Below are 72,089 nucleotides of genomic sequence, written 5' to 3'. Positions count from 1 at the left end.
TGAGTAGTAGTCATTTAAGACACACAGGTGCATTGATCACCTAGTTAGGATTTGGTTTGGACAATTAGCAGAATTTAAAATCATCTTGCATATTGAGTAGAAGACATTAAACTAGGAGGAAGTCTGTAATTTATAGGTCTCAATCCTGAAAAATATTTATGCACACACTTCCTCTTTGCATGAGTTACTTTATTGAATACTGTAATGTATAAGCTCACTCCCAACTACTCTTTGTAGTAAGAGAATGTGTGAAAATTTCTGCACAACTGAAAAGATTGCACTTCATTTTTTTTCTGACCCCTCATCCTTCTCCCTCCCTATCTCAATTAAGGACTTGAGGAACTCATTTTAACATCTTTTTAGTGATTTCAGGTTGGTATAACTTCACTGATTCGAGAGAACTATTCCTCATCTGGTGAATATGAAAACAGTTTCAGATGCTTACTGCTGATCAGTTACATTCTAAAAACTAAAACCACTGAAGTGGACATAAGATAGCCCAAACACTAAGCTCTTTTTCACCAGAAATTTCAACGTTTTTTTTCATACCCTAATAAACTGAGGGTTTTCTTATGCAATTTTTAACAGCAGACAATGCAGAGTTTAAAAGGGTGCTGCTATAACATGAGATTGTGTACAGTTTATTGCCACCCTAATTAATTCCTATTCGTTTATTGACCAGGAATTATGTCCATTTATTAACTACCTAAAAGAATCCAAAAAATTAAAATTGACAGATGAAAAATCCTTACCAGTTGTCATTTGCTAATGCTTTTTCTTCAAGTGAAACCCATTCTGGCCTGGTTTACTACCTACCTCAGTGGAGCAGCGGTAGCTTCCAGCTATCAATAAGTAGCAAGTTTTGAGACCAGACTGATTTTGCCACTGCAGACTGTCCCACTGCAGCCTGCATGGTGCTGTGCAGAAGTCAAATAAGGCACTAAGCCCACTGGAATCAATGAGGAGAGTACCACTGGGTCTGGAAAGCTTGAGAGCATGCTGTCAGCGTACTACACAAGTCTCATCCAAAATGTAGGGACAACCAGAAATCTCAGGAAATCCACAGAAGTTGGTAGAAACAGCAGAAGTGACCTTTGTGAAGTTCTAATACTCACGGAGATACATCACAGCTTGGACAGCAATTGACAAGAATTATTTACATAAGGTGTCCATTCTGGATTATATTTTCTTGTGGGTTTTTCCCATGATAGCTGAAAACATTTAAACTAGCATCATTGGTTTACTTCCTTTCCTTTAAATCAATTCACCTCCTAAACTGTTAACACCAAAACTAAACAACAATTTGCATATGGTCATGCTAAACTGTTGTAGATTCAATCCCTCCCTCAGACTTCAAGAGATTATTGAAAGGGCTAACACAGTCGTGATCTACCAGTAAGTGGGTGATTCTGCACAGCGTCACCTTGCCTCTCACACCAGGACTTGGAAGAAACCTTCAGCAGATCTCTCATTTTCTTGAACCAAATTCATGTGAACCAAGCCCATTTTTCATCTGTACTTGACAGAAAGTATAGAAAGGTAGTAGGAATAAAATGCAGAGTATAATGCTCAGAATGCCCCTTTCAGGCCCTGGCTCACTGATGTGGTCTTCCTAGGCAAGACTTTTCATGTTGCAAGTGGAAACTGTAGCAGAACTGTGGCAACTATATGTGGCTCTTTGTCCCAGAATGGGTGGATTTATTCTCTTCCATTTTGACTCATGAATCATAAATGGATGACATTTCAGTTTGAAGTTATTGGTATTCCCATAGATTAAGTTTAAGACTTTGGATACCTACTTCTTGCATTTTACATTTTGATGAAGGTAATCTTTAAGATGAAAAAGTAACTGTTCTTCCTTAAGATTCATAAAGAATGCCTAAAAAATCAGTTTTCTTTTTTCCTTTGTTTCATCTTTCTCCCCTTCTTCCCCCCATGTTTTTAATATCTGAATTAAGAATGTAAAATCTTGTCATTCAAGAGATTTTGTAGATGCTTCCAGAGCAGCAGACAGCTGAACTAGGAAATACCTTCATCTGTTGCATGAATGAAGCTGCTGGACTTCTCACATGCATCCCTGCAATTGGTTATTGGGTGTTTCAGTTAATAAAGACCAAAGAAAACATAACAAAGATGATCACAGGAGTTTATGCTTCAATGAGCTGTGTGTGGGCAACTCACTCCTCAAGCAAAATCCATCAGGATTCTGTGAGATGCCAAAAATCCTCTGCAATAGCATGAATGCAGGACTTTAGGCTGAATTTAACGTGGAGCCCATCCTTTAACTGTCTGGCCACATGCAATTCCTTCAGACACTAAATTGCATCAGATGAACACATTCCCAGTGTCATTTTATATGAATAATAAGGTATTGTAGTTTAATACCAGCCAGCAGCCAAGTCCCACACAGCCACTCACTCACTCCACCACCAGTAGGATCAAGGAGAGAACTGGAAGGATAAAAGGCAGAACGCCCATGGGTTGATATAAATACAATTTAATAGGGAAAGAAAAAGTAGCTCACACCAACAAAGCAAAATGAGGAAATAATTCACTGTTTCCCAGGGGCAGGCAGGTGCTCAGCCATCTCCAGGAGGGCAGGGCCCCATCACATGTAATGGCTGCTTCAGAACACAAACACCATCATTCCAAACATTGCCCCCCTCCCCTTCTTCTTCTCCCCAACTTTACATACTGAGCATGATGCCACACAGTCTGGAATATCCCTTGGGTCACTTGGCTCTGTGTCCTCCCAGCTTCCCATGCATCCCAGGTTTCCTCAACAGTGTGGCAGTTCAAAAAGCAGAAAAGGCCTTGGCTCGGTGCAAGCCCTGCTCAGCAATAACAAAAACGTCTCCATATTATCAACTCAAGCTTTGTTCAGCACAAATCCAAAACAGCCCCATACCAGCCACTGTGAAGAAAATTAACTTCCCTCAAACCAAAACCAGCACAAAAGGAAAAACTGGACATTAAAGTTTGTCTCTGACCTTGAGGGCTTCTTTCTTTCCCCCGTACTAAAGCATGACAACTTATCTACTAGAACAATAAATATCATATTAGCACTAGCACTCAGTAGCATACTATAAGCTTCTTAGCACTTCTGCCATAAAACACTGTTTCATGCCAATAAAGTAGACTTATCTATGGTATTTGGCTAGAGATTCTGAAGTCCATACTTTTGCATGGAAGGAAAGTGTTTCCTCTTGCATGCAAATAAAGTATTTAAGGTAGTGGTCTTATGAAGCAAACAATGACACTTCACTGCATTGACTCCTTTTTTCCATCAAACATTTATGACAACAAAAGCACAGAAAAGCAACAGCGCAGATCAGAGCCAGGAGTCCTCTTGGTCATCCCATCAGGAAAAACAATAGACCTATTCTTCAAAAGACTTGTTTTGTCCACTTATAAGAGTTATAACCATTTTATAATCTTTAATAATGAATTCTAAGATGGGTTCACCTCTAACAAAAAGTTGGATCTGAGTTCACTATCCCATAGATCCCAAAACAAAGCATATGCAGATAATTAATGTGTTAAAAGGACTAACTTTTTTGTTTTTCCTGCCTTCCCTTACGCAAGCAGAAAAATCACAGGAAGGAGACAAGTTTCAGGAACCAAGATATTCTACTTGAATCAAAAAATTTAGATACAGTTCTTGGTTTTGATTCAGGTTCACTGAGTAATCTTGGACATGTCTCCAAGCTTAACTGCTAAGATTGATGGATGGCAATGGCATGGACACACAAGTTGGAAAAGCTATCCAGACTGGGGGACCTGATTCAAACCCTCAGAGCCTATCACGCCTGAATCAGAAACTAGATTTTGAAATAGCCACTGGGAATACATGCTGGCAGCAAAGCCATTCCCTGGAGAGGAACTTATTTTGACACTTTAGGAAAAGTTTCAGGAAAGAAAACAAAAGCTCTGCCCCAGTATGACTGGTTTGGCACAGGATTTACAGTAATTTCACGACTACAAGGCGCACCCTTTTGACTAAAATTTTCCCCCTGAACCCGGAAGTGGGCCTTTATAGTCCGGTGCGCCTTATCTGATGTACAAAGTTGCGACATTTGCCACCCTGGAAGTGCGAGCCCGCAACAGTCCCCAGCCAAGCAGAGTCCGCCTGGCAGCGGCATCAGGCCAGCTCCAGGCCGGGACGAGCCCAGTGGCATCGGGGCAGCGGCCGCGTGGGGGAGGGAAAGGGCGGCGGCACAGCCCGGGCGGTGGGGCAAAGCCGCCGGCATCGAGGAGGTGGCCCCGCGGGGTGGGCCCGCCGGCATCGGGGCATCCCTGCCAGCATCGGGGCGTCCCCCGCGTGGGGCAGGCCTGCCAGCATCAGGGCGGCTGCCGCACAGGGAGGGAAAAGCCGCCGGAATCAGGGCGGCCGCCGTGCGGGGGGAGGCCCGCCAGCATCGAGGCAGTGGCAGCGCGGGGCGAGCCTGCGGCATCGGGTCACCCAGAGCGCCAGGGAACTCCTGGAGCAGCAGGGCCCCAGGGATGCTGCACGGAGCAGCGGCGGGCATAGTCCGGCCCTGCCGGGTACAGACAGGCCCGGGGGCCCATGGCTGCCGGGTTGAGGCAGGGCCTCATCCAGCAACCGCACGGGGGGAGCTGGGGGCGGAGCCTCACTGCAAAAAAAAAGTGCACCTTATAGTCCGGTGTGCCTTATCTGATCTACAAAGTTATGAAATGTGCCGGTTCCCGGGGGGGTGCACCTTATAGTCCAGTGCACCTTATGGTTGTGAAATTACTGTAAGTTTTTCCACACACTCAGCCATGGCTGCACCTGAGCTACTGGGGTCATTGGTTGCCTGTGATGGGGAAAATGCATTTTTAGAAATTAAAATGGGGTGAGAAGGAACATAACCTAAAGATTTTCTAAAGGTAAAACCCTTACTTCAGATCCAATGAAGAACAAGTCTGTCTGGCACCCTCCAAAACAAATCTCACCCTATAAGCTGCCATCTGGATGCAAGCTGACCAGGAAGACATAATCTCCCTTCTCCTGAAACATGCAAGCTATGAGTCTCGACGTGATGTTTGCACTTCATACCCTATTCATCTACTAGGAAACAGCTTCCTTTGGCACACAGGGAACAGGAACAAGCTGGTTTCATATCAGGGTGTCAAAGAACTTGCTTCAGGTTGGACCATGAACGTTCATCCTTGATGCTGACAAGATGCCTTGAGAGCAGCTTCTTTCACACCATCTGCAAATGGTGCTACTGAATATACTGAATACTTTCCAGCACCAAGCCCAGGGGCACAGTTTGCATCTCAACATGGCCAAGTGAGGAAATTCTACTTCACTGTCCAAGACCAAAAGCACCACAGGTGCAGAAAATTACTAAACACAAGCAGCTGCTTCACATAACATAAGGATACTTGAAGGGGGCAGTGAAGGAAATTGAGAAACCATGTGTGGGTGTGAAACATTGCATGATCATGGATATAGAAGAAGGAGGCCATATGAAACCAAATCAGATAGGGCTTGGTATCAACAGTAAATTTGCGTGTTCTTACATGAAACAGTTTTAGGTGATAGGAGGAAAAACAGTGGATGTTAACAGGGATTTTGCACCAGGACTTCAGCCTCCACAGACTGTTACCCACAATGTTTTAGTAGAGCTACATCATCCTATACTCATAAAGGATAAGGCTCTGACTTATGTGGAAAACATTATGATTTTTTAAAACACAGTTTCTCCCAGCAATTGTTACACTCAGGAAGCAAGTGTGCTTCAAATTCTGAACATTGGAGGCAACTGGTAGTGATAGTCCCACACTCAAAACCACAACACTGTGTTGAGTGCAACCTCTGCATTTCAAAGAATCATAGGCTTGTTTGGGTCAGAAGGGACCTTAAAGATCATCCAGTTCCATGCCCCCTGCCATGGGCAGGGACACCTTTCACTTGACCAGGTTGCTCAGAGCCCCATCCAATCTGACCTTGAACACTCTCGGGGATGGGGCATCCACAACTTTTCTGAGCAGCCTGTTCCAGTGCCTCACCTCAACGTCAGTAAAAAATTTCTTTCCAATACCTAACCTAAACCCACCCTCTTTCAGTTTAAAGCCATTACCTCTTATTCTACTACTACAACCCTTTGTAAATAGTACAGTAATTTCACGAATACAAGCCGCACCAATTTGACCAAAATTTTGGTGGAAACCCGGAAGTGCGGCTAATATTCCGGGGCGGCTAATACATTAACAAAATTCTAAAATCTGCCAACACGGAAGTGAGAGCCCGCGGCAGCCCCAAGCCAAGCTGGAGCCCGGCCGGCCCCGGCTGAGGTGGGAAAGCCTGGCAGAGGCGGGGCCAGCAGTGTGGGGGGCGGGCGGCAGAGCCTGAGCCAGCAGGGCGGGGCAGGGGGGTGGCAGAGCCGGGTCAGTAGGGCGGGGGAGCCTGGGAGAACTGGGGCTAGCAGTGCAGGGGAGCATGGCAGAAGCAGGAAGGCCGGCGGGTGGGGCTGCCTGGCAGCGGGGGAAGCCCAGCAGAATCGGGGCCAGCAGCATGGGGGAGCCCGGCGGTGCGGGGGCCTGCAGTGCCGGCCAGGGCGAGGAAACGCGGCGGCGGTGCAGACGGGAGGGGGCGGCCGGCGAGCCCGGCGGCGGCAGCCCGCCGGCAGGGCTAGGGAACGCGGCGCGGTGCGGCCGGCGAGCCGGGCGGCGGCGGCGGCAGCCCGCCGGCAGGGCTAGGGAACGCGGCGCGGCGCGGCTGGCGAGCCGGGCGGCGGCGGCGGCAGCCCGCCGGCAGGGCTAGGGAACGCGGCAGCGGGGCGGTGCTGACGGGAGAGGGGGGCCAGCGAGCCCGGCGGCGGCGGCAGTGGCTGGCCCGCCGGCAGGGCGACTACGTAAACAGCGCAGCGGCGAGGCGGCCGGTATGCCTGCCAGCGGCGGCAGTGGCTGGTCCGCCGGCAGGGCGACTACGTAAACAGCGCAGCGGCGAGGCGGCCGGCATGCCTGCCAGCGGCGGCAGTGGCTGGTCCGCCGGCAGGGCGAGTACGTAAACAGCGCAGCGGCGAGGCGGCCGGTATGCCTGCCAGCGGCGGCAGTGGCTGGTCCGCCGGCAGGGCGACTACGTAAACAACGCAGCGGTGAGGCGGCCGGCATGCCTGCCAGCGGCGGCAGTGGCTGGTCCGCTGGCAGGGCGACTACGTAAACAGCGCAGCGGCGAGGCGGCCGGTATGCCTGCCAGCAGCGGCAGTGGCTGGTCCGCCGGCAGGGCGACTACGTAAACAACGCAGCGGCGAGGCGGCCGGTATGCCTGCCAGCGGTGGCAGTGGCTGGCCCGCCGGCAGGGCGAGTACGTAAACGTAGCGGCGAGGCGGTGCTGACGGGAGAGGGGGGCCAGTGAGCCCGGCGGCGGCTGCAGCACCACCCGGCCGGCCCCGTCAGCAACCATGAGCGGGCCGAGCCTGCCTGGCCCCGCCCCGAGCCAGTAAAGCCCTCTATGCCGCGATCCTGTTACTAATTGGCCAATTTGTGAAAGCTGCGCACGGATTCTCGCGACGAACGAAAGTGCGGCTAATATTCGGGGTGCGGCTTATCTATTGACAAAGACAGCAACATTGTCGAGGCACCGGAAGTGCGGCTTATAATCCGTGCGGCTTGTATTTGTGAAACTACTGTACCTTCCAGCTCTCTTGGGAGTCTGCTTCAGAAACTGGAAGGCTGCTCTAAGGTTTACCTAGAGCCTTCTCTTTTTCCAAGCTGAACAACTTCAACTCTCAGCCTGACTTCACAGAAGAGGTTCTCCACCCCTGTGAGCATCTTCATGGCCCTTATCTGGGCTCATTCCAACAGGTCCCTTCTTATGTTGGGGGGTCCAGAACCGGACACAGTAACCAGGTTGTGTGTCATGAGAGCAGAGCAGAGGGGCAGAATCACCTCCCTCGTGATGTCACATTTCTTTTGATGCAGCCCAGGACTGTTGGTCTTCTGCACTCCAAACACATATTGTCAAGTCATGCTGAGCTTCTTGCCATCAACACCCCCAAGTCCTTCTCCTCAGGGCTGCTCTCAATCCATTCTCCACCCTAGCCTATTTGGGCTTGGGATTGTCTCCACCCAGCAGCAGGACCTTGTACTCAGCCTTGAGTTTCACGGGGTTTGCACAGTGCTGTCCCTCAAGCTTCCCAACTCAAGGTCCCACTGGATGGCACCCCCTCCTTTCTGCACATGAGGCTGTCCTCAAGCCCACTGTCCAATTGCCAACAAAGATGGCCCCAACACCAACCCCTAGTACCTCTTGTCACTTACAAATTTTGTCGAAATAAATGCTTTGCTCCTATTTGTTTCTGTTCCTATGTAACAATATCGCAACTCAGAGACTAAAAACACAGTATGATGTATGCCTACATATTTATATTTTAATATTTTTATATATAAAATTAACTAAACTCAAAGTGAAAAATACTGATAAAGATCTTTCTCTTTCCTTTGTATTGCTGCCATTAACACTGCAAGTTGTTTCTTAAATACCAGCCAAAAAATTTAGACTCGTTTGGGAACTAGTCAAACCTGTGTTCCAGCTTTCCAGTAAAAATTGTCACACATTAGGAGACTCATCTTCTCAGATCCTCCTGCCACCTCTTGTCCATCATTATCCCAGATTAATGCCTGTACCTCCTTTGTTCTGCAATGGCCCTTGCTGACAGTTCTGCAAGAAAGAATTTTGGTGTACCACATGTTGAGAAATGCATGCCAACAACCATCCTTCTCACTGAAGTTACCACAGAGGAGTCACATCGTGCCGTTTTCTCTGGGTCATTTGTGCAATGTCAGGTAAGGCAGGATGTGACTCAGCCATGAATGCGTTCAGAAGTAGGACTCTGAAATCTCCTGGCTTCAGTTTACTTTGGGAATTCTTGGGACCAGCAGAAAAAGGAAAGAGAACCAAGAGAAAATTAATGATAGGTGTTCTAAACCTTGGTCTTTTACAAAGTCTCTGTGTATGCCTTTCTCAGAAGGCATTGATTCCATAGTCCTCTGAGGAGTAAAGGAGATTGGGGAAACTGATTTTCCCTCTCTTTCTATCCCCTTCTTTGCCCAGTTCCACAGAAGAAATCTCCCTTTCCTCCAGTTCTAGGCTGTTTAACATTAGAAGGCAATTGTTCTGTCAGCAGCACCTGGAAAAACTCTTCCCAGGCGGAAGATCATATCTCCTCTTTCCCTTCTAGTGAAGGTGGCTTGGAAACCACCCTCTCATGAACAAGGGCTCAGCTTCCACCTTTGCTTTGAGACAAATGCTTGTTTACTTTGCCTAAGGACGTCCTGTGCTCTGAAAGGTGCCTTGAGGCCATCTTTCACAAAAGCCAGAGAACCTTCCTTAGCATTCCTAATCTCAGAGATAGACACAAGCATACACTAAAGCTCTGATCAAGGCTGGAAGACTGCATCTCTTATACAGTTGTAATTTTAAAATAAATCCATAAAACACACCTGTTCACATTCCTTTAGCCTAGAAAGTCACTTTTTCCTAACAGTTGAATGATACAACAGCCTCTCTTACACAGTGTGGTTAAGGTGAATGAATTTCATAGCACTAAATTTCATAGAATTGAGCTGAATCTCACGACTTGCATATAGAAGCCAGATACAGCCACATTTTAATTCTCTGCTAGTCATGAAAACAAAGACCATAAGCCTTTACCAATTCCACTAATCCAAACTAATCTTTGTATTGAATACTTGGCATTAAGAGACAGTATTTATACCCAAAATAAGCAAAGTGACATATTTCTATTCCATACATTCTTTTATCTCATTGGGTCCCTCCCACTACATTTTCTTAGACTGATATGACTCTCAAATGGCCCTGCAAATACAGTCACCCCACACAGATCTATTTGCACAAGTGGACTCCCTAAAAGGTGCAACAGATCCAAAGAGGGGCAGAATGACCAGAGAGGAAAGAAATTGGAAGCATATAATAGTCTTTTAGGACAATTCCCACAATTTTTCCAGTTAAACATGTCTGATATGAGTACCTCAGTCATGCACAGATAGATGACACATTTGTGTGTGGGCAGAGGATGAAATTGGGTGTGGACTGCGTGCCTCTGCAATAGGCACAGTGATAGGTCTAACTCAGCACCAGAGGCACTGAGTCATTGTTCAGAGCTTAGAGTTCTTCATCATTCCCTTTATCACATGGAAAAATCCTGGCTGGATTGCCTGAAAATTTATCCTTTCTGGCTGGGGTCCAATCTCAGAGAAAGGCCAACATCACAGTAGGATTTAGACACACTTGGAAACCCTCCCCAAAGTCCACTGATTCATGGAAAGGGATTGTATACCCCCACAAGAACACCAAGCTCTCAGAACAGTTATTTTGCTTCTTTCATCCTCCTGCAGAATGAGCATAGGTGAAAATAAACAGGCTTCTAAGTATCTTAAGTGACATTTGAAGGATTGAACTCAGAGGCAATTGAAAAATCCAAGCATCTAACCCAGTGCATGGAAGTGTGTAGAGAAAAAGCAGTATCTAATTTTGGGCAATGATCACTATGATCATCACAGATGCTGACAGTGAGTAAACATCTCTATGTTCTGAAACCATGCCCAGCATCAGTTTCATTTTCTTTTTCCTACTTTTCAACACAAATTGTTAAACTAGCTACATGCCAACAAACCCAATGGTATGATGGCAGAGAGGTACTCCTTTATTCTCAAAGCAAAAATACAACTACAGCCAATCCTAACAGCCTGAGCCAAAGAAAACCTCAGAAAATCTTATGAAGACATGACAATATCACACAATAACACCACAGCAAGATAGCTGCTGTGGCTTTACTTCTTGTACACCTTGAAAGGACATGGCATAAATCTGGTATATATAAATATTCCTGCTGTAGGCAGGAAAAAAAAATATTGTTACTGTATAATTTCCAGATGCAGGTCTTGACCACTTCATATATGCTGTCAAATGAGAAGCATTATAGGAGAGGTATTATATATAGCACTGAATTGTGTTACCCACACCACTAACGAGAGGGGAAAAAAGGTGGTGCTTGTTAGAATAGGTATTGCTCCCAATTCTCCCCCAGCAGTTAAAACATACACATGCTGTGGCAAGAGCAGATTGCAGGGGATGAGCAACCAGAGGAGTGGCTAATTAGCCCCTCTAGTTGACGAGTAACTGATTAAATGTGCGAGGTTCAGGGCTCTAGGCTGGAGGTCAAGCCCATCTTTATGTCCACCCCTGCTTTTGCTGTCACTCAGAAGTGGCTTCTGCATCAGTAAAAACGTTCAGACCAGATCTGCGCGCTATTGTTGGCATATCTGACTCCTCTCTTAACATCTGGCTTTGTAGTAATCTTAATTGGTAATCAAGTTGTCAGAGAATGGTTTGTCTGCTGAAGAAAGCAAAGTTTCCAATATAGCTTAGAGAGTTCAGCTCCTTCCTACCCAATGCAGGACTTCTTTTTCTTTTTGCTGAAACAGCTGGAGACCACCACCATGGGAGACTGGGAAGTGAACCGGATGAACTCTGAATCTAGCATAATCACAGTTTCTGTTCTCTCAGAAAAGCATGATCAAATGATTAATGATGAGGGTGAACCATAACTGAGACATAGGCTGATCCCAGAAAGTGAGTCAAAACCAAAAGTTCAGCAGCGCAGATTTTTATATCGGTACCAAAGATCAGTTTGGTCAGAAGGTTCCTAAAACAGAAGTCAGGGTGAATGACTAAAATCTTGGTAGACAAGATCCTGCAGCAGCCATCAGATAAAATCAGTTAAAAATGCAGTTTGTTACGGAAGTCAGCCAGCTCCCTACATGTCCCAACAACGGTACCCCCAAAAATGCAAACCCCAGCTGCATGTAAATAGACAGTTCAGTTCTTCACATGCACCCTGACTCTCATTAGCATGAAGCCTCCATGTATTACCATCGTTTGTAGAGGTCTGACAACAGAAGCCCAAGCAATGTTATCTCAAGGATTCCTTGTGCCCCCCAGGCATTCTCTGTGCCCTCTGCTGTCTTTGTGCAGCAGCTGGACCATGAGCTGACTGCAAAGGGAGCCTTTTGTTCCATTTGCAGAAAACGTGTGAGTGACGACAGCAGCAGGAATAATAAATATAAACGGTATTACGCACACATGCAAACATCCCCGCAGAAAATTCAGCCACAGGGTGAATACCAAAATTTTACTTGTCACTTAGCTATTTATAAAGTCAAAGAGACTCAGAAATAGCAAAAAATATCTTGTAAAATATGTTTTATCCTTGCCAAAAACGTCTCCCAGACTGGACAGCCCCAGGGATAGAGACCTGAGCTCTGCTCCAAACAGCAGTGGTACCTCCCCAGAGGGGAATTCCCAAAACAGGAAAGATACCCCAGAGCTGACACAAAGCCAGGGGATTTGGCTCCCACGCCAGACTTCCTCCAGCTGTCAAGACAAGTGTGTCATGGTTAAAGAACCCGCTGTGCTCTGGCTATTTCCTGCTGGAGCTGTGGCAGGCTGGGCAAAGACAAGAGGAGCTCAAGGGCTCCGTTGAGCATCTCTGGCCCAAGATCAGAAGCACGCACCCAGCCCCATCCTCTCCAGTGGCATCCAGAACTGCATGGCACTGCAGACAAGGTCTTTTATCAGTCACCATAAGCCTTCTACCACCCTTTTTGTAGTAATGCTTCTACAGCATTACTCAACAGTTCATCTGTCACTCTGCTGGATACACTCCTCCTTGCCACCTTGCCCTCAGAGCCATACCTGTGCATTATCTTTTGCTTCCAGAGTACAAGAAACATCCTTTCAGGGGTCAGCACCCTGCTGGGGATCATAAGTGTGTAAACTGAAGCTTTAAACAAGTCCATGTATCACCGAGGTTATATCTTCAACGGATGCGGTAAGCCCTCAGGAGGGGTGATTTTATCTGCTGATATGAGAGTGGGCAGAGAGAGATCTGCAAGCTGTCCCAGGCCAGTATAGACTCAGGCTTTAAAAGTCCCATGTGGTTAAACAATTGCTCATGGCTGATCCCTACCTTGGCTGTCAACACTCACCACTTCTTTACATCCATACATTACTAGAGCACAACTAAAGACCACAAGCAGGAGTGGAAGTGAACAATGTTAATTTAGAACACATCACAGCTCACTCAGCTCCCGTGCAAAACAGAAAATCTTGAGGCAGTGGATACTTTACAACTTCTTAAAATAAAACTTAAACATAATTCAAGTCTTTTTTTTTACCTGCAAAAGAAGAATTAATCGGAGGAGTGCAAACTGAACACTAGCAGGCTCTTAAAAATCCATGTTGGGTTCTTTTGCACCCAAGTCTATTCAAAAGAGCACATATAAATATATGCATAGGAAACAATACTTAGATGCACATTTCCCCACATGTGTATAAATATACAGTAGAGTGCTCCTCTTCTGAGGCATCCTTTTAAATACAGCATCACTTTAAAAACCTTCATGAGTTGAGACATAGGCCCAGCTTACCTTCCTACTTCCCAGCTTCTCTTCACCTTTTGAAACCAAATCCTCCTTGGTGTCTCTATGGTGACAGTGACGTCCATGTCCCCCTGATGAGATGGCTGCTGGCATGCACAACAGGTGCCAGAGCAAATCTGTCAGCAATAGAAACCTCCCCAGCTCCTCCATGGGACATGATGCTCTTCTCCAGAGCTCAGTCAGACAAACAACCTGGTAAAGAAAACTGTTAAGCCACCATCCTATTCCTAAAAGAGTGGGAAACTGGGTCTAAAATATTTTTTTTTTGTTTTTCCCTTCAATAATAATTACTACTACTTGGGAAATAAATGTGATAGCACTGCTATCAAAGAGCGTATCTGGATAACCTACACAGAATGAACTAATTAAAGGTCACTTCTGCCAGAGGGTTTGACAGCAAGAAGATACTTGCATCATAAAGTAGAAGTAGTGATAAGCAGCATGATGAAAACCTCCTGCAATGTCCATCCACCTGGCACACGGAACCAGCAGTGACAGAAGGATGTTTCTTGGCACATGGCTAGTGGAGAGAGGAGCAAGAGGGGAGATTTTTATCGAGTGCTAAGTGAGAAGCACCAGGTGGGACCTGCAAAGGTGTGCCTTTCAGGTAGCCACAGAGGGTGGCTCCAGTGACTTTGTCTCTTAGGAAAGACACAGTGAGTCACTGGGGTTGCAGAACACCAGCTATTATATACAACCCTTGTCATATTTTATGGTGTTCTACAACCTAGTTGTTGAAACACAGCCCCATTGTAACAGGCTGTCCTGTAGCACCCTATAGGCACACCAAAGGATGTTCAGTCCCCACTGGCTCTTCCCTTCTGACTGCCCAGATGGGGGAATATGTGCCAGGGAAACAGCTTTGGCTTCCTGCCACAGTGCACTGCCAGCACCAGTTGATACTGCACACCCTGTAGATGCTCTAGATTGTCTTCATATTTAACTGACTTTTCGTACATTGGCAGCTTGAAGGTGTCTGTCACGGCAATTCTGCTCCCTAATGCAGGGGAGGAGATAAAGGTGTTTGTGGAAACAGCCCTTGCCCTAAGGAGTTTAACTCTGCAAGATACTCTGGTGCAATCAGCTAACTTATAATTTTTCTCTGATAAAGTCATCCACTCAAAACTTAAGGGTCCTATTCAATCCAGATAAATATTTGGAAAATGAACTACAGACACTGATTAGTCCCGTATTTCCCTAAGTTCTCGTGTCCATTTTTGCTGATCAGACAAAAAAGAGATAGCCCGTCATCTTAAAGATGGAGATTGCAATTGCACACTAGGTACAATCCAGAAAAGCAATAATAATGATAATAATAATTTTTAAAAGCAATAAATACAATAGTATATTACTAAAACTTGCATTGCTCTAAGGCATGCTAAAGATTTAGTCCCTAGAGTGGGTTACTGATGCACCAAATCTAATGTTTGGATTTTTTTTTCCCTGTGCTTTCTTGTTCTTATTTATCTATCACCTCTTTTGTAGCACTTGAATTGTACATGCTTGGAATTAGAGACTATTTGTTGATCTGCCTACTGCCCTTCTCATGCTTGATTGCTGGACCTTGCCTGAAACTTTTGATGTTACAATAATATAAAAACATAGCAGTTTGAGAAGAAATACAAGGAAAGTCCAAAACAAGACAGTATTATAAGACTTATATATAACCGCCAAGAAGTGAGAACTGCATCCAAATGATGCAATGCCTCAGTCTCCATAATTAGTAGGCACAGAAATCATCTTTTCATCCAAAGTAATGGAGTTGCAGAGGGGTCTGCAAGTCCCTTTCCATTACAGATTTACAGAGAGCCCAACGGTGCAACAGAGAGAAGCAGAGGTCATTCGGGCAAGTCCATCAGCCAAGAGAGTACTGGAAAGACCTAGGAAACCAAAGTATAACTTAAAACATTCCTTCTCCAGTCTCCAGAGACGTTTAGCAGCAGAAGGTGACCACAGAGTGCAGCAGTGTCAAAGTGACAACACACAGAGCAGATCCACAGCAGGGGCAGGTTCCACTTAAAGTGAGAGCATCACAGAGCACTGCAGAACAGAGATCAGTCTCCAAGGGCTAACCTGCAACTCACATAAAAGCTTAACAGGAAAAGCACCACCAGAAAAGCATCAGGCTTTAAAGTAACTAACTAACCAATGAAAGAAACAAAAGTTTTAAACAGAGAACCCCAAACAAAACCTGTGATTACAATAATTTTGTGTGAGAAAACAACAGCTGATACCTGTGCATGTACGCTGCAAAAAGAAATCTCAAGGAGTTTTATATTTGGGCTTATTGAGGCTACAAAGTGACCTTTCAAAGAGACTCCCTTCTCAATCTGCATCCATTTTATATTTCACAGGTATTTAAACACTCTGCTACCTAGACTTCAGACATCCAAGGGATTTAGACCTCATAACATTAATAATGCACATGTGGTTAAGCACCAGATATTTCATACTACATTTACACCTATGAGAGCATTTTTTTATTCTGTGGCCATGTCTGACTTGGGTGACTTTTAGGATGTTTTTTTCTCTCTTCTTGTCTATGGCCTTTTGCTGTTTTCATGCTTTTAAAGTTTCTAATGGCAACAGTTTGACACACTTCTAATTGGAAATTCACAATAATAATTAAAATAGGGTGAGTTTTTAATATAAAAAGGCTAAAATTATGCCTTTTGCTTTGTTTGACATAGCTATGATTTTTACCAAAACACATGACCAGCCCTCGGGTGGTCTATTCACAGCAAACAATGTATTGTCCTGGGCACACAAGACAGACAAGATGTTGTTTAATTGAGCCTCAGACTTCATTTACTTAACTTTCATGGAAACTACCAGCAATAACTTGTAGAGGGTACACCATTATTTCTTTTTTCATCAGCTCAGCATCATCAAAGGCTTCCATTATCAGCTGCTTCTTTCTCATGCACTCAGTTACATTCATCACTGGGACACTACAGTTCTCTTTGTATAAGGGTTAAAAAGCCAGAGGGAAGAGGTTGTTTCCTTATTACATCAGACATACAGAAATATACAAAATCTATTGCTAAATTCTCCAAGAGATTTCTTTCCTGAAGTCCAACCTTAGTTCTCAAGCCAGTGAAAACTCAGCTGCTCTGTTTCTTGGAGCCTGAACCCAGATAAGTCATTAGAAGATGAACAATTCCATACCCAAAACAGGTTCAAAATTCCATCTCTGCAATCACAAAGCAGTTCTTCATAATTTCTGGATAGCTTTGATATCAGACATAATAATATGAAGTTAATGACTGATTTCCATCTTTTTCAGAGTCATAAAGGTTGACCAGCAAAAGCTGCTCAGATCAGTCTGGCACAAAGTCACTTCAAAGCAGTTAACTCTGAAAACATCATTTCCATAAGAGAAGAGTTTGAAGACGTGTTGTTGAGCCCATCTATTTGAACAATTTTTGAGGGGGTTATGCTGGATTGCACTACTGCACAGAAAAAGGGCCAAGAAACACAAAGAGGCGATCTCCAGGCTTTTTAGTGAATAGTCCATTTTCATGGAATTGAGAGCCAAGTGAAGTGGGGTGAGTGGTGATGAGATGAGTTGGCGTGAGAAGGGAAGAAGCTCACCAAGGTAGCCGTCAAAATCTCTTTGCTTGCCTGGAGACCCCACCAGTTCCTAGGATCACTTTAAAATTGTTCCCATGTCCTCCAGCTGTCCATCCTTATGCTTGCAAACCTTACTCTGCAACACATGCCTGGGCAGGATGATTGCAGCTCATGTCTCCCTTGAGCAGAAGACAAGTTGGCCATGTCCATCTCATGCATCTAACCCTGTGCTCTCCTCAGCTTGAGTCTGCAGAGCCAGGGCACCCATGACAGCCTGTGCTTGTCCCACCTGCAGTGGCACAAGTCCACTCTGATGCGCTGTCTCTCCAGCAGTGCCTGTTTCTTCCTGTCAGGAAAATATGACTGCACACTCCATCCAAGGGTCAGCAGGAAAAACAGCATGTAGCCAATATGGATATTCAGACATTAGGCTCAAGCCTAAGCTCAAATTCTGAGTCAATATGATGACATGGATTGTCCACAGCTCCCAGTATCATGATCCCTGCAGTTGTTCACCAAGAGTTTGACATCTGTCAAGTGTGCTTGTATTTCACAGGACAAACTCGGAACAAGCACATGTAGCCACACAATTATGCTTACCCATAAGGACTCAGATGTAATGCATTTTCCCATTCCAATGTTATTGAAGAAACATTTCATTTTCAGTTGTGTTTTCAGAAGGCTAACAAGGGGCTCATGAATACATCAAAGCAAAGTCATATTATTCATTTACAACAAATGTTTCTGATTACATTCCCTCTGACCATTCAGACAACACTTTATTAAAAAGCTAGAAAAAACCCTGATGTTTTTCAGGACTACCTCTCATAACCCTAGATTCTGATCTATTTTGCACAACACAATTTGCAGAATATTCACAAGATGTGAAATGAAGCACAGGTTCCAGCTCTCTGGAAACCTGAAGTCTACCAGTAAAGCACCTTCCAGCTGAGATGGAGCCATCTCCAGCAAATGCAATCAGCTATGAAAACAGTAGGAAGTATACTGTTCTACACACATTGAAAATACGTACCCTTAAGGGTCTCACACAAACTACACCTTTTGTTGACTTCTGAATGGAGTCTCCAGGTGGTTAAAGCACTGACGTTGCATTATTTATGGTGATTGAAATGCATCTAAGTAGCACTTAGCAATAGAATTTACACAAAGACACTTGATGGAAAAAATACAGGGTAGGGGGAGGAGGTTGTTTACAAAACAAGTTACAGTAATAAAGCTGCTAGGCTGAGCCAAGAGACCTCTTAGTAAATCATTTATTCCACAGTTTGACAATATTTACAAAGGTTTTTACATGAATTATTTACTCAAGCTTTTATAACTTGTAACGTACTGTACACTGAACACAAAAACACATTAGAGCTACAAACCTGGCAACATACAGTTATGCAATGACAGATGGTGGAAAGAGCTCTGACAAAGGGAAGTTTACAACTAACACAAGCAACAGCCTTTTCTATCTGTCATCAATAAAGGGCTGAGGACTAGCAGGAAAATGTGATTCAAGGAAACAAGACTTTTTTCAAAAGCTACATTCTTTGTGATTGCTGGATTTGGTTATTTTAAAAAGAGCCTTTTGTTTTGAGTGTCTAATTCTAAGAATTACCATTTCAGTGTGTTACCACCAACCAATGAAAGGCTGTGAAGCACAAAAGCCAGAGCTTACATGAAGGAAACCCTGAATTTCTGCTGCTTACCCTATGAGCTTTAGGTCAAGTCAAGCAATACTGTGTATGTATCTAACAAGATTGCCCAGAGACACTACATGTATTAGTGTCTATGTCAGAAACTTTTGTGCTCATTTCCCAAAATATTTATAAGTGAGATAAAAGAAGCAGAGTACAAGGGTATATGGAAAGTTTGCAGACTCTATATTGAAGATGGAGAACAGAGACAAGCACAATACCTGATGTGCAGCAAAGAACCCCTCAGCACCTGAAGCTCTGTACACAGAACTGGCTCATCCATCCCCATCTCTAACTGCCTAGCATCAGTGAACAAACAATGGCTTTTAACATCAGTCACTTTTCATACCATGAAAAACTCTATTTAGGTTAGATATTAGGAAGAAATTCTTTGCTGTGAGTGTCATGAGACACTGAAGCAGGCTGCCCAGAGCAGCTGTGGATGCCCTACCCCTGCAAGTGTCTAAGGCCAGGCTGGATGAGGCTTTCAATCACCTGGTCTAGTGGAAGGTGTCCATGTCCATCGCTGGGACTGAAACTAGATGGCATTCAAGGTCCCTTCAAATCCCAGCCATCCTATCACTCTATGATTACTTCAATCTGCCAAAAAATTAAAAGAAAAGGAACACCACCCCCTCACTAAACAAGACATGGGATTTTCTGATACCATCACAGCATATTCAGCCTTTCCTCCTCAACTATGAATCTCACACACCACACCACCACCTTCCTGCTACTCCCTGATGGAAGGCAAAGGGTATCCCCACATCTCGTCATATAGCACAGGGAGTTTTAGAGATATAATAAAACCTATTCCTAGAGAAAACGTGGTTTGGACACAGCCTCATCACACATCCTCTTCCCATCTGTCATTCAGGTTGAAAAGGATCTTCTCCTCCTCATTGACTTGAGAACTAACAGGTGTTTAACGTGAGAAGCAGGCTGTGAGGATGAGCTCTGGACAGCTGGGATCAGTGAGACCAAGGCATGAAGCCTAAAGTCTGGGGCTTTACTTGGAAACAGTCGGGCACACTCAGGCACTCTCAGGCACATTCATGAACACTTGAGCATACTTGGACACACTCAGACATACTCAGGCACACTCAGGACCACACAGACACACTCGGGCACAGTCACACACACTGAAGCTGTGGCTATTAACACTAAGGAGCCAGGGTGTTCTCTGTGCCCAGAACTCTGGAAATGCCTGAAAGGGGCACTCAAAAGGAGGATGTAGAAGTGTCATCCATCCAGTATCCCGATGTCTCCTACAACAGAAAAAAAAAAAAAAAAAAAAAAAAAAAAAAAAAGGACAACAAAGAATTTATCTCACTTTTCTAAAAATCTCTTCCCAAAAAAACAGCAGCTTAAGACTTCTTTTTTAATTAGTCTCTTGTCAAACTTACGCTCTGAACTGATGAGGTAAGGTTTCTAAGCATAAAACAGAAAACATCAGGATATTCCAATGCCAAGAAAAAACAACAGTCCCAGGTGGAAGAGTAAGATGACAGGAAAAAACAAACTACAGTTATAAATGTAGCAGAAACACAAACAATTCTTTGTCTAGATTTACAGAACTAAAGTCTGGATGCAGCACAGGTGAAACACAAGACTGTAGAGAAGTTGTGGTTAGGTAGTCTGGTAACTTATTGCCAATTACTACAGAGACAACAGACACTATCTCATTCTGCAATGTGAAACCAACCTTTGATGCACAGCCTTGTATGCTTATGCATGCAAGCATGAGCACAGATGCAGGTACAATAAAACTAGAAAAAGTACATAAGGAAAGCAAGTTGATCAAAGATATTGAATTGTTTCTAAGAAACAATTAGATAGTCTGGAATTCTTTGACTCCAAAGCAGATTTGAGAGGGCATCTGATGGATCCATGAAACAGCAGGAGGTTTGGAAAAAACAGCATTGCTCATTGCTTGTTGTAATGCAAGAACTACCAGTCACCCAATGAAATATTCAGGTAGTAGATCTGAAATAAAGAGGAGCACTTCCTGCACGTGGCATGGTTAGGTACTCATGTCACATGATATTGTGGAAAACACACGTTTATACAGGCTTAAAAACAGGCAGAATATTTCCTGGAAGAGAAGCCCAGCAAAGCCTTTGAACACACACATACTACCACTTGCTCAGGGAGTCCCTAAGATTAGAAAAACACATTGAGGAAAAATTTTGTAGATGCCAATTGGTATTAGCACTTTTGCATCAGGAGAAATCAAGGAGCAGAGCCAATTGTGGGGCTAATTTGATTTTCTTGAATGTTCACTTTACCCTTTTCAAAGTGAAGATGAAATGTGTAGGAGGAGTTGGATAGTCCATACAAATTCAGATCAAAGGAGGGGAGAGAGCACACTTCTCCAAGCTGTCTACCTAAATAATGAAATTTAACATGATTTCTAGAACCATGGTTGTGTTCAAGAAAGACTCTAAAGATATTCAAGTGCACTGTAACTAAAGCAGGTGAATAAAAGAAAGAGGAATTGCACCAGAAAATATCCACTAGATCCCCAATTTGGTAACAAGACAAAGCTTCATTGAGAGATTGTCAGGTAAATGACAGAAAGTTTCAGTCACTAGCTAAAGTTCACAAGCTTCACTTAGTTTTTATTCAGGTCTAGCATGCTGTAGGTCTAATAGCAATGGATTTTTTATTTTTAAATTTTTTCCCAACTTTTTTGACACTTCCAAATAGGTATTCCTCCTGCTGGTTTCTGAGGATCATTCCCTGGAGGCAGACGTGTATCCTCACCCTTATTAACTGCTTTTGAAATATTGCCATTATTGTCAGGAGCTACACTATTGACTGAACTGCTCTGGAGTCCATTCCTGATATCTGGCAGACATGTGCTCCTCAGGCAAGTTACCATTGCTGGGTACTCCTCATCTACAAGATGGAGAGAGATATTAACGTGATTTATATGAGGACAAAGAATGCAAAGTATCCACAGATCACAGCATTCAGATCACAGCACAAGGATCTGAAACTTTATTTTACTTTCAGTGTAAGATGCAGATGGTCACCACTGACTTCTCTTAACTGAGGTAAGAGTCACTTAAATTTACACATCTCATGCCAAGCAGTTTCATAACACCAGAGATTTCTCCAAATGCTCCTTCAGCCTGAAGGTGCCAAGACAAACCTTAGCTCACTGATTTGTAATGTGAGTGCTTCAGAAAATTAAGCATACCTGTGAAAACAGGGTATTTTCAGGTTAAGTTTTAAAAGAGTGGGTGTATGAGAAACATGATATAAATTTAGCTGGTATCAGACCAATTGGTGTCAAAAATCTCCTAACATGAAACTGCATTTTGTGATATGAAATTCTTACTCAGCAACTGCCACAGGCTGTAAACATGGCCAGAGACATAATAAAATATTATTTTTTCTTCTTTTTTTTCTGTTGGTAAACTTCTATTCATGTATGCATTTCAGATACAGCCTTTAATAGTACCACCTAACACTCTCACAAGACTGGTTACAAGGGAATCCTTCATGACTCACGATTATAAATTCTAGGACCAATGCCACTGATTTTGCAGGAGTACCCACGTACTTCCGTGTTCGAATAATTACTCATTACAAGGACTGTTCCTAAGACAACACAGAATCAAATTAAATAATATCAGTTTGCAGTAGCTGGCTACCCTTAATTGACCTAGAGTAGGAGTTGGTAAACTGCATTTCTGATTGTTGATGTTCTAGACATAATTCTGGTTTCTTTAAATTAATTAAGTGTTACACCTCATGTAAAGCCCTTTTTTATCCCAAAGTGGACTGCAAGCACGTGTTCATCTCAGTGAAGTCAGAAGTAACGGAATTTTCTGAGAGATTTTAATCCTCTTAATAATGGCTTCATCAAGAACCGTACAGGACTCCACAGGGAACTCTAAATATTAAGATTGGCAATAAAATCATTAGTTGTTCCAAGCTATTCAGCATATCATGGAGCCCTAAAAAGTTAATGACAGTTAGTTAAGCTACAGATGGACCAAACATTAGCCAATTGAAAATAACACTTCACATGGTGGGGGAACAATCCTCAACAACAGGGGAGTACTGAAATGAACCTTTTTGAACACTAATTTCAAATCACAGTAATAAAACTTTTTGTGAGGTCTAACAGTTAAGGTTTTTTGAATGCATAACAATGACTCAAAAAAAGCCTGAACAGGAGCACTGTAAATATTAAAAGTAAAGCAAATGGCTGGGCCTCTGGATTTCAAACCTTCCAAATTTCCAAACTTGAAAGTTTAAAGCGATCATTTGCTTTGTACCCTGCTGCCCCTGGGTGCCCTTGACACTGACCAGACACTGCTTCGACACACTCACTGCTTCCCATTGCCAGGGGGAAGAGGTACCCACCAGCAAGGGGATAGCAGGTGGCAGCATCATGGGGCTTGGCAGATGACAGCAAGGAGTGCTGGTGAGGTCCTGCAAACACCAGCACAGCTAGAATTAGCTGGGACACAGCTGTTCTGTTGTAGCAATGCAAGCTCACACCAAAGGAGACAGAGAAATTATGGGTGGCTAAATGAGAGAGGGGAAAAAGGTCACCTGGTAGGCTTTTCTCACCTGGTTGGAGGAATTCTGCATTTAAAGGGGAAAAAAAGCAGAGAAAACGAAGTCCCACTGATCTTACAGAGTATCTCATGAACAAGAATATCCTCTTCCAAAAAACCATGAGAAGGTATTTTTCTTATTGCTGTACAGAACAAAACCATGTTCAGACCCTGATAGCAGTAGTGGCTCTTCCACCCCCCTCTAACAAATGTTTTGTTGAAGTGTAACACATCCAACACAAGCTGCTACCACAGTAATCCTGTTGCACTTTTCTTTCAAATACCTTGAGAAACCAGTGAAGAAGTATTAGTCCCATAGCAAAAACATACTATCAGAGTTTTATGTTCCTGAATTTTTCTATAGTTTTGATTACTTTTGATGGTTCAATAAAACAAATAGCACACTTTATCTGCAGACATTTTTCACATTTTTACACAGAGCTTCTTTTGTAGGAGCACATTGGGTGTCCCAATGCATAGGAGGGAAAAGAGAGCTCCTTTACTCTTACATCTGCTTTCTTCAAGATTTTGGAATTTTCCTCATCAAAAATATTTTTTTTAATCTGGTTGTCTTGGGTTACAACACAGGATGTGATAAAAGGTATCTATTCTATCACCATCTGTTAAGGGTAGGGGCAGTGATCCTTATCTCCATGGGAGATATTCTGCTAATGGGTCATCCATTGAAACCAGGTAGGCCATTGTTCTTCATCTTTTGACACCCATCCTTCCTCCAGGGAGTCATTTTCTGCTAATGGCCCATTGAGTCCCACTGTGTGACTGATAAAATTACTGCATCCCATTGGAAGTTGCTCCAGCTGGGGGAAGAGCTCAGCATTTCTTACCAAGATAAAACAGAAGTTCTTGGACTCTAAGGTAGCCCCTTTCTCCACTGGACTCCAGAGGAAAACTGGATTTTTCCACATCACCACTGGACCTCCAGAGGGAAACTGCACCTTCTGCAGGAGCACTGCTCCAACTGAATCACATCTGTCACTGCAGGAGGATGCAGCCACCATTTAATGGGACTGCTACCAACACCCTGCCTGACGGGGTGTCAGGTTGTACTCTGACTTTGTCAGGGTTTGGAGTTTGTTTCTTTGTAGTACTGTATTTCTATTTTAATTTCCCTAGTAAAAAGTTGTTATTCCTAATTCCCATATCTTTGCCAGAGAGCCGCTTAATTTCAAAATTATAATTTGGAGAGAGGGGGTTTACATTCTCCATTTCAAAGAGAAGCTCCTGCCTTTCTCAGCAGACACCTGTCCTCCAAACTAGGACACTGGTCTTCACAAAGCAAAACACTGATACCACTTCTTAGATGAGTGAAAGAAAAAATGTCAGTGATATTTTTGAGCACTAGGCTTAGAAACTAATATTTTGTATTTTAAAAAAACTTCCCATTAAAACTCCAGTTCCAGGATTATATGAAAGGTTTATGTCACCTCTTCCAAAGCACTTCATCTAGGAAATTCCATTCCAAACAGATGACATTTCCATGTTTACTTTTGTATACATCCATTCTAACAATTAGGTGATAAAAAACCTTCCCCAATATTGTGCTAACAAGCTTCATAAGTGTAGTGACAGTGCTGCTAAATTAAGTATACTTTGGGCTAATTTTACGTTTTTATCACAATACTGGAGAAGTATTAGGAAGCTATTATTTTGTCAGCTTTCTCATTTAGCAAAGCAGCTTCAATTTATTAACAGTGTGGAGTGTGAATGAATCAATATGTTTCATTGGGCAATGTGTCATTTGTTAATCGGATATTGATGAGATTATTGACGCGCAGCTAATTAATCTCAAACCCTGTGCTAGCCTTCATATGTTTCCTTAATTATGTTCTTCATCTTAGTCTTCCAACTTTGGCACGCAGACGCCGGCTTGTAGACAGTGAGTGAAGTAAGCTGTCAGAGTGTTTTTTCACACATTTACAATCCCTTGGCAGCAAAATTATTTTCCTACTTGTAAATAGGTATCAAACAAATATTTAATAATATTTGCCAGAAGATTGATATTGATTAGGCAGGGAGTCACTCCAAATTAGCTTAGCAAGAGATCTTGCATCAGAAGAAGCATGCTTAAATAGATATATCTAACGAGCATTAAATAATTATGAAACCATAAACCTGCAATCATTGAGAAGCACTAAAATTGCTTCTCTGCAGTCATTATCATTGAACTCCTGGCTAAAGAGACGTTCTATAACAGTTTAGTTTTCCCTTCCTGCTGCAAAAGGACAAATATATTTTGCGTTGTTATTTTCTTTTACCGGATGGCCAAGTTTAACAAAATGAAAACTGCCTTGTTTATGAGATAGAAAAAACAGGAATAATTTCACAGGGTGTGACAGGGGTCACACACCCTAATTTCATGGGGTGCCAACAGAGGCCTGGCTGAGGAAGGGGCAGGGTGGGTTAGTTCATTTTTGAGCATCCCCTTCTGGCTGTGGGCACAGCCCTGCAGTGGGACATGAGGATTTGCCAAGAGCTGTTTTGCCTATTCCAGCTGGAGTCAGCTGAGGACACCGGCATCCCAGGCGCCACGGACAAAGAAACAGCAACAACACAGCTCAGTGGGGTAGCACTCAGCTAGAAACCCTTTGTGCTACCTACTCTGGCACAATAGCTTTAATGGAGATACAATTTGCATCAGGCTTATTGTTGTCATATTTTTAACCCCACAAAAGCACACCCCATGGGACTAGGAAGTAAAGTAATTCCCAATAAGGCCTCAGCTAAGTAAAACACAGTGAATCTGTGCTACTCAGGAAAGTGTCTTCTCCGAAGGGCAGAAAGGAAGATGCTGAATGCATTCTGATTATGAAAAATACCATTTTATGTGCCTACTTCACCTCTACAATATCTGCCTGAAGCTCCCGAACAATATATATATATATATTTTTTTTTTTTTAAATAAGGGAACTGGAGCACTCTAGAGTAAAATTATCAGTTGCCAGCTATTAGCAAATGAGGAGTTTTTATTCCCCTACTCTATTTCATGCTTAGTTTGATTTTAAAGGAGGAAGAAGAAAAGAGAATTCATGAGTGGAGACATGGTGGGCTGGTGACTGTAGCACAGTTAAAAAGCTGCCAGGTATGTTCCTCTCACAGAGGACTAATCTTAGTTCCCCAAGTACAGAGTTAGGCAAGAAATTCCCTTGTATCCATTTAGCAATGACTGGGGAGGGAATATTGTCCTGCCTGTAACCACCAGGGTAACCTACCTTTGAAAATCTCCTGGTCTTGCAGGGACCTAGAGCACTGATGACAAGAGCTACATCACAGTGCACCTTCCCAGCCTTTCTAGCTCTCAGGAGGGGTTTGGCACAGCATCTCAGAGCTCCATCCTTACAGGCACCCAGAGAAGGCATTTTTGTCTGGAGTAGTCACGATCTGTGATTACCAAGGGCTTGCTGGATAACTCAGCTCCTTCCAGTCCCCTTCCAGGTAACCCTAAGCTTTAGGCTTCCTACTGGCACAACAGTTTTGAGGAGGTTGGGAGAGAACAGGACCTCTGGTACCTTGAGCCATGATTTGGAGTAGAAAGGGAACGTCAAGTTAACAGACAGCAAAGAAAAGGTGGGGGATTTTCCAAGACTCTTCAGAATTGGGCCTTCCAGATAGGAAGGATAATTGAAAATAAATTGTGAGGTAAAAAGGGTCTTTAGAGAATCATGGAAATATTTCAGTACATCTCCAAAAGTTCAGACAAGGGAACCATAAATGGTCCTTAGCTTTCAAAACAGAATTATTCAGGTAACAAGTGATGACTCTGGGAGAACCCATGTTACCTGTGCATGCCTCATGTATAAGAACAAGATTACCATGTTTCAGCTAGCAATCTTTCATGTTCCTTTAAGAAACAGCCTTTAACAATGCTGCCACAGAGCTCCTACTTTGTATATTTTGAAAGAAAGCCAAAAAACCTACACATAAGAATTGCACAGCTCACTGTGTCTTGCAAGCTTAATCAAATCTTGAATATATCTCTTATCTTACAGTACAAGGGTTTCCCCCCCAAAAAAGGAAATCAATGTCAATTTTATTCCATATTTATAGAGATCCTTCTAAAGGGAATCAATGGGCTTCTAAATCTCAGATAACCAGCACTGACTTTGTCAGTAACCTTCAGCATCATAAAAATATTCAGAGTTGTTCAGACAAAATGCTGACCAACAGGTTTATGTTGTGATTTATTTTAGAGAAAGCAAGAATAATAAAAACTTCATTTGATTTGACACTACAGCAGTAATCGTCCTAATTGGCCTTTGTTTCTCTCTGTCATCTATAATTATTCTCTGCATAAATTATCCTGTTTGACTACAGCATTTATGATCAGTGAGTTTCTTAATATGCCATTATCAAAACCTTTACAGTAATACATTTACTCAGTAAGCTGAAAATGCAACCCAAATGTAACACATATTTTCTTTAAATTCTCTAGAAATAATGAAAATAATAAAAATACCCATGTTTTTCCTGAGGACCCTATATTGGCAAATTATGATCTGTAAACTCTGCTCACAAGAGAATTCACAGTATCCCAAAACAAAACAGTTAACCCTTACAACACCAAGTTAAGCAGTTCAAGCCAAATCTGGTCACATCGTGCCCCTTTGCCTTTAGAAGAAAAAGAAAAAATCCAAATCACAATTTGAAAGTAAAGCAAACTTTGCAATTTTTTTTTTTCCAAAACACAGGTTCTTCTATCAATATTCATTTCTTAGTCAAACCAAAACCATAACATTATTTGCATAGAGGAAAACTTTTCTCTAGACGGAAGTGGGGTCACTGATGGTGGTATTGGTGTTTCCAGTGGGCATAACAGCCCTGGAAGAGCCATCCCACCCAATGGCCCTTCCCAGCTAATCAAGTTGTGGCAAAGACAACATGACTTTTCCAGTGTGTTGTCTATTCTACTCCATCAGAAATCAGACATGGGATTTTATTCTATTTATAAGCCTTAAGATTGTGCCATCTTTGAATATTGTTACACTCACAAAAGATGATTATAGTTTTCAAATATCTTGCACAGTTGCTACTTTACAGTTGCTACAGTTTTTTCCCAAATGCTAGTGCTTGGTTGAATCTGACTTTCTATTTGTAGAGTGTTTTAAGAGAGTTGAGAGCAATCACTTACTTTTTTCGTAAAACACTATATAGATCATGGTCATTCTGTATCATGTCTAAGGAGTCATTCCCTTTCTAATTTCCCATTCATGCAAAGTTGTTTCAGATTCCCATCAGGGAGAAAACAGAGGGTCTGGATTTGGATGGTGTGATTTAACACAGAAATAAGAAGCCTTCTAATAGCAGGAATACACATTGCCTTTTAAACAAATATCATTTTACATTTGATCAGAGGATTTAAGATCAGAGTCAAAAGTCAAGGCCAGCCTGTGTTTCCATTTTTACACCTGCATCATTGTGTCGCTTATTTTTTAACAGAGCTGCTCCAAAAGTGGGGTAAGTGACTGGAGAATTGTGACCCATCAGCATGGTTTTTCTACAAACAAAGCTCTTCAATACCCATTCTCTGAATTTCCCTACATGCTGCACATTCTACCCAGTAAACCCTACATTTTCGAAGTCAATTCTACATTTTCTTAATTCTAATTAAACAAATCTTAATCTTGACTTTAATGGCTGCAATTATGATACTTCATTATGTTAAATGTTAGTTGCAACATAAGAATAAATTGTATAAACAGTTTAGCTGCAATTGCATGGAGTCTAACTGTACATTACTCATTAACAAGATGTGGGTAGCAGCAATTATAACATTTCCTCCTAATGTCCCTATTTATTGAGTCTCAGCAGCAAGCCCCCTTTTCACAACACACACTGATTGACGATAGCAGCTTTTGTACTTGTGAAGAACAGGCACAGGAACCTGCTGTGTGCCTGTAACTCAGATCGATGGAAGTACACATTAGCTCTTAGCCTCACAGGCCGGAGTTCCTGAAGGTCAAAATAGCCATCAGCATCACTGTAGGGTACAGAAATCATTTCACAAATTGTGAACAAAAACAACACAACTAGCTTTGCAGTTTGATTATTGTTTATAGATACAGCAAGCCAAAAATTAAAGCATAGCCTTGAGGCAGCGTAATTATTTACAGCTGAAGACTCATATCATTATTAGCATGCTCCTAATTGCTTGAAGTTATATCAATGTTAGCTGATTTAACACATTTTTGATAAGAGGCATGGAAATTGTTTTCTCTGCATATGGAATGTTGGATCACTTCTTTATTTTTTGAACTCTTCCCTCCTCCTCCTTCTTTCAAACTGGCCCTTGTTTGCCATTGAAAAAAAAGCCCCACACCCATAAATTCTCCTTTATTCTGTATGTCTGTAACTATCACTGCAGCACTTTGTCACGTTTCTGTGGAACCATATATTTGAATTTAGCTGGACTAAAATTGTGCCAGCTTTCGGCTTTCACTAACAATGGACTTGATAATTTCACATCAATATCAACTAACTAGAGAATAAATCACTCTTTGCTTTGGGTGACACATCTTAATCTATTACTTTTCTCTACAGTACTTGAGCTGAAATCCAGCTGAAGGAAAGCAATGTGGAGAATCTCACTGTGTGAAGCAACATCTGCATCAGAGACTACCTCACAAACACCTACTTTGGAGACAGAAAAGAGTTCTCTACTGCTATATCACTGTACCCAGTTCCCCTGATCTACAGACAGGGCAAATAAAGTTTGCCACTAATAAACCAGAGCAACAAATAATTTGTGAACTTTTCATATCGATCAATATGTAACTTGTCACCCCAATTAATTCCTCTCATTCAAACCAGAAGAGCAGTCAAGCACTGACAGGGGCAAAGCCTTGAGCCACTGCTGGCCAGACACCAGGAAAGGCAAGTCAGTGCTGGGCAGGGCAGGAAGCCAGGACTGCCTGGGAGGAAGGCTTGGGATGCTGCTAAAAAAAATAGGGAAAACTCCCCCTGCCAGCACTGAGCAAAGGGTGTATGAGTAACTCTTAATTCTAACTTTTCTGAGGTCAGGCACACTATTTCAACAGTGCACATAATGCAGCACAGACTCGTCAAGTTTCCTTGTATACAAATATGATCTTATTTTCCTTGTATAACTTCCTTCACGTACTTATGTAGAGCACTTCAGGTATTTCTCCACATCAGGTATTAATCTCCACATCAGGTATTTCTGCTTCTTGAGTCACACTGGCTGGCAGCAGAAAGAGCCAGTTATTTTGTGTTGGGAGCCAGGGAAAAGCAGTGGGTGCTGTCCATGGACCTGCAGTGGTCTCCATTTCACTCTACACAACAGTTTGGAGACCTTGGAAAAAACCACTTTCCCCAGCAGGGAGAGCTCAACCCAAAATGGAGAAGCAGCAGGAAGAGGGCTGATGAGTTTTCCTTTTCCTAGCAAAGTGATGGCTGTCAGGGACTGGACTGGCACCAGGGGTGTGCAGAAAGGCAGAAATAGGGTCACTTTATTTCTATCTGTGTGATATAGAGACCTCAGCCCCTGCAACTAGCAGGGATGCTGAAGATCCCAAGCATTTTTCCATTTTTTCCCTAAGCACAAGCTAAATTATATGTGCAGAATTTCAAAGTAATTAATCACATCCTTCCATAAATTTTGGCTCTGCTACCTAAAGATTCATTTAATTGGGCTAATTGTTTTATGGAAGTGTAACAAAGAACAGGTCAAATAATTACAGACTGGGCTCTTTTAAAATAATGGTCCAGCTGCTGAAATTTGCAGTATCTGGCTACTGCATGGAGTAATGTTAGATGAATTATATATTACAGTCCAGTGAGGAAAATCTTCCATTTTTGTCTGTGAATGGGGAAATAAAAGACTGCAATAGCACGTGAAACTGTCATAACAGCTTTTCACGGTTGAGACACATTAAATTACCAGCAATCAATATCCTGAGAAAAAACTTAAAAGAAATAGATTTGCTAGGAAGGAATAAAGAAGTGCACCCAATTTTAACTGGGAGTTTTATTTTGCCCAGCACTAAAGAAGCTGGAATAGCTGCATAGATTGAAGCTGAAACAGGAAAAAACTCTAACCTGCCGACTTCACAGGGGACTTTGGCTGCAAACAAAAGGATGCAGATTTTAAGGATTAATATTCTTACACACATTACTCAGAGAAACAGAAAGCAAGAGAGAAGCTTATGTAGGCCAAGTAAGAGCATGTCTTGAGTCTAAGGAAGACCAATCTTTGCTATTCCTCTGTCATATATTTTAAAACTAAATGACTGCCTGCTGTTCCTCTCTAGGTGCTTGGTAATCTTGGCATCTTATAAATGGATCTTCTGCAGCCCAGCTTGATCTCCCAAGCTGACAAGTCACGGACCCTGTGATGACACATGGGTTTTCTGCTGCGTGACTCGTGTGTCTAGTAGCTCTTAACAGTTTTTGTTTTCCGAGTCTAGCTGGAGTCGTGCGGCGCTAACAGTCAAAGAGAGCTAATACAGTAAATGGAAACTGCTGTCAGTATGAACCAGATTAGTCAATCCCTATAGCACAAGTGAATTTCAGATAGCAGCTCAAGCATGACCACTATGATCACAGCCTAGTGTTTATGTATACACAGAAACAATGAAGTGGCCTGGCAATTACTGGAAATACATTCCTCAAGCTTTCAGGCTATGCCGAGCTTAAAATTGTGGTCAGCTCGTGTGGGAGAAACTAGATCAACTTGGATTGCATTGCAGCAGTTGTAATTGAATTGTATATTTTGCCTTTCTATAAAACTTCCCGTGCTAAGTGCACAGCAGCCTAAACGACCGTGACATGCAGTGCTTTCCGTGCCTCCAAATCTCCCAGGTACAGAGCCGTGCCACCTCTTCCCTTCTCTTCTCCTGCTGGCCCTGCTAGCACAGGCAGACACCATGCATCACCCTGCCTCTCCAAAGCTGGGAGCGAGCCAGATCCAAGCCCAGAGCAGTTGGAGCCCCTGGGATTTGCTGTGACTAGCGACGGAAAAAACACGGCTTTGGAGCAGAGTCTGGCCCTGCCCCAGTCAACAGGAGCTCTGCTGTTCCCTTCAGCTGGGCTGGGGTCACAGCCTGCAAGTTTGCACAAGCAGCTGACAGTTTGGTGATGAGAACATCTACCTACCACAGTGAAGTTTGCAAAATAAGACAAGAAATGCCAGCTTCTTTCCTTTTACTTTTCTCCTCCCCTAACTACTCTTTCACCAACTTTTTCTATTGCAAGTTCTTGGTCTTTTCCAATCTTAATGATTCTGTGACTCTGGCCTTTATAGTTCCTTTTCTCTTTATCTTAGTATTTCAAGGAATTCAACTGCATTATATATATAAACACACACACACACATATATATATGAATGTATTTCAGATATGACATATGCATATACTAAATTATTTCCTTGTCTTATGTACTGCACTGATTCATGGTCACTCTGGCTGCTGGCAAAGCTTGACCACCCTCATCCTGTCCTCAGCACCTGGCTGGGGTCCCAAAAAACTGCACTCTGCTTCCTGAGCCATTCATTCACCCCAGCCTTCCTGAAGATTCTCCACTACAATCTGTCAGGTAATAAAATCATGTTCACCTTCATAATATTTTAAATTTTTTTTACTTTGCTTGAAAATACCACACTTTCTTTAATTTTCCTTCTTATTTGATAAGTCAAAGGACTTCTGCAGAAATTTGGCTGAGGTAGAGTTTTGAAAGCAAGTTTTCTATATAAAGCAGTTTTCAAGAGACTTTCTATCTTGACAAGTTTCTTTGGTTAAAACTCTTCTCTTTGCAGCTTCTCTACCTGCTATACCAAAGGAACAAAAAACCAAAAGCAAAAACTTCCTCACCTCTCCAACAGAGCAGAGATAAAATGCATGCACCTATGTACAGAATGAGCATATTACATGATTTTTTAAGTAGAATTGCATAACTACAGACTTACAAAGGAGCTCCTATCCCTTCCGTTCCTTTTTTCCAAAATTTCTAAGTTGTAGTATCTATCATGTCTAGTACTCTACCCTGTTTCACCTATCCAAGCAGTCTGCCTTGTTTTTCTTAAAAATTCAGTTCTGCTTCCCAGTATTTAGGCAGCACCATCACAAAGCAACAACGGGGCTGGGAAAACCTAAGACAAGCTATAATTTAATTCTTCTACTGTATAATACTAGTATTGCACTTAATACTTGGTTAGGCTTCTTAAATAGTGAAATTCTCATTGGAGGGAACATGGGGGACGATGTACAAATTTTACTCCATCAAAAGAAAAGGGCAATATTTACTCAGACATTTTTGGACATTCCATAGTGCCTTAACTGGAGTAAAGACTTCAGTTAAATAGTTCTCTTCTCTGAAAATACATCAGTATTTCTAATTACAAAGATGCACAGGGAAGAATGTTTATGCTGTATATCAGAGTTGAGGAAAATTCTATTGGGGGAAGAGATATGATATTTCAGAAGCTGACTTTTGTTGTACTCTATCATTTGGCCCACAGATCAGAACAAATAAACCATTTTCATTGAAGCTGCTTCCTCCAGCCACTTTTTCTTGCAGAAATTTGTTCTAAGGCGTTTCCTGTCAGTGCTTCCCATCGTTCTCCAAAGTTCACATTTTTTTAATATATATAAATTTTACTGTCCATGGCAATAAATATCATTTCTGTCATCTGCAGCTATCAATATGTCTCAGAGACTTCTTTTCCATCTCATGTGGTTGTGATGAGCTTTCAGATTTGGCTCCCAGCACTGATCCCTTCTTGGCTCCAGAGCAAAGTAAATCTGCAATAACCATTAACTATTACTTTAACTAGATCTGAGGCTTCAAGAACCCTACTGCAGTCTCTTAGCTCTGTTACACAGGGAGCTGCAAATGCCAAAACAACGATAACGTCAAATAAAAGTGATATTTCCTGAAAGGTCCAGGTGTAATTGTCAAAATCCTTCCCACTGCACTGAGCATGGATTTCACAGGTGTAAGAACGATGTTAAAGCTGTAGAAACAAACCCAGGCATGGAGCCATATATACAATTATGGTGCACATCTGATGGGATTGAAAAGCATTTCCCCTGTTGTTGGGAGATGCTCAGCTGTAGCCAGAACCCACAGCAGGGTGGGACTGCAGGCAGCCAAAAGACAGGCACACACACAAGGTGGAAACACCAACAAACACAGGCAGAGCAAAGCATGTATCTTTTGAGTTGGGCATCAAATTGGAGGGATATGTGACTTCTGTGAAACACCTATAAACAGTTTCAAAAACACTGCTATACAGACGTCATTATCGTTACTCATTTAAGAGAAATCTGACATGATTAAGCAAGTGAAAGCCAGAGGAAAAATACCCCACAGTTTAAACTCTCTCCTCTTGCATATACCAATAAGCTTTATATATCTATACAATACAGACTTCTTACATTTTTCAGCCAATGGTCTGTAATTAGAGATCAAAAAGCATTCCCACAGCTCAAGATACATGCACACAGTATTCTGTGTGTTGCTATGCCCAAAAAGATAATTTCCTCTGTCACATTACAGCAAAAAAAAGTGCACATTTGCTAGAAATATAAAATATTTCTAGTTTGAATACTGTATCTTCTTCATTCTGTCTAAAGTAAAATCAGCTTTTATACCTGACCCTTCTTAACTTCAGTTTCACAGTGAGTTCTGGTAGAGAAGCCAGATAGCCAATGCATGTGCTTCTCTGGTGATATCTATAGCTTAAGACAGACTATTGAAAGAGAATCAGGAATTTGCTTTCTTCTTCCTGAAAAAAAATTTAACTTCCTTGACATTTTCCTGCTGGCTTCATTTCGAAAAAGTACACAACAGTGTCATTTTTATCATGGCACACAGTTTTCTCATTCCCAGAACAGGATTTGTAGGACAGCACCAGGTAGAGTGAAATCTGCCCACTTGAGTTGCCCATCCTGCTGCAGCAGTTGCTCTGTTTGACAGCTGAAAACTGCATTTTCAGCCACCAGTCCTTGCAACTTTTTGGAGCTCTTGCGTCAGCTACTGCAGGCTCTGGAAACTGGTACTGGGGAAATCTGTGCAACGGCTGAGAAATGGAAAGGGAAACCCTGAGTAACCACATAAAGCACACATGTGGGGCCACAGCTTGTCATTGTGGCCACTGATGTGTCTCAGCCTCTGTCTCCACCAGCTCAAGGCCCATAGGTAGCCTCTCTCCCACAGAGCTTATTCCAGCCAGATGTTTGTACAGAAAGTAGGTACAGACAAATGTCAGCATCATTTAAGCAATGCCTAAACACATGTTTACTCACGCTGCAGACGTCGCACGACTGCAATGCTGTGCTTGTCCCCAGCACTTCAAAGAGGCCCTCAGAAGCCAGCTCTTTGTGTGGTGTGGCAGAGGCTGCATTGTTCTCATTACCACTCACAGAACTTGCATCCAACCATTAAATTATATAGCTTTCATCTGTTTCTTAAGAAGACAAGGCTAATGCAATCATGCTGAGTACGTGCATGTGTGTGTCCATCCATGTATCTCCCAGCAATTTTTGAGCATCTGCCTGACTTTGATCACTGCTGGCAGAAGGTCAGAGACCTTGACAACACCAAGCTCATGAAAGTCATCAGGAAAATGAGCACCTGGTCTGAAATAAAGAAAGCATACTTACAGTCCCAAAGGAGAAAAAGCCTCCCAGCTCACCCTTGGACTCCAAAGGATCCAACATGAGTTTCAAGACCAAGAGAAATAAGGCTCTGCCAGTGCTGTGGTTTGTTGAAGCACCATGGCATAGCAGCAAGAGACAGCATGAGCTGTGGCCTCCCACAAGATACCCTGGTCCCCCAGAACCCCACTATGCCTTGAGCCGAGGGCTTAAATAGCCCTTGGTCAAAGCAGTTGCCTCACAGCTCTTATTATTCCAAAGAGAGAGAGAAACACCACATTTCCCATCCATATCATCTCTGGTGATCTCAACACGCCAGCTGAACCATTGAGGATTCATGCCATATAACTCTCATGGACCACAAGGAAGCCCTGATCTTGCAGGAGTCAACAGGGGCTTCAATTTCAGAAGAAAACAGCTGGAAGAGGCATATGTGTCAGGGAGAGAAAATTACCAAAAAAAATTTGTGGTAAAGAAAGTGTAACAGGATACTTTCTTGCAGACATTTCTTGAGGAAAGGAAAAGGAAGACCTTTCCTTAACCAGCTACAAAGATAGCTTAAAAAAAAAAAGAAAAACAAAACACTGCAATTCTTCAGCATTTAGACTTCTACATTCACACTGTAAATAGATTTAGATTTTTTCATCCTCTTTCCCTGACTAGAGGCACAGTGAGCTGGGAAGTCAATCCGCACACACAGCATGATCCCACAAATACTGCAGAGTCTGTTCAAGCCCTCCTCCTGGTCTTATTGCCAGCTGCTTCTAAATGAATCAAGAGCATTACAATCAGCAGAAGAACAACAGGCATGGAAGTTGTCTTCCTTCAAATATATTCTCGTTACTCAGCTTCAGAGGACCCATGCATAAGGATTAATCTCACTGGAAGGTCACTCTGAAAATGCTACATTTATAAACATAAATGCATGTACATGTACACACATGCACCTATGTACAGACACTGTGCACAGAGTCCCAGCACAGTAAATATGGCCAGGTGCTATACCTTTGCATACCAGGCACAGTGACATTCTCACAGCTGCCAGAAGAGCACCCTTTTGATATACAAATTACAGAGGTGAACTTCAGCTATTTTTAATGAAGTATGGTGAACGCTGCTTCTGGCAAGTGAACTACAAAAGCTAATATTTAAACAGCAGTAGCAATAAAAGGTATTAGTTCCAAGCAGCAGAAAATATTTACATTAAGAAAAATAAAGTTCTTTTCTCCATTTTTTTTTCCTTTTCAGAAAAATGTATGGTTTCAGGTAATCACACACATCAGTAGGAGCTATGTTCTATTTGGTAGATGCTGCTTGGGCATGTGAGTCTAAGTTCTAGCACTAATCATATTTTTAATTCCCCAGGCTACCCTAGCTCTTGCCTATTTTTTTTATTTTTTCAAAATCATTTTATTAATGTTTCCACAAAAACAAGTGAAATATCCCTGCATCCCATCCGTCCCTTGCTTCAGCTGTAAACTTTGTTCTATTCAGACAACAAACTGAAAACTTTCCTTAGTAATTTAAAAGTCAATTTTAAATTTTAAAAGCTTTTTACCTACACATCTTTCTTTACTTAATTTCTGAAGTATTTTATATTTTTTTATTTTTTCAACAAAACACTGTAAGGTAAGAAAAAAAAACTTTTGCTTGCTACGTATATGTCATTACGAAATTGTTTTAAAGAAAACGTCACAGAAGAGTGTTAAAATTTTAGCAAAATCCATTAATGAACCTTTCTTTCTTGATAAGCCAAGGCATCCTAGTGCATAGCTAGCTTCCTGCTAGTCTTCAAATCCCCTTGCCACAACACCTGCTAGTGTACTGTTGGGGTGCTGGTATTTCCATGTGCAAGTGATTCATCCTGTCATGTAATTTTAGCATTTCCAGGCCTAAAACAAGGTATTTCAAGACAAAGATGGCCATTCCATCAGTCATAAAATAAACTATTCACATTTTTAGTGCAAGTAAAGGCATCTCTCATAGCACACATACACCAAAGAACAGGGCTTTTGGAAATACAACCATAGTACATCCCAGATATATCAGCAAGGTTAAATTCTTTAGTACAAACTTACTCCTGAAAAACTTTTTGAAATTATTTGCAAAGGGGCATGCATTAATTTCAATTTGAATTATTCAATATTACTGAAAAATTCTAAAGATTCATTCTTCGCACAATGCTCAGCAACCACAAATGTAGGACAGAGATCTTGTAGCTCACAAGGTGCAACAATTCTTTCAACAGGCAGCACATGAAGAAGCTGAGGGACAGACACTGATCACTTCTTGTGTCCAGAGACAGGATTCAAGGAAACAGCTTGAAGGTGAGTCAGAGGAGGTTTAGGTTGGATATCAGGAAAAAACTTTTCCACTCAGAGGGTGGTTGGCCACTGGAACAGGCTCCCCAGGGCAGTGGTCGCAGCACCAAACCTGAAAGTTCAAGAAGTGTTGGACAATGCTCTCAGGCACATGGTGTGACTCTTGGAGTGCCCTATGCAGGGCCAGGAGTTGGACTCAGTGATCCTGATGGGTCCCTTCCAACTCAACATGTTCTATGTAACAACTGGAAAGAGAAGCCTAGAAAAGGGAAGACTCCAGGGAGACCTTAGAGCAGTCTTCCAGTTTCTAAAGGGAGTCTACAAGAAAGGTGGGACAAGTTGCTCAGAGAAGCTGTGGATGCCCCATCCTGGCAGTGTTCAAAGCCAGACTGGATGGGGCTCTGAGCAATCTGGTCTCGTGGAAGGTGCCCCTGTCCATGGCAGGGATGTTGGAACTAGATGATCTTCAAGTTTCCTTCCAACCCAAACCATTCTATGATTATGGTCTTGTTTGGATTAAGTGCTGTGCTATCATTAAAATCAAGAGAATAGTAATAAAAATAGTTTACTTCTTTGGAGTTGGTCACCTCAGAGAATAGGTGGAGGGAAATTATCCATCTGGTTTAAAATAAAGAAAAAGAAAAGCATGATGTATCAGAATAGGTTTCAATGGATATTTTAAGTCAGAAATCTATCAAATATTATACAAGTAAAAGCAGCACTTTTAAAATTTTTTTCTCTCTGCTTTTGTTTATAAATTGTTAAATAAGTGGGGAAAAAAACACCTATATGTCTGAATGTGGGTTCATTAATCAGTGTGATGCATCACAAACTGAGAAAACAAAATTTTCACTTCCCTTCTACTCAAGTAAAAGTGCAGTATACAAGTCATAGCCAATGTTCCTGACCTCCCAGGTAAAAATTACATTGACTGAAAGCAGCCTGGAACTCCCTTCTCACATTATTATGTCTAAGTTCATGTGAAGACCTGTAATTAAAAACAGCTTTTAAATTCCAGTGAAAAGTGGAAGGTTTCAGATAGTCTGGTAGAGGTAAAATAACAAACAAGCAAAATAAAACCCAAAAAATTTGAAGTTCCTGTCCCTTAGCTGACTTTTCTGGGGAAGAATACAGAAGGGGAACGCTGGCCAGGCTGCTAAATCTGGAGGAATGGTGGGCATGGCCACCCTACCTACACCAGAAGTGGCCCCACACAACTCAAGCAAACACAGTGCACTCAGTTCTCCCATAGCTGTGAGCACAAGCCCCTCACATCACACACAGACACACCTAAAGCCTGATTCACATCCAGCACGGGTGAACAGCATGGGTGAGTTTGTCTTCTGGATCCTATTTTCTTGTCCTGTTCCTGTGTCCAAGCAGAGCCTAAGCAGCTATGCCAACACATGACTCCTATTACATTCAGGGGGCTGCTGCCACAGCTATGTAAGCCCTGGGGCAAGATAAAACAGCATCTTCTCCTTCTGATGAGTATTTCCAGCTTAGCATTAATGGAAGCTCTGCACAAAAATAAGAGATGTGTCTTTGCAGCTACTGGGACTACTGGATTTTCTCCTCCATGTTGGCTTGGTGGTTTTGAATTAAATCAAATCGGAGGGCTGGGAACAAGCGCTCTCCCAAAATAGCACAGTTCAGTCTCATTGCAGGGAAATCGTGGGTCTCCAGTTTCTGCTGTGGACATGGCCTCTGACTCGGGGGTGCCAGGCTGAAGTCCCCCGGCACAATTTCGTCAAAACCTCTTCAAGTCAAGACAAAAGTAAAGCCATGAATGCTCCTTATTGCAAGCGTCTCTGCTGAATAGCTTGGTATTGCCCTATTCCCTATGACAATGGAGTTAAGGGAATGAAACATGTTGTTTGGAAACAGTAAAAAGCTGTCAGCAGTAACCACTGTCAATACTCATGCTGGGCTAAGCTTGGTACTCCCGCTTGTCATTTATTTATTTACTTATTAAAAAACATGCTTGATATAAAGCAGTTCTGTAGGCAAGCAACAATGCCAAACTAATAAACCAGTGATTAATTTTGTTCTTGTCCTAGGTTTGTTTTCTTCTTAATAGTCTACGTAAATCCATTAGAGAAAACATTCATTTGCCTAGACTTTATGTGGTATGAAGCAAACCCAGAAGCATTTTGCAAAGGCAGCTAGTTGTCACAGAAGAACTGGGCAGGCAAACAGAAAGAAAGACATGAAAACATATGTAGAGAGCTGCATGCAAGCTGTAGAAAGGAGCGAGAGACATTATAATTTAAAAAAAAAAAAAATTGCCCAGCATTTTCTAAAACACTGCCAATCTAAGAAATTATGTTACAGTCTTCAGACGGAAAGAAACAGGCAGAGGAGAAAAAAAACCCAAGAAATTATTAATAATTTTAGAGGGAAGAATAAACAAGGAATATTTTGATAGAAGTCTCCACTGGTCACTTTGTATAGATAGAGATAATTAAGATTTTAGATACATTATCTGGATGTTTTTCCTTTAACAGTTAGCAAAAATCCTAACTCATATAGAGAAATCTGATATTGTCATGCAGACTTTGCTTTTATTTCTGTGCCTGGGCTGTAGCAGAACAGTACTCATAGAAAGTTTTCTTAGATTGTTTTCAGTGCCACCAGCTTCCTTGCTCCAAAACAGTAAAGGGTATGCTCCTTCCCAAGAGCAAGGAGGAAAGCAGTTCATGGAGTGCAAGAGGGCTGTTAATGCTGTTCGACCGGTCAGAACACCCCGGGTCTCAGAATGTTCTGCATACTTCTCATGCTAACAGTTTTACAGACAAAGAGGAAAACTCACTTTGCCAAACTGAATCCCCCCTCATAAAAATTCTTCAAACTGCAGCAAAGCTTGAGAAACAGAGAACATCATGTTCCATCTCCCTTTGGGGCGGCGGCAGCAGAGGACCCATTCCTACTGGTTTTTTTTCACGCCCTCGGTTATTGCCAACCCCAGTGGCAATTTGGGTCATGCAAAAAATACAGGAATAGATAAAACTGTCATGTTCCCCACACTGGATGGTGGGAGATAAACAGTCCCCTAGGAAAAGTTGGGAGCAGTGGCATCACTTCCAAGAGGTGCAACCTCAATGCACAAGGAGGTAATTTTAAAAAAATGCCTAGAAAACATTTATATTCTATTATACTTGTGTGTATTCTATTGCACAATAGAAAAAATATTGTGCATTTAATTTTTTTGCCACATAGTATTGGAAAGCTATTTTAAAAATGCTTTGAAGAACACTCCAGAATGTTGTTGGTATTGTTTTCATAATTCCAACTTAGCAGGCTACAGAGAAGAAAATGTTAATGAATAAATTAAAGAAACTTCTACTAAAAAATGCCCTAGCAAGTAATGTTTCTGAAAATTATATAAACACGGTCATCTTGTCAACCAACATATTTGCATGGCCACCTAGGCCGCACTGTGTAAAAGCCTTCCCATTTAAGAAAATAGATCAAATAAATTAAGGTGTCTTAAAACTTTCAAGATTATAAGAAAAATACCGTGGTTAGTGGCAAGCAAATTCACTCTCTTTTACACCACACATGGAGTACATGACGCTGGCAAGGAAGAGAGACAAATTCAAAGCCAAGACCTTTGCATTTGGTTCTGGATAAGGCATGAGGCTATCTTGTCCTTGGAAAAAGATTATTAAGTAGCCCAGCACCATCTCCCACCCCAGGAGCCTCTCTGTAATGCTTTCACAGCCTTTGGTTTCGGTGAAGCATAACCAGTGTTGGTACGAAGTTGCTGCCAAGGTTATCTCTAGTAACTAAATCCAGCCTTTATGTGGTTTTAACAGACAATCTGAGAGGGAGACAGACAATTTCTTCAGGGAGAGCCAAATAGCTGACTTCCAGGGTGATGTAATCCTGGAAGGTCATTGCAAAGTAAATGCGTAAGCACCACACTCTGTTGTTGGGGTTTCCCTCCGCTCCCCCAGAACATGGGTATAGGAGCGAAAGTCTTCAAGCACGCAAAGTGCAGCCTGATACCTCCAGGCTGCAGGGCAGAGCTAAGAATCTTTCCTTCCAAATAGCACACACAGTATTTCCAGCTCTCACTCACACTGACACAGGGACGACTCTTGCGATCAGTCCTGACTCATCACCCTAAAGACCATGCAGCTTGTGCCAGGGAATTCCAGATACAGAAGAAACAGCTCCCACAGCAAACAGAGCCAGAGGCAGCCCTTGGGGTTGGGCTGCACAGAGGCCACCAGCAGCCACGTTTGCCCTTGCCTCATTTCCCACGTGTGGTAGCAGTCAGAAAGGCGTGATGGGAAGTCACCCTGCAAGGACGCTTGTCCAAGTGCTCTGAGATGCCCTAACTCATCCACAGGTGAGCAGGAAGAGCTGCACTGTTGAAATACAGATAGAGTTTGATTTTCAAGTCATGATGGCAAACCGGGTATCAATGCTCACCCTCTCTGCAAGCTTCTGTTGAGAGCATTCCTGCCATAACTTTGATAAACAAACAATTCCAGTATACACCTCAGAAATTTTTAAAATCCTGTGAATGAATGTTATTCGAATTTTCACCAGTTCCCCTGAAACCTTGAAGAATCTACAAAAAAAACTTTTATATCTGGCCTTGGCTTGCTTTCCCTACCCCCATTTTAACTTACGATTTTTACAGTCCACACTAAATAATCAATATTAGTTAAAATCTTCAGTTCTCTCTAGAGGACAATGCCCTCCAGGTTTTATAATAAAATACCATGATGTTCAATCAGACTTGTATATCATAGATATATATTGTAAAATAAACATCTGAGAGCAGCCATGATTGAATCTCATCTCTGTAGAGCCAAGAATTATTCACTGCCTTTTAGAAAGCAGATGATATTTATTCTTCCCTAAAGTTTGTGCCTTGTGAACAACATTTCCTTCACACATCCTTCCCAGGATTACAATTCATTCTTTGATAGCCCTCCATGATCCCTTATCTCAGTTTGCATGACATGCAATCATTCAAAATTGCAAACTGAATTTAATTGCCATAGACAAGTGTTAATAGATTTTAATAATGCTTTATTAGACTTTATGCAAATTGGACTGCATTGAAAAATCTGAATAAAATCTCAGCTTTAGCAGCAATTTCCTCCCCTATGTTGTCTTGAAACACAGAGCAGGAAGAGGAAGCTTTAATTAGTAATTTCTGATGGAATCTGATGATGAAAATGTTCTTCTTATGAATAGATATAGGTGACAAATATTATCTTTAAACCTGTGAGTTTCATGATTCATTAATTAGCACTGAGGGCTTTTCCCAGGGGATGATTTAATATTAATACCAGCCAACAGATTTTTTTTACATTAGGATTTTTATCTCAATAGAAGTGCGGATGATGTCTCAGAACAGTATTATGCTGACTACACTTTAGAGTATTCAGCTGACACACATTTTGGTACATAAACAAATCAAGTAGAGAGGAGAAAAATAACATACGAATGGAGATTGTTGAAAAATTAATACAGAAATAATTTAAAATAATCCATTCTAGTATGTAAATCTGAGTTAAAATTATAATATAATAGCTATTCCAGACCAATAACCTTTTCTTTATTCTTCATTTCCTTTTGTGCTGCTTTTCCTTCAGGACAAGGTATTATGATGTACGGAAGGTTTCCATCTGCAGGATAACTTCTTGGTGTCAGTGGGATAGGCACACAAATCAAAAACTAAATAGCCTACATGTATTTTTAATTTTTTTTTTTAACTCGTGAAAGAACATTGACTTTAACTATATGATAGAAAGGAGCACACTCATGGGACTATTTTTAGTTCTGCCATTATTAATTAATACGGGAGGGAAAATAGCTCAAAATAGTTCGGGTTTTTTCTGCCTACTCATATTCATAGACACTAATTTGCACACCAGAGTTAGGGAATCCTTACAGGGTAGAGTTCTTTTGGAAGCATTGCTACTTCACGTCACTGACAAAGCTATCATATTTCTTCCTGGATCTATAAAGAAACAAAAGAAAAGCCTAATGTCATAACTAGCCAAGGTGATATAAAATTACTTCAGGTCTTAGAAACAGCCAACCTAAATATTTTCTGTTGACAAGCTCCACTGAACAGCACAGGAGCCAGGCATTACATCACATATGCCAGATAACACTTCCTATCCTGGATTAAGAAAAACAGCCAGAAGAGTATTAATAGTTGCTCCATTTAGAGATAAGGAGATCAAATTACCAAAATCTTACAGTGGTTTACTCAGAAGCAGTTAAGAGCCTGGCTGTGTTTAAGTTGGTGGCAAAACTTCAACAGAAGTAGGATTTCACTCACATATTTACTAAGCCAGCTCAAATCCTTCCTCTTCCAGTCCTTATTGCCCACCATAAAGCAATTACTAGGCATAAAACCAGCCTTTCCCTACGAACACAGTGCAAATCAATAGAACTTTAAAATCCACATACAAGATAAACAAAGATCATTTGTAGCAGATATACAGCGCTGTGACATGCGGCAGCTGCAATTCAGAACGTAAGAGAGCATTTAAAACAAAAACAAACACAAACCAATCCCACCACCAAGCAAAGCTGAAAAGCAAACCTGGAGTTTGACTTTTTACATTATAACAGATTGAGGCCGTTTTTGGCAGAACACTAATTTCAATCGTTTTAAAGGAGGTATGACAGAGCACAAAGGAGCAGGAGTGTTACCACTGAAACTACACAGATACCTAGCATTTCTCTCTTCTTTGGAAAGCCTCCACCCACACAGCTCACACCTGAGATTTGCAGGCTCTTTCTGAGCCACCTGAGGTAGTCCTGCCACTGCAGGGTGTGAGCGAGGCCCTGGCACTGCTCATCACTTTCTTTATTAGTGCAGACCAGCAGCCTGTCCCTGCAGTGCCCCAGAGCCAGGGACACTGCGGGTCTAGGATGGGCTGGTGAGGTTGTTCCAATGGCACGTGTGCTTCAGATGCTTTGAGGGTCCTTTAATTGCATGTAAGCCGACAACACGTAGAGCTAAAAATAAAAAATACAGGTTTCTCAAATGGAAATGATGACTAACCCTTAATGGTAATTAATACCAGACATTCTCAAAGACCTTTTTTCACCTACAAATGAAACTAATTACTAGGACTCCTAGCTTAGAGTTTGCTGTGTTGCAGAACAGCAGCAGCTGGGCTGTCTTTTTTATTTACTCTTGAAGAGTTTTCAGTAAATCTGTTTCGAATTTTGTTAACCCTACTCAACCTCCACACCCTCCCCTTTCTACTCCCCTCCACCCCCAATACTCATTCATGAGTTACAGCTGAGTAAAGTGATTTATAATAGCGCAATGAGCTGCAAAACATGCTCTGGCAAAGGAGCAAATTCCTCCACCTTCCCTCAGATACCATCAGGTGTAACTGCAAATTCTGCCATACCCTCAGTACCGAGAGGAGATAAGCAAGACAGTGACTTTTCCTCCACAAGTTTGCTTGCTGGAGTGGGATGCAATGGAATTACACCCTCCTCCCCCTGTACTAGCCCCATCATGCCCAGGCATAGTGCAGGAAAGGAGGAGGGTCAGCTAATCCCTGGGCTTCTTTTAAAGCCTCTGGGATACAGTGAAAGGAAGAGGCAGATAGCCTGTTATCCTAACTTCAGGTTATATTTTGCAGCTAAGAAAAATTAGTAAGTGGTCCACAGGGGTCTTCAAATCTGGGTTTGCTTACAAATAGGAGCAGTGAGCCATGGTTTCCTCAAACTACCCAACACAAATGCATCTGGTTTACTGTCTAGAGATTTCTTTTTTGGTCTTTTCCCCTCTCTGCAACATTATCCTGCAGTAACTATCTGGACTGAAATAAAGCCATCCCAAAAGAGTAGAAAAACAGCTCTGCAGGGTGTATGATTTTATTGCACGCCTGATATTTCATTTTATTTTATGTCTTGACTCCCAAAGCTAGGTCAAATTCCCAGCTTTCCTCAAATGGAAATAAGCCTTGAATTGAACTAGTTCTGAAGAACATTTTGTAAATGGGAACTATGAATACAAAAAGAAAAAGAACAACTAATTGCTGTTAAACTCCATCGCAGCAGTACTGAAATATACAGCTGTTCCCACAGTGGACAGCACAGTTTGACTATTTTAGCCACACAAAGTCTGAAAGAAATTATTAGATGGCACAGGAAATTGAGCAGCTTTTCTAACTGGGAATAAAAAAGTCAGAGACGATGCTGGTATAATCAGTGTTACATTACACAAGAGTAGGCTGTGTTAAGATACATGGGTTTACTGCTGGAAATATGTTTTATTTTTGTTTCCCTTTTTATACAGGGCCACAAGTCTCCTTTTCTGTTAGACATCTGTGGATGATGAAATGCAGTTTTGAAGGTAAGTTTTGAAAAGCAGTCTAAAGGCAAGCATCAGCAGTGATTTGGAAATTCTCCCGAAGAAGGATCCAAAATGTAGACAGCCTGCACCACACCTAAAGATGTCAACCCCAGCTTTTATCAACATCTTATTTAAAAAAAAAAAAAAAGCAGACTTCGCCTACTATTGGCAATAAGGCAGAAACTGCTTCTATCAGCACATCTAAACACAAATTGTCATGTTCACTTCAAATGAAGCTGAACACATTTAACTGGGTGGTCAGTCATTTGTGTATTTTATTTTATTTATCATTAACTTGTTAAACAAAAGGGAATCAAGAAAACCTTGCCCGGGTTCTGGATGAGACATTTCATTAACACATAACTCAATGGTGGAATATTTTCCAGAAACGTACATTAAAAATTTAGGATACTCAGGTGACTGGAAAATGGGAAAAATCATCTAAGTGACATACAGAAGAAATAGGACCTTTTAATCTTGCAGGGGTTTTTAAACTCTTTTTGGTGATCCCTTCAGGAGGTTTTTGCTGTTCAAGAAGTCACTTTTTAGTAGCTCCCTTATGGTAACTTCAGTCAAAACTGAGAGAACCAATACAGCATCAGGACACCACAGCAAGGTTGTCTGAGCTATTATCATGAGTTTTCATTTCTATTTTTGTAGTACCTGCAGTCATGGCATATTTGAGGTAGAGCTCAACAATAGTCCTTCGAGTACAGCAGAGTCCTTCTGATAATTCCAGCATTACTGCAAGCACCCATTCTTGCCAAGCAAGCTTTAGCCCTTGTGTATTTAAAGTTGTCTTACAGCTTGATCAGCTCAGAAAAACACACCCAAGAGGAGAAGGGGGGGAAAAAAAAGAATCCCACAAAAAACAAACAACACATTGTAAAGCAGATCTTCAAACGTGTTCCTGAAATGCCACCCATGTTCTCACTATTAGGACAACATCTTTACAGCATGGTCTTCAGCCAAGGTGGTGTTAAAGCCCTGAGCTAAAAAAATGTCTCCAAAGGACCTAGGCTCAGCTTGGAGACAAAGCACTTGGGGCTCCACAGATGCAGAAGAGCCTGTGTCAGCAGGCTGCAGCCCCCGAGTTAGACACCCACATCACTGAGAGTGGTGCAGAGCTCACCTCTGCATCGCCCAAACACAGCAGCACCTCAGTAAAACCCAGGCAGCACATTTGTGCCGTGGCTGAAAGGGTGTGTTTTGCTCTGGGAAGTAATTCCATTGAAAACAAGACTAATGCACGGTTCTGCTTTGGGGCTCTGGCATCACAGCTTTTCTTCTGCCTCCACAGAGCCAACAAAAATAAGATGGGACAAGCAGGAGTGAGACCCTGATCTGCCAACAGAGCTCTTCCTGACTTGCAGCCCCTTGCCCCCATGCAAGTGCACTTACAGATGGGATGACAGCAGCACCACCAGGAAAACAGGAGGCCTTAGGAAAGGCAAAGCTATGAAAAATGGTGTGAAACTTTCCTGACACCTGAAAGTGCTGATGCTTTTTCATAGTAGGAAACAAGAGCTCATCTTTTCTGCTCACTCAGAGAGGTGCAAAGCAGTGGTTCCATTAATACTAGTGATATACTTCCCAATTTTCTATGGATTTTGTGAGAGGCATTCAGATCAAAGGTCTCTTCGTTAAAAAACTGAGCACGAGCTGCAAATGAGACACATTCAGAGTAAAAAGGAGTATTTATCATTCTTACCTCAAGACTTGCTTAAATCTAGGTGAAAAAATGCCTGGAAGATATCAGCCACTCATCATGAATGGCCAGTCAGAAAAAAGCTTTTCTAGTTTTTCACCTTCAAATCCCAGCAAAGCATCTCAATTGCTGTATTAACACATGATGAATATGTACACTCCATTAAGACAAACTCTAAAATGCTCTGTGCTCTGTAACAAGTACTGAGGCTCCTGCCCCTTCTCCCCCCATACAACATACCCCTACAGAAACTAAAACAATGGGATCCCTAAAGTAAAGCTCCTCAGCATTGTAAATGAGAAAGAAAAATAAGTTTGCTGCCACATTCAAAGTTGCATCCACCAGCCTGAATTGTTTCCCTACTTGTTTATGAAGTGGTGGTTTACTCGAGATGAGATGCAGAATTCCTTATGAAAAATAATCTTAATACCACACCCTGAAATGCAGTTTGAGAGTTTTATCCTGTCTTTATCTGCTAGCAAAGGAGAAACATTTATTTCCCTTCCAATCACCACATCTACCTCATTGTCAAACAACAGCCCCCAACTGACAACCTCAGGACCAAATATGTTTCCTGTACCAACACTTTGATCTCCAATTGCAACTAACCTAGAAGGGTAATAGTTACATTCGAGGTCACTAGGAGGTCTTGACCTCAGTTATTTCACCCTTCTCCAAAGAAACTTCCACTTTAATCATCAACTTCCGGGTAATCTATTAGTAACTGGCATAAATCATACATCAAAATGGGCTTAGGCGTTGTCACAAGAGCTAGAAAATGATCCATTAAGCTCTTCCTCCTCTCCCCAAGCAAACACTGGATTGTGACTTTTCAAAAATAAAAAAATTAATCAAGGATGTGCCTTATACTTTCAATTCTCGAGCGTATTTATTCTTCTTGAAAATAGTCAGGAGAAAGGGAGATGGGAAAGAGTAACCAAAGGCAGCTCTGTCCTGCGATGCTGCTCGGTGTGATAAGCCGACATGTCAAAAAGCACATTTGCGCCCTCTCTCACCCGTGCTTTCTCCTCACCGCCATCCCAAAGGTACACAAAACTGAAGACTGAAATAATTCAGAGGAAAAAAAAAAACTGTGAGACTTGGCACATGTAAATTTTGCTGCCTGACTTCACCGTCACAGCTTACAGCTGACGGAGAGTTAATAAAAGAGCAAAGCTGGCTGTCAGAGCAGATTAGTGTGTGTAAAGGACAAGACAAAAGAATTATGCCGTCATTATTATTTATGGTCATTAACTGGGTTGAGTTCACTTCTACAGTACCCTACCTGAGCAGTAAAAATGGTCATCTAAACATGAAATACTACATTTAGAGTTAAAACACTATCTTTTAGCCTGTGCATTGGCTTGATCTCTTTTATTAGAGGTATTTGTTCCTGGAATTAGCCGGAGTGGGTAACACAGATAATGTAAGAAACTCATTAGATTTTTGACCTTACAAAGAACAGTGCTTTTCTAGTGATGGAGCAGATAAAAGCTCACTGCCTTCTTGTTGAAAACAACTGAAAGGCAGGCACTGTGGGAAGGACAGTGGGAGCCATGGTGGAGCACAACAAACAGAACAATGGAGGTAGAAAAGTCTAATACAAGAGGAAAAAGGGCATCCGAGAGGCAGTGAAAATGGGAATATGTGGGGAGCAGGATTCTGGGTGGAAGACTCCGTTGGCAGAGACCTGGGAAAGAACAAGATGATAGAGATAAGACAGGGGGCTGCTTTGAGCAACAGATGAATTCCAAGACAGTTACTGTGGAGGTGGTATTCTGGCTGGAAGAGAGAATAAAGATGACTGTGGGACAGGAGGGAAAATGAGAGGAGCAGAGGCCTAAAGCCTGAGGCAAAACACAGTAGAACATGTCACAGAAAGCACCATTGAGAGGCATCATGAATAGAATGATAGCCTTTGGGAGCCTGCATCCAGAGGAAAGCAAGGCAGTGTCAGATGTTGCTGGTGTAGCAGCCTTGTGCATCTCTGGCCAGAGTAACTACAGGTTGGAAAGTATAACTTTCCTGATCAGATACTCCAGGAGTATTCAAAACCCCTGAGATGGTTGAAAAGTGCATTGGCCCTTGCTGTCAGCCCTTATCTGCTACCTCTTCTTATCTTATTTGTTTTTGTTTCTTTCAAATAAGATCCTGGGGTTTTTCATCTACAAGACCTGAGCTGAAAACATTGACAAACTCTTTTTTTGTCCTTGTCAGGCACAGTGATTAATTCAACCACAACTCCCTGTCAACAAGAATGTCCATCAGACATATGCAGGCTGTAGGCCATGGGACAGGACATCCTCTCGTGCACACCTTGAAACCTCTTCTCATCACAGGGCAGACTGGTATTCACCATGTGACTGCAGCCACTCTTTACTGATTTTAGTCATTTACTTCATGGGACAGGGAAGGCTCAGGGTTCAACTTATCCACTGGTGACCCTTAACATTTAGTCTACACATTATATTTTAAAAGCCCTGACTTATTTGAGAGAAAATTTCTTTAACAGATTTTGATGTACAGTCTATCTATATTATTATACACACAACCACACCCTAATTCATAGGCTGTCTGCTTACTGTTATCCCTGAAGAAAAATGGGGCCTTTTCCTGTTTTTTAAACTAAAGGAAATGTGATTTTTCAACATTCATTGCAATGCTGAAATTTGTTATACCTGTGCTACAGGTCTGAACAGAGAAATTGCGGTTGCTGATAAATGAAGTAGCACCTCAACAGGAGTTCTCAATACCAGACCCCTGTGTTGGTCTGCTCATTTATTCATTTCCAAGAGAATAAACTGTTTGTTTAGACCTAGAAAGATTATATGGCTCTATCTGTGTGAAACCAACTTTACCCTGTGCACCTACTGTTGCTGTGAGAGAGCAGCCAGATTCACACTACACTCTCCCCAGTGCCAGAAGATAAGATGCCATCTTATCTTCTTCAACATGCTCCAGATTTGGAGATTTCATCCTTCTTAGTAGATTCTGAATAGGAGAATTAAGATATAACTTAATTTTTCATGTAAGCAGAATTATTCACTGCACTTTTCTTATACCTTTATCCTTTGGGATAAAGAAATCCTGTGCTTTGGCAGATTAAGTTTGGATGATATTTCTGTGCAGGTGTATAATCAGGTTATAATCATACTTTCCATCCTTATTTATTTTCTTTATGTATATTTTTAAATGAGAGTGATACCACGAATTAACATCCGTCATGCTATAGTCAGAAACATGGTGCAGTTACAGAAACTTAGCCAGTGACAGAGAAAACTCAGTGGTGACATTCACTGTCACACCAGGAGCAGCACAGGGACACATCAGGACACTGTAAAATACCAATATCTGCAGGTACTCTTTCCCACAGACTGTCTCCTTGCTGAATAGTTAAGAGGACAAGACAGCAGTGGAACATCATCTACTCTTAACAAAGGATGGAGTAATTTCACTCTTTGTGATAAAAAAGAATAGAATAGATGGCTTTCAGTAGTGCAGACATATTACAAAAGACAGAAACAGAAACTTGGATTCTTGTTACTTACCTAACTATTGTCATCCTCACTTACTTGGGCAGTTTTAATTCTGAATAACATCCAAAACTGGAAGAGCAATATATCGTATTTAAAATTCAGTTTTGCAGATCCAAAAGTGCTACGGGAGCAAACCTTAGTACACTGTTGATATCAAGTACCAAACCTAACTTCAGTCCAGTCCTATCTTCCAGGACAGCATTGCCATACACCCTATGCTGAGCCCCAGAGGAAACCACAAGGTTTCCTTAGGTCACCTAATTATGAAGCAAGTGAAGGAAATACTCAGATGTTTTGAACAGTCTGTCTAAACAACTTGCTCCTGCCAGTGGAAACTGAGGAAAGATTTTTTAATCTATCTAAAGGGTTCTGCAAAACTGACAACAGATGATGATGGCACCCATAAGGGCAGAATTTCACATTTTCTTGATATCTTAGATCTGCAATTTAGCAAACCAAAGGAATGAATACATTAAGAATTAGTTTTTATAATCCTAATGCAACATTTACTAAGTTTTTAACCAAAATCTGCCAATTTTTAATGCAAATCAACTGCCACAGAAACAAACTGGAAGGAACACGAGATGGTCCTTTTTATTAATAAAGCATATCTTTATAAAATGTGACTGTACCTTTTAAAAGAATGCCTCAATAAGACATTATTCAAAAGCAGTTAAAGGCCATTGAACATGACTTTGGCAGACTAGTGATGGCATTCTGAAATCTCTCTCAAAGAAATTACAAGCCTAAGGTATTAAACACACATATGGCTAAGCACTTATAATAAGACACCTTTGCAGAGACTATATGCTCCAAAGTGTGAATTCAGTGTTAGCATTATGTAAGCACAGTTCAATATACATAGCGACTAAATCTTCTTAGATCCTACAAGTAAAAGCAAATCCAGCTCTCTTTCATCCTATGGCAATAACACATTGCTCTCTTTTCTAAGAAAACTTTCATAACCCACCAACAACCAGATTGAAGAGACATCAGCTGAGTCACCATGGCGTTCATCCCTTGATTGTTTTCATTCTTCAGCCATAGTTTACAAAGCAGTTCAAATGTTGTGGGTTTAAAAAAAAAATTTTTAAAAAACTATGACAGAGGGAAATGTAATCAACTTATAGTTTTACAAATACATCTCAAGGCTTTTCAGTAAAATTTTGCTTCTGTGCAGCGCGCAGTACAATGACTAGATGGAGTTCTTCTTTTGAAGTTTTGTTTAAGAAAATTCTCCCAGGCTAAGACCCAGTAAGTTACAGTTTAGCCTGGAGCAAATTTTTACAACCAAGTTATAAACCCCTGGAATAGGAGTTCATAATGGAAACAGCTGCTCAACCCTCACTTTAGCGGGTGCAAGTATAATAAAAACTGCAGGAGTTCACATTAACAATGGCGTCCCCTTACACTCTTTCCTGTTACCCATCCATTAAACAAGCAACACTATTTAATAGAAGGAAAGGCAACAGGCTTTCCTCTTTTCCCTACAACCCTGCTTCTTCCCCTCAATAACTAGCTAAGCAATTTATAGGTGACAAAGAATACACTCCCCAACACCCAGGTCTCTTTCAGCAGGGCACGCCTAGGGTAGGCTCTCCAATACCAACATTACACACCAGTGATACAACTGTAGCTCATTCCAGGCAAGCACATATTATAGGATGCATAAATATTGCATAGGACACATATCACAGCCTGATGCTTGTCCTGGGCAGTTCCCACTAAATCTCACCCCCAGCACAGCTCTTCCTTTACCCCTCTGTGGATGATGCTTGCAGCATTTTCATACGCAGTTCATAGAATCATGGAATAGTTTGGGTTGGAAAAGACCGTAAATATCAGCTGGTTCCAACTTTGCTGCCATGGGCAGGGACACCTTCCAACAGACCAGGTTGCTCAAGGTCCCATCCAATCTGGTCTTCAACATTGCCAGGGATGGGGCATCCAAAATTTCTCTGAGCAGTCTGTTCCAGTGTCTTACCACCCTCATAGTAGAGAATTTCTTCCTAATATCTCATCTAAACTTACTTGTCAGTTTAAAGCCATTGACCCTTGCCCTCTTTTTCCATTTTGGATGTTGCTTCAGAGCATTATAAAAGCCAAAGGGATACATTGCAGACTGTGGGTATGCAATGCAAGCCCTGCACTCTGATCAGAACGCTTCCTTTCCCTAACATGGCCCTTAATTTTCCACACACTGCTTTCTCTACCTTGTCTCCTATTTTCAGCAGGTTGTGAAAAGAATTATTCTTGAGTTCCTGTACTACTCCAAGACACTGGCTACCCAAGCTGCAGGTTCTGAGTGTGAAATACAGTAAGAGTTGAGGGGCAATCCCTGACCCCACCTCCCAAGCTGGGATGACACCAGGCTAAAAGGCTACACAAGCAGGGATCAAAAATTCACCAAGAGTTCACAATGACAGCAGCAACCCTTTGGACATGTTTTTTTTCCTTCCTATTAACTAACAGTAGTTTTTTGCCTAATATTTACCAGTGATCAGCATATTAAGCATATTGTGACTCTCAGTGACACAATAGGACTGTCCCCCACCTATCCCAAACACTTTACAGCCAAAGCACCTGTGCTTTCCAGGTACTGGAATCTGTGAGAAGGACAAACCAAAAGCTTTCTACAGAAGCTTGTTTTTCAGTGCAGCTAGGCTCAGGAGAGAGCTATCAATAATATCGATTTGCAACAGAAATGTTGTTAGAAAGCTGGGAACTTGAAAGAAAGGAAAGGTAGTTCCTCCACAAGAAAGGAGAAGGCAGAGATCAAAGCTTGGGATGCTAGAGACAACTTGGGAAAAGCACAATGTTTACTCATTTCCTGTATCTCTGTGGGTTTATGCAGGGACTGTCACAGAAAAGGATACAAATCCTATCTCCAAAGCCACAGTCTATCTGCAAATAGGCACCTCAGCCTAGTTAGAAGCCAGTGGCTACAAGTTTTTTTTAATTCTTCTTCAAGTCAAAAAGAAACCTTGTCTTCTGTGACTCAAAAGCCAGTAACCTTCCAGACTCACAGTCACTGCCTGCAGAATTACATGTAGGATCTGCTTAAAATTTTTTTCTATAAATAAGAAAAGTATAAATTCTCAATCTTGGTACTGGCAGTAGTGTCTTGCTTACATATGGCATCAGCACAGCTAAAGTATTCTCTCCTCTGCATGTGATCAAGCAAGAAATAAAGTACAGTTCTTCAATATTAGCTACTTAATTAAGAAAAATCTATCTTTGAAGTCAAGTGAATGTACAAAAGAAATATTATGGAAAGTGGTTTTGGTATCAGCTACTTCCATAAGAAGCCTGAAGAAAACACAAACATCATAAGGGCAGATATGAAAGAGGATGGGGGCAGACTCTCTCCAGCAGTGAGCAGTGACAGGACAAGGGGCAGTGTGCACAAAGTAAAACATGACAAGTTTCATCTCAATATGACGAAAAATTTCTTTGAGGGGAGCAGAGCACTGGAACAGGCTTCCCAGAGAGGTTGTGGAGCCTGTTCCTCTGGAGACACTCAAAACATACCCGGACATGTTCCTGTGTATCCTACTCTAGCTGACCCTGCTGCAGCAGGGGTGTTGAACTAGGTGATCTCCAGAGGTCCCCTCCAATCCCAACCATTCTACGATTCTGAACAAGGACCTGTAACATTTCCTTAAGCACAAGCAGGGGAAAAACACTCAGGACAAAATTCTCAGATTTAAAAAGCTGAATGATTCATCTTCCTAAATGGTAGCATGCTACAGTGTTTGTGATTATCAAAATTATGGTGAGGCCATTAGTCTGGCAAAGGAGATCTTGCCCTGAAGAGCTAACAATCCCATTGCATCATGTACCAGTTTTGTTTCTCACACCAGACTTTGCCCAGCACCGTCACCATATCCTACGATCTAATAACACACGAGATGCCAGCAGATAACATTCTGTTATAGGCTAAGGACTAACATTGCTGGCTTGGGTAACTGCAGCTCACTGCAACACACTTGTTTCCTTCCAGTGACACCAAGCACCCACATCTGGGCACCATCTTCAAAATTAATGTTAAACAAGGACCACATTTTCCAAAGGGAAAGGAGGCCTACCCTCCCCAGCAGAAATGTGGAGGCAGAAGCTCCCCCAACTTCTCCTAGGGCAGACAAAGTCATGGTCCTGATGCTCTTCCCTAATCTTATTCTCTCCTGGCTCAGGGGGTAACTAGAACAGGGAAGACCTGCCTATATAGTTGATAGCATGAATTTTCCCTAGCTTTTCACAAACATCAAGGTTATTAATCCTATTTCTTCATTTTGATCAGAATGGCTTTCCCCTCTGCAGAAGTAGTGCTACATACTAGTAGGAAAGTACGAGACTTCTCACAACTCCTATCAGTTTCAAAAGAACAAAAATGATGTCTCATCCAAGCTAGCATAGGAAAGCACAGCTTTTTAGAGATGGTTGATGGGTCACTATGTAAACTACACTGCAACCTAACACAGCAAATTACTGACTGTCATTGTTAATGGTAAAGCATTCAACAGCAAAAGACTATCACCTTGAATTAATGCCATGCGTTAATATTTTTAAATGTAGCATATTTCATACACAGATATGATCATTTTCCCTAGACAGACATCTAGGAGGGAGGTGCTTGGATCCTTCTACAGCTAAAAAGAGGCCCTATTATAAAGCTTAATAGAAGTCCTACTTTTGAGCCTGTGTCTACCCAGGAAAGCTCACAGAAACCTCTTTTTGATGGGGAAAAGCCCATGGGGCCCAGGAAGAAAAGCTGAAATCCTCTCAAACTGCATTTTTACAGGATGAACAAGCAAGCCAGTCACATCAGCTCCCTGGCAAGTTTACCTATAGCAGTAGACATCCATGACTTTAAAAGAAAATTTTCTCAACAGTAAGCTTTTTACCCCTACTAATTTATGTAGCAGTAAACATAAAACACAAAAAGACATGCTCACCCTTCGAACTAGACACATCATGCATAAGAAACAAAGGCTCTTGTATTTCCAGTTGAAAAGAGAAAGAGAAAAATCTAAGAAAATTGATTAAATCTGCCAGATAGGTGGCAAATTAGGCCCAAAAATCCTGCCAGATAAGTGACTTCTGCAATTGCACAAAATGAGCATAAGGCTATATCTCCATCCCCGTCTCCAAGCCCCCCAAACTCTGATGATCCCATCAGTCATCTCATTGGTTAATAACAGAAATATTCCTGTCAGAAGAAATGCTGTGCAATTCGCCTGATCAGGCCCCATGCAGCCACACAACTTAGCTGTCGAAGACTGAGCGCTTACAGTAAACCACTGGTAACTAACCCGTGGAGTAAAGGAGGAATTAAGCTGTAAAATCCAATAGTACAAATGCAGGAGAAAATCATAACCTCATTGCAGATGCTCTATTAGCCAGCAAGGACTCTGCATTTGCCTAAGTGTGTTATTCAGTTGGCCTGCTGCTTTAAATAATAACAAGCTATTTTCTACTATAACGCACCAAATCTCAAGAGGACCTGATCTGGAGTGATGCTGAGGACTTGGTGCCCAGCTACTCTCTGTGGAAACTGGGTGAACATTCTACCTCTGGATTTGATGAGCATACAGCACAAGACAAACAATTGATTTATTTTCTAAAGCAGAAAAAGGAAAAGAAAAAAGGGGAAATTTTTTTGGCAGACCAATAGCTAACACAGTTAGCACCAGTTGGATTGATTCTTTAAATGCTGCCATAGGTGTTTTGATGTGGCATCCAATGTAAAATGTCAGTCTAAAACCTGCATAAAACCTCTTCTTCATGATGCTGTTTAAAGCACAAGTGAACACAGCCATACACCCACACCTTCTCTAGACAGTGGGTTATTGCAGAATCTTTCTGTATACTAAACCAAATGTAAACACTCATTCCAGGAGTTAGACATTTACCCAAGTTTTCCTACTTAGACTGAAATGCTTGCAGCCTCAAATTTAAATAGCAAAATTTCTCTAGAAGTTTCAATGAGAGAACACAAGATTACAAACATTTAGTCCAACCTTTTATGTAATACAGGAATTTCCTCTACAGTCTCAGGTGTATAAATTATGTCCAGAGTTTGTTTGTTTAAGGAAAATCTTGAGAAAAATTTTCATTTGTTTGACAGTGTGGTAAACCACAGCCACACTTTTCACAAATTATTTTGAAAACCTGCATTAGTTGCTTGCATATTACCAAATCCAGATAATTAGAAACAACATCTAGTAGTTTTGATAATCCCCCAGCCAGTTTAAAATAAAATGGCTCAATTGATGTGATTTGCTGTCTGATTTTTTCCTAAAACATAAGGTGTCCCATAGAAAACTAAGAAGGCATAAAACCCTCTAGGAAAATCCCAGTCAGGTAGTAACTGAAAGTTAGAATATCTACAGTTAGCCAAACCTCTACCATCATAACGCTGTCTTGCAGTGCACAAAAACACAAACATGCACATACATGTTTAAAGACACCATCTTTCCAAAGGAGTATTTGAAAAACCTACTATCCACAAGCTGTCGCTGATGGTTTTGTTGGCTTGTGCCTCACTAACAAAAAAACATTTAGGATCCTCACATATCTTTGCAAGTGTTTGTTTACAGTCCAGTTATCTGAGGATTTTCTCTTTGGCATTTTATTCCATATCATTTCCTTAAAATCCTATTTGTCACTTAGGCGATATTTCACTCCAATGAGAAGCACAGCCAGCTGTCAAAAGTCAGTGGACTTCTACAGGTCAAATCAGCACATGTCACCCTTAGCAACAGTTTTGCTGGTATGTAAGAGTTCTAAATATATGGAAACTATATGTTATGGGTGTTCAACTTGAAGAATTACTAAACTCATAATGCTATCTCTTCTTAGCAATTCACTCTGGAGAAAAACTCTGAATCTCTCCTTACCAATCACATCATTATCGTAATTAATTCATGTCCTAAAGACATTGCATTAAAAGAGCAGTTTGAGCTGAATTCACAGATTTTGCACAATACTAATCCACTTGTAAGACTCAGCCTTATGCTCAAAATACTCATTTTAAATGAAGCCTCGAGGAAAGGTGTTATTCCCAGCTCAAACTACTGCTTGTTTCACTTCTACCCTCTCTTCTGGACACCTCTTGAGATGTCCTGTGCTTCAAGATCACCTGCTCAGTTGCAGCTCACTGAACATCCTGAGTCATCCCAGGTACATTTCCAATCTGTGCAAATAACTCTTTGGCCTTTCTCAGGCACAACTGGATAGAGGCAATAGCTAAAGCAGCCCACAAGCAATGCCTTATGATACAAGGAGCCCAAATTCCTACAAGAGAAATACAAACTCACAGCACCATATGATAAAGTGCATCCATAACAGGCTGAACAAGAAGTGTGAAATCACACATTTGCACACCTAAATCTCTTTAGTTGGCAAACATAATGGTCTGAAACTACATGTGACATATGGCTGCAACATGCTTGGAAAAGGCTGACAAAAAAGAGAAAAGCAGGTCACCATCCTTTGCACTCTGCTGCCTCACTAGCACCAGTGTTGCTCACAACCCAGGCCACAGGAATTTACACTGGCTCAGTAAAAATACTGCCCAGAACAACCTGTTCACTATGAGATCTACACACCAATGAGCACAAAAAAATCCACAGAAAGAAACCTCAGACACTCCCCCACACCTCCATGTGAAATGCTATGCTCTTTCAAATCTTTAGCTGGGCTGCTGCGCATCCTCGGATTTTCCTGCTGTGTTCGCTTCCATCCACCTCCCTGGTTCATCAGCCGCTGCAGGGCATTGCAAAGCGGTACATGCTGCACTGCCATCAGTGCACTGATGACACCCAGCTCTCCAGCTCCTTCCCTCTTGACCCAGACACAGCTGCTGGCAACCTCAAACAATGTCTGGCAGAAATTGGTTTCTGGAAGAAGGCCAGCTGGCTGCTGCTCAACCTGGACAAGGCAGAAATAATGCTAATCAGCAGGGGGAAGTGCTTTGAGGACCTGGTGAAATTCATAAGTGCTCCATCAGCTGAGGGCATTTATCTGTCCATCATCCTAAGCAGCGTACAATGCAACCACCAGGCTGGGATTTAACTTCCTTACAAACTCACCAAGAGATTCACTCACTCTGTTAAATGCCTGCTTCATTTTGAAAGACCTCAACACCTTACCTTTAACTGTGAAAACTGGAAGCCTAGATAGCTGGCCAGGAGTGCCCCTCCTGGTCCTCTTCTGGATAACAAACCAAAACAACTGCAAGGATATTCTCTGGTGTCTAGCACATCCATCATCTTATACTATAACTCATTTGGAAAAATGATAGTCACTTCTAAAAGTGGCATTCACTGACGCTTTAGATACAACTTTAAAAGCAATTTACACCCCACCTCTGAAAAGCAGCAGCTTGGTTATCTTAAAAATCAAGCAATGTGACCAAGTCTACTTTCCTCAGTCAAGTCCAAGGATTTTAGGTAAGTGACAAGCAATATGCATTGGGACAGATCTTTTATTTAAGACAACTCATGCTTCTCAGTTCTATCCTTATAAGGAACAAATAAGCCTGCATTAAAATTCCCAGCATTTTGCAAGGGGTAATAACTCAATGACTTAGTTTACTCATTCAGTAGCAAGACATTAACATTTTGAAGCTCTGGAAGCAAGAACAGATGTAACACCTAAGTCTGTTACCACAAAATGAAGACCAGAATTGACAGTATTGTATTTTATCTTTGAACTGCACATCTGTAGCAGGCTTTTGAGGTATCTTTCTAAGCTATGCTGATCATTCAACTACTGCTAGAAACTTTTTTTTTTCACAGAATGGGTCAGGTTGGAAGGGACCACAGTGTGTCATCTGGTCGAACCTCAAGCAGTCATCCCAGAGCACAGGATTGCATCCAGATGGATCTTGAATATCACCAGTGAAGGAGACTCCACAACCTCTCTGTGCAATCTGCTCCAGTGCCCTATCACTTGTGCAGTAAAAAAGTTCTTCCTCATATTCAGGTGGAACTTTCTGGGCATCAGTTGCTGCCCATTGTGTCTTGTGCTGTTGCTGGGCACCACTGAGAAGAGCCTGGGTCTGTCCTCTTGGCACCCTCCCTTCAGATACTGATAGACACTGATAAAGTGTACTCTCAGTTGCCTCTTCTTGAGGCTGAACAGGACCAGCTTCCTTATAGCCTTTCCTCATAAGAGAAACATTCCAGTCCCCTCATCACCCTTGCTGTCCTCCCATGGACCCACTCCCTGTGACTATGTCTTCTCTTTAAAGGTCAGCCTGCAGGCTCTTTTGCCACCTATTACTGGACTTGGGTTTACACCACAGGTCCTGACTCAGCCTCCTCGTTCAAGACAAGCACACATTACACCAGTGTTGCTTGATCTACCTCCAGACCACAGTAAAGGCAGCAAAATTGTAACAGGAGGCTCCTTCCTAATGAGCAGTATTATTAGATGGTAAAGCTACTTAGGACAATGTATTTTGCAAACATGAGGGAAGGGAAGGTAATTTTATGAGCATGGTTTGTCTCCTTTCTATAGGTGTCCTCTGTCAAACAATCAGCTTTACTTGTCTTTGCTGTCATGTTCAAATAGACAGTGCAGCAGGCCAGTGTTAAAGGTAGAATTTCTATTTGCTGTTTGCACTTGTTTATAATATCTATTTGAAAAAAACACATTGTCTCTACCCAGCTATGTTAAAAAAAAAAATTTAAAACTCAAAAAAAAAATAAACAAGCAACAAACCACAAGCTCCACAACTTCTAAGTCTCACAGGAATTTGGAGGATGGTTTTTGGCCAAATGAGTTCTGGCCCTGTCCGTTTAACGCTAAGCAGAGGCGATGACGTTGGTAAAAGAAGGCAGGTTACGCAAGGCTGAGCAGATATCTTCAGCACAGTGTGTATGGGACAGCAGTTCTCCAGGGCAACACACAATGGCTTCATTTAAAAAGAAAAAAAATGCACATACAAAGGAGTAAAGCTGTGGAAACAAATTAATTTGGAATATGTAAAAAAAGGATTATGAAAGAAAGCACAAACTTTCCTTCTCCGCCAAAAGAAGCTATTTACTATGTGTACATCTTTGCCTTGTTACAGTTTATTATGGAGTTGGGTAGCTAAAAGAGAAAGAATTCAAACAAGGAGAGGCTACAAAAAGGCTGGCTCCTACTGTGAGCACAGGGGTGAGGAGAACATGGAATAATACATGAAAAAAGCTGCACATTGCAACAAAGTGACTTGTTAAGCCTTCAAAGTCTGCCACCAGTGCTCCTCCAAGCAGTGCAGCTGATTGCACGGCACATAGTGGGGGTTCAATGCTGTTTCTGACTTCCCTCTCTAAAAAGAAACACTACACAGCCAAAATACAACAACCTTCCACACGTACCTACATGCTGTGAACACCAAAAAGCAAATCAAGTTGCCGAGCGTGGTACATGGCAGTATAACAAGGGGTCATGGGATGAAAGCAAGAAAGAGAACATTTTAGGCTGAACATCAGGGGGAAAATACTTTTGTTGAACTGTGAAAATGCTACATGCCCACGTTAAAAATTAGCTAGACAAAGCACAAGAAATTACTTTGTATACTACAACTCTGCACTGGCAGTGAGATGGAGCAGAACTAATTGGCCTGTGCAAACCCTAACTTCTTATGATCCTTCGTAAAAAACAATCTACTACAGCTCTTAGATTTAAAAAAGGCTTGCACTTAGAAGAGAAAATGAACCTGGGAAAGCAGAACATCTCCTTGCAAGCCTATTTCCACTGAGAGCAGCACAGCGTGGGAGGTGCAGTCGTTCAGGCGCATTATGCTCTGACTGAAGTCAAGAGAATCATTGACAGTAAAGGAACAGGAGTGATACCTTCTTAGCATTTTTGTCATCATGACTTTTTTGGCACACCACAGTTTGGGAAAAAACAAAACAAAACAAAAAAAAGTAATCTACACATTTCTTTGAGAAAAGAAAGAACTCACTTTGCCCATCTATTAAATCTTTTCTCATTTCCCCACCTATACATTAACCCAGGCCCAGTTTCACCTAATCCAAAAGAGGAGCTGATGTTTCAGGAAACACTGCATTCCTACACATTTCATAAAATGCAACACCTGTGCAGGAGGGAAAGACTCAGGTTAATGTTTCCATTCAGTCATAATTCACTCATTCTGACAAAGACTGCCAAACCAGTAGCTGATGCACCCCAGCAAGCAGGTCAGCACTGATGTAGCTCTGGGCTACCCACACTTCCCACCCAGTGGCACTGATCTGGGATGGTTTAAAAGGGACTTTGGAGAGGAAAAGACCTGCTCGTATCCTCAAACCCCAGAACATACAGTGCAAACATAAATATGCTCTCCATATTGACAGTGTTTACTTTATGGGCGTTCCTGGTAATAATCAGGGGATGAATTCTTGATTTCCACTGATTGCAATTTGTCACAAATATGGCAAGTAGATGTCATTGGTATGCAATTGCAGGCACATACTGCATTAGGAAAAAGGGCCTGAATATCTATAACAGAGGTCATAAATAAAATGAACTAGAACACATGAGATGAAATTCCTTTCCCTGGTCTTGGTGGAGGCATATGATTTCCATTAGTAAAAGGACCACTTTAAACTTACTGCAGAGGAGCTGGTTTACTCTTGATAGTCTTCTTCACTATAAGATCTTTAGAATTGGTTTGCATTTTGGGTAATGTTTTCACAAAAAATATAAAATAAGAGTGGTCTCAACTCTGCAGAACTTGCTCCTTTAGCTCCTTATGTGAGGCTAGGAAGATGTGCTCCATCTTATATCAGCTGAAATTCAATTTTTCACAATTATCCAAACCAACAAAACTCAGCCTGCCTAATTCTCATTAACACATACAAGCACCTCCAACAAAGTTTTAATTTGAGCAGATATTCTGCTCATCTGTTCTCGGCGGCAATACACACCAGGCAATTACCCTACAAAATAAAGCTTCTATCTGGTGCACTTTGCACATGTATAAATAGTACTAGAGGTGAAAGAAATATGAATTATTCCTTAATAACTGCTGTTTGTAGGTGATAAAAAAAGCATACTGCTGGCACCATTCCCCTGAAATGTTAAACCCAATCCCAGGAAAGCACTAGAGAAAAAGTTGTGCTCCAAGTACCTACGTGCCCATGTTAAATTTAAGAATTGGTTTAAGTACTTTCCCTAGACCAAGGCCCTGAGCAAGTGAAATATGATTTTTCTATTTAAAATATTAAAAAGATACAGGCTGCCCAAGTGTTTTACATTTCTTTTTCCTTCTTGACTTCTAATTCATTTCTGACATAGTGTTTCCTTTCAGTCTCTTGTCTGTACCATAAATCTACCTGTACAAGTCACACACTTTGCATGAAAATGGATCCTGCACCCTTCCCAGTCACAGGATGTGAGGTACAATGTCCATCATAAGTCATGTACAAAGAATAGTTTCAGTAACCAAAATCTCTCATTCAGGCATTACATCCCATTGTGCATCCCAGTGTATTACAGACAGCTGGAATTAATTCAGCTATTTACTCCAAAATAAATCACCGACTCCATGGAATGTAAGCAGCCTAAAATCAGGAGTAAAGGAGATCAAAATTAGGCCATCTTATATGAAACTTGGTAGAAACATTAATTGCATTTATGGTCTGAGACACTACGAACTGAAGCTTAGACGTCACATGTGCATCTTGCTAACTGGAAGAAAACATTTGAAATTTCCATCCAGAAAAAATACCATCCAGTTTCACTTCCTACCTCCTTTTTTTTTCTCCCTCCCCAAAGCTTGCACAGAACTATCCAGTCTCTGCAAATGTGATCCAAAAGTTAGCTGGGGAAAGCAGGAAGGTGCTAACCAGGCAATAACCCAGCAGCTGACACACAGTCTCACGGGGCTATCTCAGTTCTGCCTGATTGCACATCATGTGTCTCACCACACACCTTGACATGCAAGTGTAAATACTTCCACCAAATTATTGAGGAATCACAGTTCAAGAAGTTGGGACAGATATCATCAGGTGCATAAAAGGTTGAGTGACACTCAAGACGAAGTTGGCCCCTTATTTTCTGTAATGGAGATGAATAGAAGCAAAAACTGAAAGAGTACTTTCTCCAGCTGTTGATCATACGACCCTTAGCATATATATGGCATGTTCACCATGTGCTACTCCTTCATATTTTGAAGGGCCCTTCATATTTTGTGAAGTAGGATAACAAGCTTAGACAACTCAGAAAACACTGCTGAGCAGATATCAACCTGTCAATTTTTTTTTTTAAATAAAATTTTTAATAAACTGTTTTGCTTATTTAAGATCATCATCATTTTTTTTACATCACTAGAAATTTCTGGGGAACACTAAAGCCCAAACCAAGGACAATGATTTCCTTTTCCTAACTCATTATTTTTGTTAATTATGCCTTTTTTGTCGTTTTGGGTTGAGGTTTTTTGGTGGGTTTTTTTGTTTGTTTACAGTTCAGCTCATCAAATCTGCACAGAGGTAAAAATATGAAGAAAAGCCAGAGAAGCAAACCTGAGCTAATTGATAGCATGAGCATGTTTCACATAAGCATTCATTACACACAGTGGTACTGCTGCAGCTACTGCACCGGCCACAGACGCCACAGTTTAGTACCACTGACCTTAATAGCAGGCAGACGAAGAGCAAAACTGACATGTCAAGCATAAAGCTAGAGTAATTTGCACTCTTTTGGCCAGATCCTGAGCTGGCACACAGTGACCATAGCTTCCCCAAGATCAACCGTATGAGGTCAATTTTTTTTCTAGCTCAGTCAAAAAGTTTTAATCTGAGTACTGCCAGGAAATCAGAGAAATCATTCAGCATTTGCTATACTGCCGAATTAAAATTTCCAAGTTGTATGTTCTTTCATCCTGATACCCATGTTTAAATATACATTTCATATTACTAGACTTGCAAGAAATTAAATTCTTTCAGATCACAGTTACTTGGAGACTCTTTTTCCCTCCCTATTACTGACTCAGAGGGAGCCCACTGAAACTTCCCAGAGAAATCTGCATGCAGGGTTCAAATAAACTCATATATTCAATGCCTGTTTTACTCATAAAGACTAATAGATCCTTTTCTGAGTGAAGACATGGTGAAAATAACTGCATTTTCCGCGTGGATTTTCTGGAAAGAAAATTGGGATAACCTCATATCCCCTAGAAGCACCCTTGTCTTCCCTGCAGTGGACAGGCTGAGCTATGGAAAGCTGCTTGACATGGAAGGCAACTGTATCAGTGAAAGCACATCAACAAGAAGAGGGTTTGTTTTGCGTTCACCTGGAGGTAGGAGCTGTGTCAGCAAACACCGAATTAAGAACACATGACAGGTAAGACTTCTCTATTCACCTAAACATTCCCCTCCATTACTGTGAGTTGCTCCATACTTCCCTGTCTTTCCATACACGCTCCAGTTGGTCTTCCAGCATTTCTCTGTAGTTCCATGCCAGGCCTCTGGATTTCTGTCCCACAGCAGTTCCCCAGCACACCACCCTGCTCATCACCTGCTCTTTCACAGTGCTACAGGTGATCTCACCCATCCAGAGGGACTCAGCCATCACACAGCCAACAAGTCACCACAGGTCACCTGTCACTCAGCTTCCTTCTATCAGCACCTGTTAAATACACCAATGGTGCGTATATGTAACAGATGCTAACAAAAAACTTGGAACAAGACATATGCAGGGCAGTGAAACCTTTCATTTCTTCTAAAGGAATCATGTTAAAAGGCTAAAATTCTTTTGAATAAAATTTACAGGGACTGCAAAACCCACAAGAGATGCGAAACTAGTAAGGGCAGAGAAATGGCTGAGATGCAGAGAGACTGAACCTGCATATAGAAAATTTGCAAGATGCAGATCAACTTGGAAAAAATACAATACAGCTACATTTTTTCTTAATAGAAAAGAATAAACCTCCAGACCACACAAACCTAGAAAGCAGCAATGGGTAGGAGAGGCTGAGGGTCAGTAACAGATAGTAAATTAGACATGAGTCCACAATGCAGTCTGACAGCAAAAAAGGTCACCGCAATTTTAGGCTGCATATGCAGAGACAGCAAGTAACAGGGAAGTAATGGTTTTTATCTATATTGATCGGGTGCAGTCTGCTATGGAAAAAACATGCTCAATTCTGGGTTTTGTGTAAACAAAAACTAATGGCAGTTTGGAGGGACTTCATACAAAACAGACACAGAATAGCTTGGAGGGCTAGCAGAACTAACCAAGGAAGATGAAAAGCTGGCAAAAAAAAAAAAAAAAGACATTCTCTTACAAAGAAATTAGAACAATTCGAGAAGTTGACAAAAAATGATTGCTGAGGATAGGCTAGGCAAACCTGTTCACTTTTGCACCAAAAGCAGTCAAGACTTACTTTGAGAACTACCAAGTTTAACTCGGAAGGGTGCTAACACTGATGGGGCAATTATTTCCAGAACTGCTGTCCTGTGTAAATGTCCAGCTGCACCCTGGGAATTGTTTCTGGTTCACACAATAGCTAAGAAAAGCACAACAATGTGAAAGACTGGAAAGAAGATGCACCAAAGAAGATGCAAAACTTACTCAGCATTGCAAAAGGGAACATTAGCAAAACTCGTGGAAGAAAAATTAAGGAGTAGGCCTGGGCTAAACCTTGGGCAATATTTCTCAAGGCTGAGATCAACCAGTCAGAATGACCTTGTATCACCCTAAGTCCAAAATTCAATCTGACATAAGGGGGTTTAAAGGCTTTGAACCCGCATCAGAAGGCATATTATTGAGCTGAAGTGGACAACCAAGTGTGTTTTTTAAATGAGTGCCTCAAAATGACTGGTGCAAGTTCCTTCTCATAACATCCTTAGAGGCAGTATAGTCCTATTCATAAAATACACAGAAGATTTCTGACAGTATTAAAAGACTTAACAGCACTTTCTGTTTCCCAGGTTTCTGGCAACAGCTTAATCACTTCACCCTCTCTGCTGATCAGAAAGCAGCAAAAGTCTGTAGAGCACCCAGGCCAAGCTCACGAGCTCCTGCAGGAATCAAAGCCTATGAGCCTGGGCTTTGCTTTGCACTGTCCTCACGGCTCCTGGCTGGCAGCAGGGTATGGCTGCTCCTCTTTGCAAATCCACTGCCTCACCAAACAGTGAAGTCAGTAAGCAACCATACAAAAAGCATCTGTGTGAAGAGGGAAGACAAGGCAGAAAAAAATTAAAACCAATGCCTGAAGAAAGCATTGGCATCTCAATATGCCATTCAAAGGCAAACCCATCTTGATGTAGTGCAAGATAGCCAATGGAAGTAAAAGGACTGCTCTTTCTCAACATCCTATGCCATTTACAATTCATTTAGGCAATCAGTATATTTCAACACTCCTTTTAAATACAAGCTGGAAGTGCTTAGTATTGAATTGGCACAAGTTTAAAAGAGAAGAAAAGAAGGAAAAAAGCAAAAGGCAGTACAATAACAAAAGAAACCCCAATCCATCTTTTCACTGAGGTGCATTGCCTTGCTAATTTTGCTGTAGAAAAACAAAGCAGTTCTGGACAGCTGGTTAAAAGAAGCTGTTAATTTAGAATAACCTGTTTGTTAATTGCCTTCAACCTTGGTCAGTCAGTTTCTGCACTCCAAACCCTAAAGGTAGCTTGAAATGAATGCATCTAGGGAGTGAGGAGTAATTAATGCAAGCAAGCAGCCATGGCTGGAAGACAGAGGTTACAGCGAAGGGAGGAGAGGTTTAAACCTGCACACGTGCTCCTAGGAATTGGCCCTAGTGCTCTCTCACTCTGCTCCCCCTCCTTTTCCCTTCTGCTGCAGAGCTGCAGCTACAGCTGGAGCCCTCTGCCAAAGCAGGGGTGTCCCACTGCCCCTCAGGCACCCTGCCACCACCAGCAAAAAAAACTTTGCAGGCAGCAGCTGCAGCAATGGCACAAGCAGCAAAGTGAGCAAAGATCCTGCATGCAGCCATGCTTGACTGCCCTCCCTCCCTGATCTGTCCCTCTCCTCCCTGGGAGCCATGGGCGACACCTCACTGGGACCCATGGCACCAACCCCCCTCCCAGAAAGCTTCCCGGGCCAAAAGATGCAGAAGGCTTCCACCAGCTTGTGGGTACTGGGGAAAATATCCCCCTGCATCCCAGAACACCAAAACACAACCCATGTAGAAATACAGCTTCCACCAAGCCTTCACAGGGATAAAGGATGATTTTCTGTTTTCCCAGCTTGCTGATCTTCTCTCACTGGGATAAGGTTTCCCCATGACCACCATCAGGAGAGAGGCTGCAGAGGGAGTGGAAAGAAAAGCTCTGGAAATTAGTCACTCGTTTTACAAGCTGCCTCTGCCTGGTTTGCCACGCGCCCAAAATAGAAAAACAACTGACCTGTGAGTTATTTAAACATGAGTGTAACATTTAGAGGCACAAGGCAGGGCACACAGATTTTATCCAACTGATGCCTGCCTGACCCCTGCAAGTCCTCAGGTGACCCAGGCACTCAGGGCCACTGTGGCCAGCAGTTCCCTCTGGTGTCCCCACTGACTCCCTGGGTGCCAAGCAAAAACGTGACGCTGGTTCACACTGTCCAAGGGAAGAGAAATCTCACTTAGAAGAGCAAGCAGGGCTAACAGGAGTCGGGCTTGTTTCCTTGTAATAAACATGGCATCACCCTCAATAGTTCTCCATTCTGGCAGTAGCCTAGTGCATTTTCCTGCAACAGTGAAGCAGATGCACAATGATTAGAGGGAGCTGGGAACCACAGCTCTGAAACAGAACTTCCAGCAAGCTGTATATGCTGGGATCCACTGTGCTTCCAGCTTCCAAAAGACAGTAAAGAAAGCTGTGTTCAGGTGGGAGTTCAGCAGCACAGCCCCTCCCTTCTTTAACTTCATCCCTTGAATGTCAACCAATTCCAGCCACTGCGTTCTGACTTTTAATCCTTATTATAATCACAAAATCATTAAGTTTGGAAGAGACCATCAAGATCATCAAGTCCAACTTTTGACTGATCACCACCATGCCAACTAAATCACAGCACTTAATGCCACTTCCAGTCATTTCTTTAACACTTCCAGGAATGGTCACCCCCTACCATCTCCATGACCAGCCCATTCCAATGCTGAACCACCCTTTCAGGGCAAAAGGTCTTCCTGGCCTCCAACCTGAACCTCCCCTGCTGCAGCTTGAGTCTGTGTCCTCTCATCCTGTTACTGGTTGCCTGGGAGGAGAGCCTGATCCCCACCTGGCTACAACCTCCTTTCAGGCATTTGTAGAGAGCAATAAGGTTACCACCCCCCACCTCCTTTTCTCCAGGTTAAATACCCTGCTTCTTCATATGATTTAATCTCTAGACCATTCACCAGCCTCGAGTTTGTTATTTGTATTGCAATAACCTATGCCAAAACTACATTTGGAAAGAAAGGAAAAAAAAAAAAGGAAAAGCCTTAATAAAAGCTTAGCAGCTACATAGGGTCTTACCTGGCACCTCCAAGCCAGGCACTGCCTTGACAGCAGGTTGCATGACGCTGCCTAACAGTTTCCTATTTAAACACCTCACCAAAGACTTATATTATCAGAGGTATGGTTTAAAATACAGCAGTAATTTCCAGCCATGTTTCTAGACATAATAATGTGAAGGCTGAAAAGCTAATCATTCTAAGAAAGAGCAGGAAAGATATGAAGATAGTTTGTTGGCAGCTCTGTGTCAGTAGGGCGCTACTCTGAAATATGTCATCGTCAAGTGATTATAGTTGGTCAGCCACAGGAACAGAATACCAGCAGAGAGAAACTGCAAGGCATGTATACACACACATGTACTTCAGCCAGCATCACACCAAGGTCCTCAGCAGGACCTTAAACACAGCATAGCTCTAGGTTATTGTTTCTCCAGGGACAAGTACATTCCTGTTCTCCCCACACTGCTAAATCCAGTAGTGCCTTAAGAGGCTTTGTCTTAATAATTTTCATCACTGTTATTGATAGATGTATTGATACTGGAGGTGGCCAGGTCAGGTTGCAATGACTCTCTGAACTCATGAGTTATTTATGAGCACCTGCTGATCTACATCATATGGAATCACTGACTTACAACACACACCTTCTTGTAATCCCCTTGTTCGCTCATGGAGAGCACAGGCTGCTCCCATCCAAAAGAGATCCAACACATCAGTGAAATCCCACTGCACCACAACAGCAGAGGCTTAGCACAAGCCAGCACCTCACATTTGCCCCTTCACACCCAAGACTGCCCTTTGCAAGGTGTTCTCCAGACATATTATAGCCACAACACCACCATATGGAAAAAAAAACTGGGCCAGTGCAAGAAAGGTGGATTTTTCTAACGCTGAAAATGTTTTCTCAGCAAAAAATATTTCTGACAAAAATTATACATAACCCTAAAAGGAGCTCCCTGTATCTTCAAATCCACACTGTCAGAGAGTAGCCACCTCCACTCCTTTTTGTTAGCTTCCAGGTTGAAGGGAACAAACGTGGACTTCCATTTTAGAGGGGAGGTAAGCACCAGTGACTACCCCTGATTTCCATGACAACTGCAAACTCTCAAAACATCTCCAGATTTGGTTACTGGTGTTTCTGTCTCGAGCTAATGCCAAACTAACTCCAACAGCAAAATTATCATGCAAAGGCATGTGGGCCATTAAAAATATGAGTCAGAGTTGCATGGTGATGTCACATCAGCTGCCCCTGATGATAACTATCAAAAGTTAGCACAAGCATCCAAATCACAAACGCCTTGGCTCTGATTCTATTTTAGTGAATCTGCTTTTACGATTAAACCATCACTGTAATTGGCACTGGAAGAGCATTGGCAGACTGCTGTGGTCGCCTTCCCTGCAAAGCGTGTTTGTGATGCTCATCTCTGAATGACGCACAGTGTCTGCCTGTCTTCAAATAAAAAAAAAAAAAAAAAAAGAAGGTATGAGCAGCAGCTGGCACATGGACTGGTCAGCAGCAATTCACTCCCTGGCAGACATGATGAGAGCACCACGGGCTAAATCCAGCCCTGGTGGAGGTGGGTATTTCTCCATTTCCTTTCATGGCATTGCACCTACGTTACACCAGGTATGAAGTTTGGCTTTCTATTGAATAAAGTATAATAACTGCATGGTAACTACCTTTCACTGGCTACCAGTTTTTTACAAATGCTATACTCTAGCTTGGGCAACAGCTTGTTAGGGCAGCTGGAATTGCATTGTACTCCATAGGCACATAGTG

Source organism: Catharus ustulatus, chromosome 1 (assembly GCF_009819885.2).
Source record: "Catharus ustulatus isolate bCatUst1 chromosome 1, bCatUst1.pri.v2, whole genome shotgun sequence".
Lineage (NCBI taxonomy): Eukaryota > Metazoa > Chordata > Aves > Passeriformes > Turdidae > Catharus > Catharus ustulatus.
Note: the sequence above shows the minus strand (reverse complement) of the source record.